This window comes from Chiloscyllium plagiosum, chromosome 22 (genome assembly GCF_004010195.1).
Source record: "Chiloscyllium plagiosum isolate BGI_BamShark_2017 chromosome 22, ASM401019v2, whole genome shotgun sequence".
NCBI lineage: Eukaryota > Metazoa > Chordata > Chondrichthyes > Orectolobiformes > Hemiscylliidae > Chiloscyllium > Chiloscyllium plagiosum.
This window is the reverse complement of record NC_057731.1, coordinates 33,370,113-33,442,201: the sequence shown is the minus strand read 5'-3', so window position 1 is coordinate 33,442,201 and position 72,089 is coordinate 33,370,113. Positions and strand designations below refer to the sequence as shown.

Genomic DNA, 72,089 nt, shown 5'->3' with positions numbered 1-72,089 from the left:
CATCAGGCTCACTGGTTTATAGTTCTCTGGCTTGTCCTTACCACCCTTAAACAGTGGCACCACGTTAGCCAACCAGCACCTTACCTGTTTCTATCAATGATACAAATATCTCAGCAAGGGGCCCAGCAATCACTTCCCGAGCTTCCCACAGATTTCAAGGGTACACCTGATCAGGTCCTGGGGATTTATCCACTTTTGTGTGTTTCAAGACATCCAGCATTTGCTCCTTTGTAATATGGATATTTTTCAAGATGTCACCATCTATTTCCCTACATTCTATATCTCCCATGTCTTTTTCCATAGTAAATACTGATGCAAAATATTCATTTAATATTTCCCCCATCTCCTGTGGTTCCACATAAAGCCGGAGGAGAAAGTGAGGTCTGCAGATGCTGGAGATCAAAGTTGAAACTTTATTGCTGGAACAGCACAGCAGGTCAGGCAGCATCCAGGGAACAGGAGATTCGACGTTTCGGGCACAGGCCCTTCTTCAGGAATTCCACATAAAGCCACCTTGCTGATCTTTGAGGGGCCCTATTCTCTCCCTAGTTACCCTTTTATCCTTAACATATTTGTAAAAACTCTTTGGATTCTCATTAACTCTATTTGCCAAAGCTAGCTCATGTCCCCTTTTTGCCCTCCTGATTTCTCTCTTATGTATATTCCTAGTGCCTTTATACTCAATCTACTTTGTCTATACCTGACATATGCTTCCTTCTTTTTCTTAACCAAACCCTCAATTTCTTTGGTCATCCAGCATTCCTTACACCTACCAGCCTTTCCTTTCACCTTAACGGGAATATACTCTCTCTGGACTCTTGCTATCTCATTTCTAAAGGCTTCCATTGTCCAGCCATCCCTTTACCTGCAAACATCTGCCCCCAATCAGCTTTTGAAAGTTCTTGCCCAATACCGCCAAAATTAGCCTCCCTCCAATTTAGAACTTCAACTTTTAGATCTGGTCTACTCTTTTCCAACACTATTTTAAAACTAACAGAATTATGGTCGCTGGCCCCAAAGTACTTTCCCACTGACATCTCAATCGCCTGCCCTACCTTATTTTAAATTAAGATTTCTTTAGAAATGTTAGCATCATACGTGTCTCCTGTTCCTCTATACTGGTTTCAGTGTTTAATTTGGTCTTTTTCACAACTTAACTAGCTCTTGCAGCTGTGCACTTCACCAAACTTACCCTAAGCCAGTTAACCTTTAGCTAAAGGTCAAGCTGACTAGAAAACATTGTCTGAGGAAAACATCTTCATTTATTAATCCCACAGGATGCTACCAATGACTTGTGTTTCTCTCATTTGTGAAGAACTTACAATGGTTATAACAGGTGTTTAGACTTTTGCTATGACAAACATATTCTGTTATGATCCCCAGGGAAACTGTAAACCAAAGTAATGAAATTCACTGAATGAACTCCAATTGAAAAAATTAGCAACAAGATTTATTCTACTTTTTGTGATTTTAGTTTTGCATGAATCAGACCCCACAAGTGACTCAGCAACACAGGTGAGGCAAAAGAAGACTCGATGGGCAAAAGTTGTAAGCAATTTGATGGTTAGGAGAACAGATGGTCACAGATATGATGCCAGGATTGAGGGACAGTGAAGAGGCAGAGATTGTGGTCCACATTAGCACCAACAACATTGGTAGAATGAGGGATGAGGTTCTGAAAATAGAGTTGAGAGACCTTGGAAAGAGATTGAAAAGCAAGACCCTAAAGATAGTAATCTTAGCACATGCTACTGAAATAGTAAAAGAGTAAATGAACATGTGACTGGAAAAGGTTTGCAGGAAACTTTCTGAGGCATTAGGACTGTTTCTGCAGCAGAAGGGATGAGTACAAGAATAATAGGTTTCACCTTTATAGACCCAAGGCTGTTATCCTCATGGATCGTGTTCTTGAGGAGACGTAAAACTAGCATGTGAGGAGTTGGGAACCCGAGGTGGAATTCAGATAAAACAAAAAAACAGCTGATGATGGAAGAAGAGAGGCTGTAAATGAAAGTGGAAAGTAGCAGAAAATAGTGTGAGGACAAAACACATCAAATTAAATAATGTTAAAAAGACTGAATAAAAATTACACTATCTGAACGTTTGCAACATTTACAACAAGGTAAGTGAATTGATGATACTGGTAGAAATAAAAGGCTGCGATTTAATTACCATTAAAGAAATGCAGTTCCTAGGTGACCAAGATTGGGAACTGAATGTGGTTATTGTAATGAGGTCAGCAAGCTGGACCGCATAGAATATGAGTTCCCTGTTTGGGGCTGTTCACCTGGTCCAATCAGGGACCCCTGGCTAACAGGTAAAATGAAGAGTGTCAGAGATGCTGACAATCTGACAGCCAACTCTGAAGAGGCAGTACTAAAGGACTGTTCATGTGTAAATGAAGGGTGACTTGGTGATGGGATGCCAGCCTCTATGTAGGTACTTCACTGGCAATGAAAGTAAAGCACGATCCTGAAGAAACTCACTCACAACACATCTTTGAATTGGGGTAAGCATTTCTTACATCATACCTTTGTTCGTGAAACTTTTCTCGTTTAATCCTGCCTTCAAGGATTGGGCCCAGTATGTGGAAATAATACATTTTTTTTCTGGGCAAATGATGTTGTGGCAAATGAAAAGCAATGAGTAATTCTCCTAACAGCCTGTGCAGCCACAGTGTTTTCTGTTATGAGGAGCTTAATTTCCCCTGAGACACCAGATACTAAAGCTTTTCAAGAATTAACAAACATAGTTTAGGAATATTATGACTTTAAGCCTCCTCTAATTCTGAGACGATATCGGTTTTAGTCAGCAATTCAAGAACCAGGGGAATTCATATCTGGATTTTTGACTAAGTTAAAATGACTGAAGCTTGTTAGTTTGGTTTAATCAGATGCTGAGAGACCGTTTGGTATGTGAGATTAATGATGTAACCATACTAGCTGAAACCTGACTAGACTTCAAACAGGAGAAAGTGAGGACTGCAGATGCTGGAGATCAGGTCAGGCAGCATCCAAGGAGCAGGAGAATCGACGTTTCGGGCATGAGCCCTTCTTCAGGAATGAGGAAAGTGTGTCCAGCAGGCTAAGATGGACCTGCTGCGTTTTTCCAGCAACACATTTTCAGCTCGAGACTTCAAACAGGCACGACAACTGGCTTAATTAGAAATTGTGGCAAATGGAGCACATGAGTTGCAGGTTATTCTGATGAAAGTGGACACCCTCACAAATCTGACTGAGTTTGGGAAACATCACTTGAGTGAAGGCAATTGCATAGCCTCAATCAGGGCTTATCCTGAACAGAGGGACTCTAGGTTGCCCAACAGCAAACTTCCAAAACAAAGCTAATTCTTGGCCAAACAGTTAAAAATCTCTTCAGGATCCAGGCCGGCAATCCATTGTAGTTACTGCAGGTATGTGGACTCATACAGTTGAAGAGTCCCACTAGACCTAAATTGAATAAGAGAACTCATACCTTGGTATCCAGGAGAGTTCATGCCCTGGAATTTCTACCCACGTCTGGATTGGAACTGTTGAAAATTGCTTCACCACATCCAAATCATAATCAATCAAAATAAGGATCTGCTTAAATTGTCATCTAGTTCTAATGGAGGTTGACACAGGCCTGGTCATATCAATGATCGCAGAACCTGTTTTTAACAAATATCGCTCTGGATTCCAGGCCTTAAGTTTGCGCAAGGCCTCGGATTGGCTGAGAATCTATATTGGTGAACCTTGACAGATTAAGGGCACAACTTCAGTTCTGATCTCTTATGAGAAACAGCTGGTTCAGTTACCAATGATTGTAGTAAAAGGCTTGGGCCCAAGCTTGATGGGGTGAAATTAGTTGTCAGAGATTCACCTAGATTGGCTCAACATCTTCTGATCAGAAAATGGCTGTCCGAGTGAAATCCTAATTAAAAAGCTTGAAGTCTTCTTGGAACGTTCAGGACTATTGGAGGAGCCAAGGCCACCTTGCATGTTGAACAGAAAGCAATTCCCTGATTCTGCAAGGTCCACCCAGTGACATTTGCCTTATGGTCAAAAGTAGAGTCAGAAATCAGAAGGCTGGAAAACAAAGGAATCATCAAGCCCCTCCAATTTGCAAAATGGGCAGCTCAGGCCTTACGCATTTTGAAGCTCGACAGGTCAGTTTGCCTTTGTGAGGATGTTAAACAAATGATGAACTGTTTTTTGCAACAACATGAATACCCAATCGCTCACTTAGAAGATTTATATACAAAACTGGCAGATGGGCTGTCCTTCGTGAAGCTGGTCATGAGCCACGCTTACTTACAGTTGCTTCTAGATGAGGATTCATAGAAACAAGCCACAATTAATACTTGAAAGGGCTTGTACTGATATAGGAGACTGCTATCTGGGATATAGTTAGCCTGTGCAATTTTTCAGCGGATGATGGAGAACATTTTGCATGTTCTCCATTTCACTTATGTTGCGGCTGTACAGGACATCGGTTAGGCCACTGTTGGAATATCGCGTGCAATTCTGGTCTCCTTCCTATCAGAAAGATGTTGTGAAACTTGAAAGGGTTCAGAAAAGATTTACAAGGATGTTGCCAGGGTTGGAAGATTTGAGCTATAGAGAGAGGCTGAACAAGCTGGGGCTGTTTTACCTGGAGCGACAGAGGCTGAGGGGTGACCTTATAGAGGGTTACAAAATTATGAGGGGCATGGATAGGATAAATAGGCAAAGTCTTTTCCCTGGGATCGGGGAGTCCAGAACTAGAGGGCATAGGTTTAGGGTAAGAGGGGAAAGATATAAAAGAGACCTAAGGGGCAACTTTTTCACGCAGAGGGTGGTACATGTATGGAATGAGTTGTCGGAGGATGTGGTGGAGGCTGGTACAACTGCAACATTTAAGAGGTATTTGGATGGGTATATGAATAGGAAGGGTTTGGAGGGATATGGGCCGGGTGCTGGCAGGTGGGACTAGATTGGGTTGGGATATCTGGTAGGTGTGGATAGGTTGGACCGAAGAGTCTGTTTCCATGCTGTACATCTCTATGACTCTATGACTTAGATGATGTGCTAATAACAAGTAAAACTAAAAAGGAACATTTAGAGAACTTGGATATAGGCCTAAGGCATTTTTCCATGGTGGACATTTGCCTAAGAAGGGAAACATGTGTGCTCCAGGTACCCCAAGTGACCTACTGGGCTGCGGAGTCAACAATACTGGGTTACACCCATTGGAAGATAAAGTGGGGGCGATCAAAGGTAGCCTAGCTCCCACTTTTGTATTGGAGCTTCGGTCATCTCCTGAACTGGTAAATGATTACAGAAATACAAAACTTGGCCTCCATCCCGGCACTTTTGCATCGATTTCCAAAAATGTGTCAGCCTTGAAATGGTCTCATAGCCAAGCCATAGCATTCAGGGAAGTGAAGAAACAGCCATCATCCACTAAGGTGTGATCCAAGAAAGCCCTGTTTTTGATATGTGATGCCTCCCCATATGGATTCAGGGTTGCATTAGCTCATAGATGGCCCAATTGCGAGGAATACCCAATAGCATGTGCATCCAGGACTTTGGCCTGGATGTGTAAATATGCCAAGATAGAGAAATAAGGATTGGTGGTATTATTTGGAGTAGGGAACGTTCCACAAGTCCATTCGTCAAACTCAGGGACAACGATAGAAAAACTGATTGCATCTTTTTCAGCACAGAGTCCCAGAATTGTTAGTCACAGATAACAAGCCATTGTTTACCAGCAGGGAATTTGGGTGTTTCTAAAATGGGAATGGGATTCTACATCTCAGGACAGCACCACAGAACCCATCATCCAATGGTTTGGCAGAAAGAGCAATCTGAACTTCGAAGGCTGGCTTGAAGAAACAGTCTGCAGACTCGCTAGATACCAAGCTGTTATGGTTCTTATTTGATTATAGGACCAGCCCACATACAAGTACAGGGATAGCCAAACGTGACCAGCCCCTCGGAACAGTCGGAAAGGCTGCCAGAACCCATGGGTTCACCTCCTCCATCAAGCATTGACGCATTCTCCGAATCTGAGATGGACCAAGTGGATGTAGCTGCCTCAATGCATTTACCACTGGAAGAGGAGAGTGAAATTCTACTGAGGTGCTCCTGACACAAGAGATGAGCTCCCATACATTACACACTGCCCATATTGGACGCCGAGCTGGAGGAACCTAACCTGAGTACGGTTTTAAACAGGAAAATAGAAGTGATATTTGCAGTAATATTTATGCGTGACTTCAATATATATAGAGACTGAATAAAATCTAATGAGCTGAAAATGTGTTGCTGGAAAAGCGCAGCAGGTCAGGCAGCATCCAAGGAACAGGAGAATCGACGTTTCGGGCATAAGCCCTTCTTCAGGAAATTCCTGAAGAAGGGCTTATGCCCGAAACGTCGATTCTCCTGTTCCTTGGATGCTGCCTGACCTGCTGTGCTTTTCCAGCAACACATTTTCAGCTCTGATCTCCAGCATCTGCAGTCCTCACTTTCTCCTAAAATCTAATGAGCACCATTCCAAAGATTCTTGGCATGTTCACAAGCAAAATGTGGAGAAACCAAATCAGGTATGGGCTAGTTTAGATCTCATACTATACAAGAAGAAATGTAAAAGACCCTTAGGGAACAGTGAATTGAATTACATTTTATTCAAACTTAATGAAAAATACTCACTGAAACAAAATTCTTAAAACTTAAGCAAAGACAATTTTGAAGGCATGAGAAAGAAGTTGGCTGTGGTGAATTGGAAAAATGCATTCAAAGTTTTGACAGTAGATAGGCAATCACTAAGCTTTCAAAAGCAAAATAGGCTTGAATCTTCCCAGCCCCTAAATGATGTGGGCTGTGGTGAGGGGTGAGATATCCAGTGAGGTCCGACAAAATGTCAAGACTGAAAAGTCACATTTTGCAACCAGGTCCCAGATGTAAAGTTGAGATTTTCACTCGTGAGTAGTGAGAGGCCTATTACTGGGGGTTATCACTCCTTAGCACCCTCAGTATTACATCATCTTGCCTCATTAATATGCAATTTCTCATTCTACCTACTATCAGATAGGAACTAGCCTCCAGGTAGGAAATGAGCTCACTCATTTTGAGCTTACTTGGACGCTAGCAGCATCTTTGCTTTGCTTTGCCTTGGTGTTTTATGGAACACCCCTTCATTCATAAGTAACAGCCTCACAATACTTCTGTCTTGCCTTGAGCTTTAGTTCAGACGCAAAGCCAGACAGCTTGTCAATGATCGGTCAAGGGGATGGACATTTTTCTATATGACATCGTGCTAAACCAATCTCGCACTGCACCATGGATCAGCAGCTCACACAGTAAACACATTTTATTCAAACATAATGAAAAATTCTTTCTGAAACGAGATTCTTAAAACTTTGCTTGAAGCATTGTATGTGCTTCAAGCAAATGGCCAAATCTCAAAGTCTGTGGTGTTAGTCCTCAGTCAAATGGAAGGAAACACCGTTCAAGCAGGTGGTCCTGGTATAGGAGGTTAAGAGCTGCCTCCAATGAGTCCAGGAATGGTAAGGATCCTCTCCTTGTTGGGGTGAGGACATGAATGTTGAGAACTTCACCACTGCCCTTCTTACCTCTTTCTGCCCTTTCGTAGACTGTTTTCTCCTGGACTAAGAGAAAGAAGGCTGCAATGAGGATAGAACCCCTCCCCAGTTTTCACCTTCCACCCCACCAATCCCTGGAATGGTGGCATTTACATTGTCGGAACACAAAAGATCATTGACCTTCCTAAACTGCTGGCTGTTTTTCCAGATGACTGAGATTTGACTCACCTGGGTGGCAATTGCTGACAAAGCCGACAGGGTATGGTGTTGTGGTGTCCTCTGCTGGTTCTTGGGGGAAGAGGAAGACCTTTCTCCACTATACGTCATCCACCAGGTCCTCCAAGATCCTGTCTGTTATCCATGGAATCAATTTCCCCTTATCTGCCAATTTTGATTAGGCACACAATGGTCTTTGAAAAAAGGCACTGGTGTCAGGGATTCCAGGATATCCTGGCAGCATGAGTACTTCTGTCTAGGAGGAGAAAGTGAGGACTGCAGATGCTGGAGATCAGAACTGAAAAAGCCCTGAAGAAGGGCTCATGCCCGAAACATCGATTCTCCTGCTCCTTGGATGCTGCCTGACCTGCTGTGCTTTTCCAGCAACACATTTTCAGCTCTTACTTCTGTCTAGGGAGTGGAAGGATTGGATTATCATTGAAGAATGGGGCACTATGGGGGTGTGGAATCTAGTTAATGAGTTGAATTTATAGCCTGAGAAAACTTCCTAGGCCTTTGCGAAATTTGACAAAAATGGCATTTTATCAGCCAATCTCTGGTAAGATTCAGAATCATAGAATCCTCATAATTTGGAAGCAAGTCATTTGGCCCACCATGTCCACACCACTCCCTTCGAGTAGCATCCTACCCAGACCCATCACCCCTACCTCAGCCCTGTAATCTTACATTTCCCATGCCCAAACCACCTAGCCTGCACATGCCTAGGCACTAAGGGCAATTCAGTATCGCCAATCCACCATTCTTTGGACAGTGGGAGGAAACTGAAACACCCAGAGGAAACCCACACAGACATGAGGAGAATGTATAAATTCCACACACTGTGGCATGAGACTGGAATGGAACCTGGGTCCCTGGTGCTGTGATGCAGCAATGCTAACCACTGAGCCACTGTGCCAGGCATTAGTTACATAGATCCGTGAAATGATGTCACCGATCCCAACAGCCTCAGATGCACCTGTACTAATGGTCATCACCCCAGATCTCAGATGGAGTCCCTAGCCATGGCACTCAGATCCTATGCGGATGAGCTGGTGGGAGTATTCGCAGACACCTTTGACCTCTTCTTGTTATGATCTGAAGACGACCATCATAGCAGTGCCAAAGAAAGGTCATGCAGCATGCCTAATGACCTCCATCATTATGAAGTGCTTCAAGAGGTTAGTCATGGCTTACAGCAATTCCAACCTACTAAGTCACTTACCAACACAGCCGGTCCACAGCTGACGCCATTCCTCTGGCCCAACACTCATCCCTGGAACATTTGGATAACAAGGATATCTACGGCAGGCTCCAAATTATTAACCACAGCTCCACCTTCAGCATCATAATTCCAAACAAACTCATCTCCAAACTCCAAGGCCTAGATCTTGCCTCCCCCTGTCTGTAACTGGATCCTCAACTTCCTGACCCATAGACCACCATCAGTAAGAATAGGCGACAACACTGCCTCCACCATGATCCTTAACACCGATGCCCCACAAGGCTGTGTACTGAGTACCCTACTGTACTCTTTATACACTCACAACCATTTGGCTAAATTCCACCCAATCTCTATTTACTAGTTTGCTGACGACACCACTATTGTAGATCAGATATCAAATAATGAGACAGAATACATGAAAGACATTGAGTACTTAGCAGAATGGTGTAAAGACAACAATCTCTCTCTCAATGTCAGCAATATGAAGGAGCTTGTCATTGACTTTTGGAAGTGGAGTGGAGGGCACATTTGTCTGCATCAAAGGTGCCGAGCTGGAGATGGTTGAGACCATCAAGTTCCTGGGAGTGACGATCACCAGCAATCTACCTTGGTCCACCTATGTTGACGCGATGGTCAAGAAAGCACAATGTTGTCTCTACTTCCTCAGGAGGCTAAGGAAATTCAGCATGTCCATAAGGACTCTTCATTTTCACACAGGCACCATAGAAAGCACCCTACCTGGATGCATCATGGCTTGGTGACTACAAGAAACTGCAGAGAGTTGTGAACACAGCCCAGTCCATCACGCAAAGCAGCCTTCCATCCATTGACTCCATCTATACTTCCCACTGCCTGGGAAAACAACCAACATAATCAAAGACCCCTTCCAACTTGGCTATACTCTCTTCCATCCTCTTCTGTTGGGCAGAAGAAATAAAAATTTGAATACAAAGATGAATTAATTCAAGAACAGCTTCTTCCCCGCTTCCTTGAACGGACCTTTCAAATGGTAATCCTGTTTTCTCTGTCTGTGCACTTTCTCTGCTGCTGTAACACTATTCTGCAAACTGTTCTGCGACCCTGATGCACTTTATACGGTATGATCTGCCTGTATAGCATGGGACACAACACTTTTAACCATCTCAGTGAATATGAAAATAAGATCAACCAATCAATCAATCAATTCAGTCTGTACATTCCCATAAAGCAGAAATACCAAACAGGTAAAGCAAAAGAGCCACGTCTAACAAGAGAAATCAAATGTAGCATTGGATCAAAGGAGAAAGTTCCCACTCCAAAACTTGTTATAAAGTACTGAGTCCTCTGTGAGTCCTACAAGATTCTGTAATTTTGAGGCATTTGTGGTGGGATGGTGGTGCAAAGATTCGCTGGCAAAGTTTCTAGGTTTTATTTAGCTTCACTACAACTGCTCCACCTTACACATTGCCCGAAGTCAGAAATGCTGAACCTCATGTCAACACTATTCCACTTCACCTCTCTGCCTGTCCCCTCAACCAATCCCTTTTTCTCCCTACATGAGGAAGGAAAGAAGGAAAAGGAAGTAAAAATCTAAGCTGTAAACTGTTCATTGTATTTCATTGGAGTCAGGTATAACATTCCTGCCTTTCCTGATTCCACAGATGTTTATTTAATGAAGTCTTCTGAATCTTCAGCAGCCTCTGAGGATCTCTAAATACTACTGTCGAGGTCACTAAAGACCTGACACAGGACAGTTCTTACAAGTTGCAGATTTTACAAATTTTAATGGGGTTATAAAACCAGCATTTAAGTCCTAAGTTGCATATATCATGTCCCCATTCAAACTCCATTGAATCTGATGCTGCGTCTTCCAAGTCACCAGTTTCTATTTGCCAAAGATATATCAAGAATTAAAAATTGGAAACTAAAATTCAGCTTCATGTTTTAGATCTTGTGTAATAGAAAAAAACTAAAATTGAATTACTGTCCTTTCATCCAATTTCATTGGCAGCTTTTTATGGATCATATGAAACATGCAGGTTAGCAGTTTCAATATTGGTTTGTAATTATATTCAACATTTCAGAATTGTTATAATTAATTTCATTGTCACCATTATTTCTGTATCTTGTCCAACACATTGCAATTGCTAGGCTGCCTCAGAATTCATGGTCCTAAGTTTTGTGTCTGCAAAATTGATGTCAATTAAAAACCTCAGTTGTCGTGGAAGCAAAACGTGCTGACTGCCAAAGTGAACAGTCTGCAATAGCTATATGAGTGGAAGAAATGAATTTGCTTCAAAATGGTTAAACACTGTTGATTAACTTATGGAAAATGCTAAAGTTAATTCAGTGTCCCAGAATATCCAACTTTCTCCATTCTTAGTGAAGATATGCTTTTCTCTTCCCTCATGCAAGCACTGCTACATAACAATGACTTGGAGATATTATGTAAACAATAGTTCCCACATCAAAATCAATACATAGTGTGAATAGCTGGGGTCCAAGCACTGATTTTTCCTGTTACCAGTCACTGGTTACCACTTGGAAAAAGACCCCTTTTTTCCTACTGTTGCCTGGCTGAAAACTAGTTCTCTAATCATGACAGTAATCATACACTTTTGTTGTAGCGAGTTTTGAGAAGATTTGTAGCTCAGGTTGAGGTTGTGGATGTAGGTTTGCTCGCTGAGCTGGGAGGATCGTTTCCAGATGTTTCGTTACCTTACTAGGTAACATTTTAAGTGGGCCTCAGGCAAAGCAATGTACATGATTCCTGTTTTCTATTTATATGTTTGAGTTTCTTTGGGATGGTGATGTAATTTCCTGTGGTGATGCATTTCTGGTTCTTTTTCTCAGGGGTGGTAGATGGGGGTCTAACTCAATGTGTTTGTTGATAGAGTTCCGGTTGGAATGCTATGCTTCTAGAAATTCTCATGCATGTCTCGGTTTGACTTGTCCTAGGATGGATGTGTTGTCCCGGTCAAGTGGAGCCCTTCCTCATCCATATGTAATAGTGAGTGGGTCATGTCTTTGTGTGGCTTGTTGATGTTCATGTATCCTGGTGGCTAGTTTTCTGCCTGTTTGTCCAATGTAGTTTTTCTTTGGACAAACAGGCAGAAAACTAGCCACCAGGATACATGAACATCAACTAGCCACAAAGACATGGCCCTCTCTCACTAGTATCCTTACATACAGATAAAGGCAGGCACCACTTCAACTGGGACAAGACATCCATCCAAAGAAAAACCAAACAGAGACACGCACAAGAATTCCTAGAAGCACGGCATCCCAACTGGAACTCTATCAAAAAACACTTGATTTGGACCCCATTTACCCCTGAGAAAAATAACAGGAAATGACATCAACAACCTAAAGGAACCCAAACACATGAATAGAAAGCAGGAATCATCAGCAGGGCTTTGTCTGGAGGCTCACTAAAGATATTACTTAGTATGATGATAAAACATCTGAAAATGAACCTTCCAGCTCAGCGAGCAAACCCACATCCAGAACCTTTGTTGTACATGGTTGCCTTGTGCGAGCCTATCAAAAGCCTTCTAGAAGTTCAAGTAAATCACATCCACTAACTTCTCCTTATCAACCCTCCTAGTTACAGCTTCAAAACCATCCAGTAGATTTGTCAAAGATAACTTCCCTTTCACAAATCCATGCTGACTTTGATTGGGTCACTGTTTTCCCAAGTGCCCTGCTATTAAATCTTCCCCAATACTGATGTCAACCTAATTGTTTTATAGTTCAGTTTTGTCTCTACCTACTTTTTTAAATACTGGGGTTCCATTAATTATCCTTCAATGTATAGGAACTGTCCCAGTCTATATTGGATTCTGAAAGATGACCACAATTGCATCCACTATTTCTAGGGCCACTTCCTTAAGTGCTCTTGGGATGTAGGTGTTTGGGTCCTTGGGTTTAATCAGAGCTCCATCCCATCAATTCCATTTCCTTACTCTTGATAATTTCCTTTAGTTCCTCCCTTTCACTAAGCCAAGTCTTACCCCAACATTTTTAGGACATTATTTGCAATCTCTTTTGAAATGGTAGAACCATGTATTTAATTGATCTTCCAGCTCTTTGTTCCTCATTATAACTTTCCCTATTTCTTCTGGTTGAGGGCCTTTGGATATTAAAAGTGGCTATGTGTAGAGATTGCTGCTGATCAGCACTTAAATTTTGTTCTGCTGTGATGACGATATATCCACTGTACCTCATGATGGATGGAATCCAAATAACTCTGGTAGGAGCTTGTCAGCCATTGGGAGGTGTCGATAGAGGAAAACGTTTGCAATGAACCTCACTGCAATGGACAACAGAGCCCTCTATGGCGAATGCAATCAGTCTAATTTCTTTTTTTGAAGGTAGTTACAATATCTTGGAGATCATGGCACGCTTTCCTCCTTCCAGATAAGGTTGTGTACAGGAGCCAGGAGTGTTTCTCTGCCATATGCTAGTATGCCATCAAGGAATCTGTCTGTGCTAATACCCTCATTGGTTGTCAGCTGTTAAATGGCATTAAATCTCATGTTAGGATGGGGTTGTGTTGGGACAGTGATGGATATCACACTGTGGTCAAGGACACTAACATGGAGTATGGAGTCTTGGTTGACAGGGTCCTTGAAGAGCTCCTTCCTTCGAGTGCTGCTGTGTCTCAGTAGTGTCTCTTTGAGCCACTAATAGTCCTGATTTCAAAAAATTCACACATCATAGCATTAGATTAGATTCCCCACAGAGCGGAAACAGGCCCTTCAGCCCCACAAGTCTACACGGACCCTCCGAAGAGTAACCCACCCAGACCCATTCACCACTAATGCACCTATCACTATGGGCAATTTAGTATGGCCAATTCACCTGAGCTGCACATCTTTGGATTGTGGGAGGAAACTGGAGCATCCGGAGGAAACTCACACGGACATTCAGTCACCCGAGGCTGGAATTGAACCCGGGTCCCTAGCACTGCGAGGCAGTAGTGCTAACCACTGAGCCATCATGCCACCCTATGTCAGCGAATTCCTGTATTTTCTGTAGGCTTTCTATCAACTATGTTCCTAAAGTTTTGAGGTTTTTGTTGGACCTTAGCTTTCATTTGTCAGTCAACCCACTTTATTTCCTTTAGGTTTTGGTGGTGTTTCCAGTTCAAGAACACCTTGGGCTTGAGAATTGGTGGCTCCTGGATCTCCAGATTGTCTCATCAAACCTGTCTTAACATTTCTTAGTTGAGAAACTCAAAATTTTCTCACTGGTGCTGTTTATGACACATTTAAGGGTGGTCCAAATACTCCGGACTTTGTGGCTGCTTATTGAGTACCGTTCAGATTGACTGAGGGTTCATAAGAGATTTATCAGGATGTTGCCAAGTTTGGAAGGTTTAAATTATAAAGAAAGGCTGGATAGGCTGGGATTTTTTTCACAGGAGCGTAAGAGGTTGGGAGGCAATCTGATGTAAAATACTTTATAAAATAATGAGAGGTATAGATAGAGTTAATGGTAGTCACCTTTTTGCTCGGATGGAGAATTGAGACAAGGGGGTATATTTTTAAAATCTCTCATTTCACTTAAAAAAATAAAGATACGGGACAAATTCTTTTACACAGGGTGGTTCATTTGTAGAACAAACTTCCTAAGAAAGTGGTGGATGCAGGTACAATTACAACATTTAAAAGATATTTGGATAAATACAGGAATAGGAAAGGTTTGGAGGAATATAAGCCAGGAGCAGGCAGGTGGGAGTAGTTTAGTTTGGCATAGACTGTTTGAACTGAAGGGTTAGTTTCCATGCCGCATGACTCTTAGTTCATAGTCCTGCTTGGTTATAAATTGGTCTGAAGCAGGTGCTTCATAATCGATCAGCCCCTGAAATATCAGAATTACTGTTGTCACAGTTTGGGCATCCCTTCCTCCGCTCACAGTCTATAATGGCTCCCTCTCATCTCACTGATTTTCAATACCAAAGGACCTATTTCCTCTGATGTCACACCTTAGTTACCTGATAGCAGTAATAGCACATGCTGATTCCTCACCGTCCCACCACTTGCCGCTAGTCTAATTCTTTAATACTGCTCTCCCACTGTGCTCACAATGTCCCTCTGCAGCCTTCATTGACAATGTGAGTCTCACTCTTTCCCACTGCCTTCATCCTCACTCTGATCTTCCTCTTTCCCACCGTGTTCTCACACCTGTCTTACCTTTAACCCTGTTCTTTCTTTCCCATAGTGTTCTATCGTCTTTACTGGTCACTTTCCCACTGCATGCTCTTGCTGCCTTTATTTACCCCCCTGGTCTTGCTGTACCCACTACCTCTATGCCACTCACTCCCCCCTCTCCCCTGCTGAATAGCATCCCAGTCAAAAGTAACCCCTATGCAACATGCCCCCAAACTCCATGGCACCCACACATTTGCCCACTTATGAACAAATTAGCAAACAGCAGCTAGCGCCATAAAGGCATGAATCATGCCGTGGTGTGTATTTTCTTGATTTTAGGTTGGTTTTAAAGTTTGTTTAAAATACGGGCTTTGACAGGAATAATAGGAACTATTTCTGAAAATGGAAGAACACAGAACAAGGAGTGCAATCTTCAAATTGGAAAGGGAGGCTATGCACAAGTGAAATAGTGAAGTACATTTTTCCATAAAGGATAATAGATAGCTGAACTTTAGCGCTGCCCCTCTTCCCTACTCACCCAAGGCTACGGTTGAGATAAAGTGAAATTTAAGATGAAAACAATTAGTCAAGGGTATCAAAGGATGCGAATTAAAAACATGAAAGGTGCAAAATCAACCATGATATAACTCAATGACAAAACAGGTTTAGGGGATTGAAGTGTACATTCATTGCCATGATCTTTGCATGCTTGATTTTACAATAACTACAGCATTTCCGTCTGCATGGAATCTAGGCAATACAGAAATGCACAATGCAATACTAAGTACTACTACATCCTGGAATAAATTCTGGAGTCCATATTAATACACATAATAGTACTTTTTAACTCCACAAGCAAAGTTAAAAATGAATTTCAGTGCACAAGATACTGGCTAAACTAAAAAGTGTACCTAATCAGGAACTCCATCAATAACAACAATTCATAATAGTATAAGGTTGCCCCTGTTCAGTTATGTGGCAACCCTAGAATACTCCATACTCCAACATGAATATTCATGTCCGACATAACTTCAAACATTTGCTATATCCACAAAGAATTTGGCGTTTCAGATTGTCTTTTTGCTCACGGAGCTGGTGGGTTTATCAGATGTTTCGTCACCATGCTAGGTAATTACAGATCCTCCAGTAAAGTGTTTGCGTTCTGTCCTGCTTGCTGTGTGTGTCTTGGTTTGTTGTGGCGGGTGATATCATTTCCGGTTGAGGTTGGTAAATGGGACCTGAATCTGTGTTTGTTAATGGTGTTCCAGTTTGAATGCCAGGTCTCTAGGAATTCACGTGCTTGTCTTTGTTTGGCCTGTCCCAGTCAAATCCTTTGTCACTCTTAATCTATGTATGGATACTAGTTACAGCTGGTCAGGAAGAACTGCAGACCAGCACATACAGGATAGCCACATACACAGACCAGATACTCAACTACAGAAGCAACCTTCCCAACATCCACAGAATTGCATATGACACTCTTCATAGAGATGTACTGCACAGAAACAGACCCTGTGGTCGAACTTGTTCATGCCAACCAGATATCCCAAACCAATCTAGTCCCACCTGCCAGCACCTGGCCCATATCCCTCCAAACCAATTTACATACCCATCCAGATGCCTTTTAAATGTTGCAATTGTACTAGCTTCCACCAGTTCCTCTGGCAGCTCCATCCACATATGCACCACCCTCTACATGAAAAGGTAGCCCCTCAGGTCTCTTTTATATCTTTCCCCTCTCACCCTAAACCTATGCCCTCTAGTTCTGGACTCCCCACCCCAGGGAAAAAATATTTGTCCATTTATCCTCTCCATGCTCCTCAAACTTTGTAAATCTCTATAAAGGGCACCCCTCAGCCTCCGACACTCCAGGGAAAACAGCCCCACCTATTCAACCTCTCCCTTTAGCTCAAGTCCTCCAATCTTGTCAACATCCTTGTAAATCTTTTCTGAACCCTTTCAAGTTTCACAACATCTTTCTGATAGGAAGACCAGAATTGCACGCAATATTGCAACAGTACCCTAACTAATACCCTCTACAGCTACAACATGACCTCCCAACTCCTGTACTTAATACTCTGACCAATAAAGGAAAGCATACCAAATGCCTTCTTCACTATCCTATTACCTACCTGTGACTACAACATATTGCAGCACCTCAGAACTATGAGAAGCCAAGAACAAACACCAATTGAACGTATTCAGAACAGTGACCGATAAGCACAGTCCACCGATGCCTGCACAACAGACCAAGACAGAAAGATAACCCGCCTGGAGACTAATCACCCTACCATACAGACATTTCAAAGATGACCACCAGACTACTCTGGCCCCTATGCATCATGGTAGCCCACAAACCTACTACCACACTAAAATTACTGATCAATTTAAAGGACCCCAAACCCATAGCCAATAGAACAGACATAATATACAAAATATCCTGCAAGGACTGCAACAAACATGTTGGTAAATATTTCACAGTGGAGAAACTGGCAGGAAACTAGCCACCAGGATGCAGGGGCACTAACTAGCCAAAACACTTGACCAACCATTACAAGTATCCATACACACAGACTAAGGAGGGACATAAGTTCGATTGGGACAATGCATCCATCCATCCTGTGACAGGCCAAACAAAGACACACTGGAATTCCTAGAGGCCTGCATTCAAACCAGAATTCCATTACTAACCAGATTTGGACCCTATTTACCAATCTCTCAAAAAGAAACAAACGATATCATCTACCACAATAAACCAAGATACATAACTGGCAAGCAGGACAGAACACCAGAGGCCCACTGATCATGTTCCCGAGCATGGTAACAAAACAACTGAGAACAAACCCACCAAGCTCAGTGAGCAGTCAATCTGATCCACAACCTGAGCTACAAATCTTCTCCAAAACCTCAAATTTGGTGTTTCATTTTAAAATCAAAATCTGAGGTTTCTTCCAAGGTTTTAAATAATTAGCAGAAACAACTTAAATCCCCATAAGCTTCCTATGCTATTTTTGTCATTGAAACAAGCTGGTTTTCATAATAAGTTTTGACCAAATAAATGGACAGCATAAGAAAAGGTTTATTTTTTTAAAATCACTTTTATTTTAGATACAGAAGAAATAATCCAGACATACCTATTGTCAATTACTTTTCAACATCTTTATAATCCACCCATTCCACTCTCAAATGAACGAGCATTGTTTTACAAATGTGAAACGCACCAACATGCAAACCACTCAAAAATATCTTTAAAATGAAGTTTCATTAATGGTACAGATTTTTGCACTGCACCTGCAATTAACAAATGGCACACATTACTGTTAAAGTTAAAACAGTTGGTTTGACATGATTGTTGTATTTTTACATTTTAATTTTAGACTTGAAAGCACTCCATTTTCTGATGACCTGAAGAAATTATGTAACTACTCAACCTTGCATTAATTTTATATGGTTTAATAAATCTGCATGATATTGATTAACTACAACAGAATTAGGCAGAAAAGTAGAGGAAGTGACGCTATGCCTAAAGCAGCCTGAAGAAATAAAATTTAAGGCTTCAGTTTGAAATTTACTTTGTAGATTTTTACATACAACATAAATGTAGTAGGAAAGATATATTAACATACTCTTGTGAAACACAGCCATACATTGCAAATTCTGGGTACCCTACTACTTCAGTACTGTACAATTGAACAGTTTTTTAAAAAATTCTTAACTACTGGCACAAAGTAGGAATTGTGATACTTTACACTAGAGCATGCTTTAATAATCATACTGGTGTATTAAATGCTATCTATAGATATTTACACTTGTAATCTTCTCAATAATCCATATGTCCATGTGTATGCAAGAAGGTAGAGCACATTTTTAATATAGCCAAAACAGTGCAAGGGACTCCAGCAGTCCAAGTCGAGCCAATATTCCCTTCTCAGTTTCCTAATGTGTGTAGTGCAACACTTTTTAAAAAAAGAAACTGTTGCTATCATTGGGCTTGGTGTTCTCTCCGTTGGGTAGTAACAAAAGATGAAAGCTGAAGTACAATGTTAAATTTGATTCATCTCAATCTATGGTTGTGCCATGGCATTTCAGGATGGCCATAAACTAGAACTTCCCTGAAAACAGCAGCCAGTTGGTCCATCGCAATATGAAATTCAATCATTTTGTGTATATTGAACATTAAATCTGGCTTCAAAACTCCCTTTATGAATTTAACGCTGTGGAATGCTCAACTAAATGAAAAGATTGTCAAAAGTCTGGTTGACATTTTCCCACTAACACTGTATTTATTTTTTTGAATTCATACACAATAGCACTTCATTTTCAAAATAAATTCATCATTCTCGATTACTTCACTCTTTGAAAACAAGTTAACAGATTATATGATACCCCCCACCCCCCAAACAAAACCTTCCCCATCTCAAAACAAAGAAAAAGAGCAGAACTGGGAAACATTTCACATCCTTCACCATGAGCTCAGCTGTGATAGAATTTTTAAAATATTCAGCTTTAAAATAAATAGTCTATATTTTACTCATGGTGTCAGCGAATATTCTGATATTTCATCAATAGAAAACTCTGGGCTCCTCATTTGTAGGTAAACAGAACAAGTCCCTGTTCATTGTGTCTGGTAACCTGCCATCCCAAAGCCAGCCTGGTTAGGTATAACAGCTGTACCTTGTCCCTGTGCTGGCTGAGCACTAAATCCACCTACCCAGGCAGGTGCAGATTGAGGTTGACTGCAAAGAAAACAAAATCATAATAAATTTAATTATAAAACTTCTTGACGATTACAGCACATGAATTGGACATGAACTAAATTACAATAGCTTAATTTCCCAATAATAAAATATTAAATATTACAGATAAAATAGCTCAAGATTGAGTCTTGGGGAGAAGGCACAATTACAAAACTGCTCTTGTTCACAGGTTGAATTATAGGAAAACAATTTTTCATGGGGAAATTGGGTCTGCAAGTGTTTGACCTCAGTTGCAAGCTCTAATTGTTTAATACAGTTAATGGATATAGTTTTGCTCACTGAGCTGGAAGGTTCATTTTCAGACATTTCATCACCATACTAGGTAACATCTTCAGTGAGCCTCCGGACGAAGCGCTGCTAATGATTTCTGCTTTCTATTTATATGTTTGGGTTGGTGATGTCATTTCTTATTTTTTTTCCCTCTTCGGGGGTGGTGAATGGGGTCCAAGTCAATGTGTTGTTGATGGCATCCCAACCGGAACTCTATGCTTCTAGGAATTCTCATGCATGTCTCGGTTTGGCTTGTCCTAGGATGGATGTGTTGTCCCAGTCAAGTGGAGCCCTTCCTCATCCATATGTAAGGATACTAGTGAGTGGGTCATGTCTTTGTGTGGCTTGTTGATGTTCATGTATCCTGGTGGCTAGTTTTCTGCCTGTTTGTCCAAAGAAACACTACATTTGACAAACAGGCAGAAAACTAGCCACCAGGATACATGAACATCAACTAGCCTCACAAAGACATGGCCCTCTCTCACTAGTAGCCTTACATACGGATAAGGGTGGGCACCACTGTGACTGGGACAAGACATCCATCCAAAGAAAAACCAAACAGAGACACGCACAAGAATTCCTAGAAGCAGGGCATCCCAACTGGAACTATCAAAAAACACTTGATTTGGACCCCATTTACCACCCGAGAAAAATAACAGGAAATGACATCACCAACCCAAACGAACCCAAACACATGAATAGAAAGCAGGAATCATCAGCAGCGCTTCGTCCGGAGGCTCACTGAAGGTGTTACTTAGTATGACAAAACATCTGAAAATGAACCTTCCAGCTCAGTGAGCAAACCTATATCCAGAACCTCAACCTGAGCTAAAAGTCTTCTCAAAACTCACTAATACAGTTAATTACTTACTCTACTCCAAATCCTTGCTGATTCCATGCTTGACCATACATGCCATAAGGAGGCACCTGCCAACCATTGGCCACATACTGACCATATTGTTGTGTATTGCCATACCACTGACCCCACTGACCCCAGGGTTGAGTAAATTCCATCTGAATAAAAGAAGAGGTGATGAAATTACTACAAATTAGCGGTTCATAATACTCTGGAATGAAATCAAAGGTCTGATATTCTGTTGTAAGCGCAAGTTATTTAGTAACCAACTCACCTGCTGATACTTGTTGGTAGAATCAGTAGTTTCTTTGCCCCAGTAGCATTTAACTATATGGCCCTCAATGGTGGTTCCATTCACCGATACTATAGCATGAGCAGCACTATCATGAGTGGCAAACCTGCAAACATAATGTAAGCTAACTCAAGCTTGTGTAGCTCATCAACATTCATCCAAAATGTGTCATCACCCTAAAGATCCATGTTTGCACACTTCAACATCAAAAAAAATGTACACCAACATTGTACTCCACAAATATTGTAAGGTTTTCTTTTGAGGAAGTACTGGCTTGTGGAGTAACAATATGCCAATATTTAGGCAACTCATTGCTGTTCATCTGTAAATCCAGACAGTGCCTGTGATGACGCCAGGTTGATTAATGGCCACAACTATTGGTGCCTACTACTGACTGTCATAGAGATGCACAGCATGGAAACAGGCCCTTCGGTCCAACCCGCCCATGCTGACAGATATCCCAACTCAATCTAGTCTCACCTGCCAGCACCCAGCCCACATCCCTCCAAACCCTTCCTATTCATATACCCATCCAGATGCCTCTTAAATTTTGCAATTGTACCAGCCTCCACCACTTCCTCTGGCAGCTCATTCCGTACCCATACTACCCTGTGTGAAAAAGTAGAATTTTCCCAGACACACTCCGATGTCCAGCGATACACTAATTCAAAACAGCAAAAGCAGTAATTGTGCAGGTTCTCTCTCCCCCTCTCTCCTGCACTGTCCTCACCATGTGCTTCCTTTGTCTGTTCTTCTCCCTTTTAAAACTGCTGTTGTTTTGACTTTTTCTTCCCCCAGTTCCAAAACAATGCAACAGCATTTAAACAGTAATTGCTGTTGCGGGAATTCGAGGAAATCACCTCCAGCACCTAAAATACCTCAAAGGAGCAGCTGTTACAGCCAGAAATTTTTCCAGTCCTCCATCTTGGGATTACCCAGAATCCTGCAACTGAGTTAAAGTATCTGCTATAATGTATATAGGTTGGAATGGGAATAGTTCAGAGTAAAAAAAAAGGTAGAGATGCAGAACAAAAATCAGGAGAGAAAGGAAATGTAACAGGCCTTTCACCCACCCCAGGTTTCCATAAATTATGGGAAAATAAACACAGATGACCTATTCAGGTGTATAATAAGCATTAGGTGCATTGCCTGATATGTTAGATATTTTGCTTTCCAGAGAAGGCGGTCATTTTGTCATCTTGACATCAGCTGGCAACTTCTTGATAAATTAGCATACACAAAGACACTACATGCAAGTCATCAACTCCAGTAATTGAATACATGTCAAAAATGCCTCTTCTACCATCCATTACAATACTTCCATGCTCGAGGAGATGTAAAATACTAGGAATATCAGCTACATTGTTTGAAGTCTTTATGAATGGCAATGAACCATGACAGTGCTCAAAACTGTTGGCCACTTCAAGAAAGATAAGGTAATATTCATAGAGCAGGTATCAATCCACTAAACAGGGAGACTAAACTATGGGATGCATGCATCATATAAACAGCCGTCATCACTGACCCTACAATAAGATCTCTGGCTTCAATTTTATCTCAAAGGCAATGGCGAACACAATCAAATCCATGCAAGGCATGAACAGTGTGGCAACTTCCTCCAGAAGTGAAAGGTAATGCATGACAAAGTGATTCTGACCAGAACGTCTCAGACAATTGAAAACATCACTCTGCCCATTAGGTGCCCAACCAGCATCTCAGTAGGCCATTGAATGGATAGTCCAACTTGAAATCAGATTATAAAATGTTATCACACAAATGTAAGAGATACTACATTAATATTTTTGCAACTAACCATAATTTTTAAGAAGTAATCCACCATTTCCAACTGACTGGAATATTTAGATTTTAATAAAATAAGGAGTTTAATTCAGATAAATGTGTGGTGCTGCATTTTGGGAAAGCAAATCTTAGCAGGACTTATACACTTAATGGTAAGGTCCTAGGGAGTATTGTTGAACAAAGAGACCTTGGAGTGCAGGTTCATAGCTCCTTGAAAGTGGAGTCGCAGGTAGATAGGATAGTGATGGCGGCATTTGATATGCTTTCCTTTATGAGTATGGAGTACAGGAGTTGGGACATCATGTTGCAGCTGTACAGGACATTAGTTAGGCCACTGTTGGAATATTGTGCGCAATTCCGGTGTTCTTCCTATCAGAAAGATAGGGTCATAGAGATGTACAGCATGGAAACAGATCCTTCGGTCCACGCGGACTAGGTATCCCATCCCAATCTAGTTCCACCTGCCAGTACCCAGCCCATATCCCTCCAAACCCTTCCTATTCATATACCCATCCATATGCCTCTTAAATGTTGCAATTGTACTAGCTTCCACCACTTCCTCTGGCAGCTCATTCCATACATGTACCACCCTCTGCGTGAAAACATTGCCCCTTAGGTCTCTTTTATATCTTCCCCCTCTCACCCTAAACCTATGCCTTCTAGTTCTGGATTCCCCGGTCCCAGGGAAAAGACTTGGTCTATTTATCCTATCCATGCCCCTCATTATGTTGTCAAACGTGAAGGAGTTCAGAAAAGATTTACAAGGATGTTGCCAGGATTGGAGGATTTGAATTATAGGGGGAGGCTGAACAGGCTGGGGCTGTTTTCACTGGAGCGTCGGAGACTGTGGGGTGATCTTACAGAGGTTTACAAAATTATTAAGGGTGTGGATAGGGTAAATAGACAAAGTCTTTTCCCTGAGGTCGGGAAGTCCAGAACTAGAGTACATAGGTTTAGGGTGAGGGGGAAAAAGACATGAGACCCCTACAGGGCAATGTTTTCACACAGAGGGTGGTACGTGTATAGAATGAACTGCCAGAGAAAGTGGTGGAGGCTGGTACAATTGCAACATTTAAGAGGCATTTGGATGGGAATATGAATAGGAAGGGTTTGGGGGGATATGGGCTGGGTGATGGCAGGTGGGACTAGATTGGGTTGGGATATCTGGTCAGCATGGACAGGTTGGACCGAAGAGTCTGTTTCCATGTTGTTTATCTCTATGACTCTAATTGAAGAGGAGGTCCAACGTACTATCCAATGGATGAGACATAGCATCTTTTAGTGTTACATAAAATATCAAAACGGAGCTCTCCAAAATAAAGGCAGTGATAATAATTTCACTGATCTCAGAGTAATCATCTTAAAATGAACACCTGCAGTAACATGAATTCAATTATTACACCAGGATACAGTGCTGGGTAGATGGAGACTAATTCATGTTTTTACGAAGTAGTTTTAGTGAACAGTTTCACTGGACTGCAGCTCATGAAAACCAGCAAAGCTACTGATCCACCTTGAATCTTAAGAATTGGTTATCACTAAGTAGATATATTTAATGTTAAACAAGTAGTGTTACAGTTGGACTTACCTAACAAATGAGTACCCCTTTTCTGGGAAAACTCTGATTTCCATAATTTGTCCAAATGGTGAGAAAGTCTGACGCATAAGCTGTTCTATAAGAGTTTAAGAATTATAAAATATAAGAATGTTGGTCCTACAATATCCAAATATTGTTTTGATAAACATTGATACGTTATACATTAACATGAATTTGACCATACCTGTCAAGCCTGACGCAATACCTCCACAGTAGACAGTACAATTTGTAGAACTAGACTGATTTACTACTTCTTCAAATTTTAGATGTTTAGAACTACCTGCAAAGTAAAAAAGGAAAAAAAGAAACATGTCTCCTCAACCTTCACCATTAGCATTGGTGATGCAATACAAAGGCCCAGACTAATGAAACTGCAAAGTGAGCCCAACATGGCAACAGGATCATTTTAAATTCACGAAATAAAATAAAGCTGGAATAAAACGTTTAGTAACAAGAACCATGAAACTACCAGTTTATTGTAAAAACTCATGTATTTTACCAAAGTTTTTGAGGGAAGGAAATCTGCCTCCCTTACCCAGTATGGATATGTGCTTTCAAAGTCAACAACATAGATGAATTTTAACTAGCTTCTAAAATATCACAAACCCTACACCAACATTCAAAAAGCCTAAGAATAAAATCAGATTGATGACCCTGACCAACTTAAATGACCATGTTTATTCTTCAAAGTCCCCCCCATTATTATCTGCAATATTGAGACTTATCAGCTTGAAGAACAAGCACAGCAGGTGAATGGAAACAATATCAAAATCCCTTCCAAGTCACACTACTCTGATTTAAATGTTAGTGATATCAAAATGCTGGAACTCTAAACACTGCTGTTGATGCAACTGTACCACATGTATTGTAGCAGTTCAAGGTGACAGCTTTGACACTCATTACCTCAAGGACAATGAATACCAAAGTTCACATCCCAGTTATGATTTAATTAAAAGAAAATTATGTATTCAAACAAATTTATACATGAACTGCCATATTGAATTGGAAGATGGGAAAATAAATTGGTATCCTCATTGCATGCAGGCTATAAGTAGTGCAAAAAACAGCCCATTGTCCTATTTTGATATTGTGTTATTCATAGATATAGTGTGGCCTATGATTGATGCTGTGTCTTTCAAAAAGAGATGCAAGAGCACAATGAGCATAAAGACAACTTTATGGCCGGCAAGTTGAGTTTGGACAGAAAATTAATGAGAAAGACATCAGAAAAATTATAAAGCAGAAATGGACTCAAATAGCTCAAGTTGATGTTTATTGGTACATGAGCAAAAGTCCCAATTCCACATTTCTACTTCTACAACTTAATTATTTAATATTTTGGAGACATGACAAGCCTTTAAACTTAAGAGTCTCATCGCCTTTGTTTGAAAAAAAACCTGTTCTGCCTAAATTCTTTTACATTTAACCTTCAATTCATGCTGCCTTCCATTCAAAAGCCACTATCCACTCCATGCATTTTTAACAAAATCAGCTATGAATTCTAATATATGAAGCTTCATTTTACACTCCACTTTTGTTTCCTAACAGCACGCAATACCCTCGTTAATTAATGCTGCCAACCCTTTACTACATCAAAGTCCTTCGTGTGAAGCCCAAATTTCCAATAGTAGTCTAACTGCAAGTCTTTCAGGTTCATCCTTACTTCCATCCTGCCCATACAGTGTCCTTCTTGCCTGAAAAACTCAATATTCCAATAGCTTTCAAAAGAGAGACAAAGTGCTGTTCTTAACAGCAAGCAGTTTTAATCCTTAGCAAATCACACCCTCGATTCAGCTGCTTTTCCAATTTTCCCATAAAACTATTTTCTCAGAATCCTACTTGACGGCACCGATTTATTCTCCATTGCATTGATGTGCTACCAGCATTCAAATTACATACCAACTCCAATTTTAAGTCGTCAAGTTTGGATATCATTTCCTCTGGCCTATACGAAAATCATCAGCATGCACAAGAACAGAAATATCTTCTGAACTGAATCCTTGTAAATTGGTTTATGTGGGCAGAACTATTAAAATATTGTCCATAACCTTCTAGTTATAAAATCCAATTTTGTACTTCATCCTTCAATATATTCTACATTTACCCCACAAACCATCGCCATTAAAAGATTGACATTCAACTTGTCAAGGACAATCTTTGTTGCTATAATGTGTGTTGGTTGTTCCTATTTATCTTCTCATCAGAAAGAAAAAACTAATTACGCTTCAAAATTCTTCTTACCATTAAATGGCCGAGAATGATGTGGTTTGATGCCTTAGAAAATGAGCACTGAAATGGCCACTCTGCAATCCTCCTGCATATTCACTCAACAGAACTCAAACTTAATTTCTAGGTCCTGGTACTTCATAAGGAATGTGGTGCACTAACAGAAGCCAAGACTATTTTGCAAGGAAGTTCTGCTAATGATTAATAAACCCTTTAACATTGATCAAATTTGCAAAAAGATTAAATGGTTGTGAATTTATTACAAAATAATTTTTAAAAAAATATAGGGATATCCAAGTCAGCAAAGTTCATACACCAGTTATAAACAACTGGTTGACATTTTTACCTCAAGGTGAACAAATTCTCAATTCAATGAAAAATGTAGGTGATAGTTTAATGTCATGGATATATCAAAAACATTTAGTAACAAAAATGTTGATTTGTGACTTACTTTCTGGTGCACTCTTCGGAGCTGGTGGTTTGCGAGTTGCCCAGTTTGTTCGAATTTGCCGGCCTCCCAGCCACTGACCACTCATATGCACAATTGCATTTTCTGCATCCTATGGACACAGGTAAACGAGTGGTATAAATTCTGCTTTTCACAATAATTATCCAACTCTGGGTTCACAAAGTTTACCAATAATGAAAATTCAATTACAAATTTAATTGTGCAGACAGAGTTACATGCAAACCTTACACTGCGCAGATAAACATAGATAAAGGAGACAAAAATGCACTACACTTTCTCGGTTGTATGCTACTCAACTATTCCAATTCTACTGCATCAATGGATCAGTTCATGTATCAATGTTTATAAATTTAGCAACCGATGCCTACAAAAGGAAAAACATCGGTAAAAACTTGGTTGCGAAATACATTTATTGACAAGATTTTCTTCTTAAATCTACAGGTCAAAACAAATCTCCACCACAAGAAGCATCAATTCCTCAAAATTAGTTATTTGCTTTTTTACATAAGACATCAATCAATCTCAGTAAATGTTAACTAATTTTTAATCAGGATTTGAGAGAAAGCAAATATGTTGAGGAAGATTATAGACATAACCTACTCAACAACAGAAGTGTCTCCAGGGTCAACCGGTTCCCTTATTTTACACAAGATACTTAAGACAATAGATTCTAGGCTACACGGAGACATTTCGGGGACTGTCAGAGAATGCAGCAGAATACAGATAGATTGGAGAGTTAGACAGAGAAATGGCATGTAGAGTTCAATCTGGGCAAATGCAAGGTGATGCATTAAAAATGTGGGCGGCACGGTGGTTAGCACTGCTGCCTCACAGCGCCAGAGACCCGGGTTCAATTCCCGCCTCAGGCGACTGACTGTGTGGAGTTTGCACATTCTCCCCGTGTCTGCGTGGGTTTCCTCCGGGTGCTCCGGTTTCCTCCCACAGTCCAAAAAATGTGCAGGTTAGGTGAATTGGCCATGCTAAATTTCCCGTAGTGTTAGGTGCAGGGGTAAATGTAGGGGAATGGGTCTGGGTGGGTTGCGCTTCGGCGGGTCGGTGTGGACTTGTTGGGCCGAAGGGCCTGTTTCCACACTAGGTAATTTAATCTAATCTAATTTACTCCAAAAAACAATAAGTAAGTAATTGAGAGGGTTGACAACCAAGTCAGAAATTTGTGAATACAGAATTTTTGCAATTATCTGGAAGCCCACTTAGAAGTTCATTTAACAGCAAAATGTTAAGTTTTTCGGAGTTCAAATCAAGTAATTTGTACTGATAATGAAATTTCACAGAAATGCAGGTTGTTACTGAGAGAATAGATCAAATTTTCACTGTTTCTAAAATATCCTCTACTACTCTTAACCCAAGAGTCAAAAAGTTATTTTCCATCTGAAATTGTAGTTGTGGTGTACAGTGAAGTGATATTACCAAATTGAAGCTAGACTAAAATTCCATTGCCCTGAACTAGTCCTAGGCCATGAGGATGTGTCAACAACACAAGTATGTCAAAGTTGATCTATAAGCTGCCATAAATTGCACAATAATCCTTAAAATTAGCATGCCTGAAATCTTTTCTCCATTCCATTCTCCCAACCTACCTATTGATCCAATCTTCCCTCAGATGGTATCTAGTTCAGCAACACAGCTGTAAACAAGAATCTGATCATTTTGCACATTTCAGTAATTTTGTTGTAAGTAAACTCAAAATTGCAGTCGACAAAACTAAATAAGCCAATGAGAGCTCAATTTAAACAGATGCACTTCATGCAGTCTTACTTCATTAGATATAAATAACCATACATTAATGAACATACATAAAATTCAATGTTATTACTGATACTTTTCATTGCATTAAGAGTTCTGTATCATTTGAGACAAAACTGTGATACTGTCCTTCATCTATTACTCCTTAAAGAGAATACAATTCTTCCAAAGTTGTGAAATGGGTATAGATTTAAATTATAAATTAACTTTAGCAAATAAATTCAGCACAAATATTACTGATTTCAAACATGTTCTATACCTCAAATATATTAGCTCAAAAAGGTAAACTAGTCAAGCATAGGATATTACTTTTACCTACAGCTTCCTTTAACTTATTTCTACAAGGAGATAAGCCAACGAAAGCACTTTTTTGTTCAAACTAAAATAATTTAATGCAGTTAACATCCAAGTGAAATACTTAAAAGAAATAGAAGAGGTGGAGTTATAATGGAATTATGGGCCCATCGAGTCTGTTCCACTATTCGATGAGCTCATGGCTGGTCTGATCTTCAATTGAAGGAGGGCTCATGCCCGAAACGTCGATTCTTCTGCTCCTTGGATGCTGCCTGACCTGCTGCGCTTTTCCAGCAATACATTTTCAGCATTTTTCTGCCCCTTCCCCACATCCTACAATTAACATACTGATTACTAACCTGTCCATTTCATCCTTGAATACTCAACAACCCAGCCTTGATAGCTTTCTGTGGTAAATTCATCACCCTCAGAAGAAATTTCTTATCTTAAATGGGTGACCCTTTACTGATATTATGCCCTCTGGTCCTAGACTCTCCTACAGGGGAGACAACTTTCCATATTGTCAAACCCTCTAAGAATATAACAGGTTTTGATATGGCTTCCTCATTTTTCAGAACGCCAATGAGGTGTCTAATCTATTCAAGCTCTCCTAAGAAAACCCCTCCATATCCAGAATCAACCTACTGAACTTCTCTGGACTGCCTCCAATATCTGTAATCTTTCCTTAGTTAAGTGAAACAAAATCACTCAATATTCCAGGCACAGTCTGACTACTGCATTATACAGTTGTAGCAAGACCTATTTTTATACTTCATTCCCTTTGGAAGAAAAGCCTCATTTGCCCATCATACCTACTCAACTTTAGTTCTGAGATTCATGCACAAGAACCCCCAAATCCCCGTGCTCCTGCTTTCTACAGTTCTCCACATTAAATGATATTCAACCCTTCCTGCCAGACAGCATGACCTAACGTTTTCCCAGCTTATACACCATCTGCCAAGTTTTGGCCCTCTCACTTAACTGGTCTACACACTTCTGTAGACTCACTGCACCATCCTCATTACTATCCTTACACCTATTTTTGTGTAATTTACGAACATGTCAATAGTATATTCATTCAAGTAATTAAATGTATGACAATGAATCCTGGTTCCAACTCTGAACTAATGCCATTAGTTGCAGGTCGCCTCCTTTATCCCAGCTCTACCTTCTACTAGTTAGCCAATTCATTCAAACATACCACAGCGGCATGGGCCCTTCTCTTAAGAAGCCTTACACGCAGTACCTTATCAAACACCTTTTGCAAATCCAAAACTATATGTCTGCACTGCTTACTCTTTATCTATCCTGCTTGGCATCTGTTCAAAGAATCTAATAACTTTGTCAAGCCTGACTCTGATTATATTATGAGTTTCTAAATACTCCAATGCATCCTTTATAATTGACTAGTTATCAATGACAGGTGTAAGGTGATAACTATATATGATGAATTTAAAATAGTAGAAAAATACTGTTGCTGAAAGAACCATGCCTTTAGTATTTGAGCCATTGAGTACAAGAACAGGGACGTTATGATGGAGCTGTTCAAGATGTTAGTTGAGCTATATCCATAGTAATGTGTGCAGTTCTGGTCACCAAAATATAGGTGATCACACTAAAGGAGACTCATCAGGTAAAACATTTAAGCCCAGGGAGCATCCTATGAAAAGAAACTACATAGGCTGTAGGCTGAAGCAGAAAAGGTTGAGATATACAAAGTTATGATTATGATTGACACAGATAGGACAGATGGAAAGAAACAATTCCCCTTAGTAGAGTGGTAATTTAAAAGGTAAGGGGCAGGAGGTTTAGAAAGGATATTAAATTGAAGAGCATTCAGAAAAGACTTTTAGGGATGTTGCTGGGACTGGAGGGCTTGAAGTATAATGAGAGACTGGATAGGCAGAGACATTTTTCACTAGAGTGTAGGATATTGAGAACCTTAGAGGTTTATGAAATAATGAGGATCATAAATAAAGTGAATAGCAATGGTCTTTTCCCTAGGCTGGGGGAGTTCAAAACTAGGTGGCATATTTATAAAGGTGAGGAGAAAATGAGGTCTGCAGATGCTGGAGATCAGAGATGGAAATGTGTTGCTGGAGAAGCGCAGCCGGTCAGGCAGCATCTAGGGAACAGGAGAATCGACGTTTCGGGCATTAGCCCTTCTTCAGGAATGAGGAAAGTTTGTCCAGCAGGCTAAGGTGAGAGGAGAAAGGGATTTGAGGGGCACCTTCTGTGCACAGAGAGTGATTTAACTGCCAGTGAGGAGGTGGTAGATGCAGGTACAGTTACAACTTTTAAAACACATTTAGACAGGTGCATGAATAGGAAAGGTTTAGAGGGATATGGGCCAAATGTAGGCAAATAGGACTAGTTTAGTCTGGGAAACTAAGTCAACATGGACAAGTTGGATCGAAGGGTCTGTTTCCATACTGTATGACTCTATTCTAATGTAAAAAAGAAATAATTTTCCATCCAAAAAGTGGTGGGTGCTTGGGATTCCCTACCTGACAAAGGGTAGTAGAAGCAGGAGCCATTGTAACATTCATAAAATAATTAGAAACACACATGAAATGCCAGGAGTAGACAAAGCTATGGGCCAAGTGTTGGAAAACAGAACTAGAGTAAATAAATGTTTGATTACCACATGGACATAGTGGGTTGAAGGGCATCTTTCCAAGCTATATAGCTCTGACTGCATGAGGCATGTCACCAAAGCTCTTTGTCTTGCACCCATGAGAATAGATGCAGGAATACCAAACGTTAGAGAGACAACAATTGCTTGAGAAAAAGGGCACTGACTGATTGGTCAGGACAGTTCTGTGGGGAATACACTTTGGAACAGCTGCTTCCTAAGCTTTTGTTTACAACTCTCAGAAACCAGTCAGCTCAGCTCTATCTGCAAACAGAAAATAGATGCCCAATTATTGCGCCTGTTCATCTCAACAAAAACTTGCTGCACAACTGGCACCTGGTGCATTTCACATGACAATACCAGAACCAGAGTCAACTGGTCTCTTTTGCATTCTCATCAAAACTTGGGATTACCCAATTCCTGGCCCATTCTCTATGGCAACCACTCATCCAAACAGACTCCATTTCCAGTCAATCAGAACCCAGTTATCCATAAACTATGAATTTTTTGATGCTGATTCTTACATCATCCTCAAATGCAGGATGAAAACTGCCACAGGTATTCCTATTTTTCAGCAAAAGTTAAATTATGTAACATATCAACAAAATACTGAAACTTTTTCATTTTAATGGATAAACTGTTGAGTAAAACTGCATTATATTTTGGAAAACCTCACCAGTTTACTGTAGAAAGATACAAATCCATAGCCTTTAGATTTCCCTGTTGCCAAGTCTTTTACAACACGAGCATCCCTGTGTAAACAGATAGAAATGAATAAGTAAAAATATAACATACTCCTGAATAAAATAAAAAAGGAACCACACACACTGTATTGTCAGCACAAGTCAACTTTCAAAAAAAAAGGGATTTTTATAATCCCACCATAATAACTAATTCTTCTATCCTTTGTTACAACTTAACCTTTAGTGTAGTAGTAAATAGCAAACATGCAAACTGTAGTATCCTGAACTCTGTTTCACTAATTATACTGAACTGGAAACCAAGAACTCTTCAACAGATTTTTTTAAAAAAAAAACACTAACCCTCACTAGTTCTAAACTGAGAAATAGTCTGAAATACAAAATACAATTCCAATTCCAATTTTCCTTAACCATGCAATTTCTATATAGAGCCTTTAATAATGTGTGTTCTACCTAGCCACACAAATATTTGAAATATAAAAATTCAGAAAAGAGAAAAAAAATAGGAATTAAAAAAGGCATACATCGCCTGTTAACTGAATTCTTTATTTTTCTTGGTATGGTCAATTCTCTACCCTCTTTTTGGACTGTGGGCAGCTGTAAATTTTGAAAAATTGAGACTTTCAGAAATTTAGAAAATGAATATGAAACTAAAACAATACTAAGCACACCAGTACGAACAACAATTACATAGGATTTGTAAGCACGTCAATAGGATTGGGAATACGAAATTCGCACTATATAGAGCACATTAAAATGTTAACAATCAAGTCTAATAAATTTATTAAAAAAGAGAATAAATAGAAATGAGAAAAAACTACAACTGAGTTAATGAACTTCCAGTGTGCACAGTTCCTTGCAGTTAGCCATGGGGATCCTGTCCATTCTTAACAGCAATTCTGTAAAATAACCAGAATGCTATTACTTTTAATTATGACTCAAACTACAAAAAGCTGCACATTTCGCCATTATTTTCTGTAGCCTCTGTACAAGCAGTCTTACAAGTGCTCTTCTGTTGAAATTTACACTAATTTACTATTTAGATGAGAAGTACGAAAGCAGAAATACATACCAGACCAGTCATTACAACACAGGTAGTTGAAAGTATATAAAATGTTAAATCAACGTGTAGGTTTAAGTGCAAATAAGCGAGAGAATTTAAAAGAAAGGTGTTAATGTATGTATTCAAATCCATTTTACAGTGCAGCATGAACTGAACCTTGCAATTTTAACAGAGGTGTCAAGAAACAGCAAGCACTAATATGGACAATGACCCTGACATGCAGTTTGAACACCAAGTAATTCTAACGTCTGCCAGCAACACCTACTGGTAGAAGACTGATACTACACATTAATCTATTCTGTCCAGTTGCATGTAAATATTTGTCAATTTATACATTGGTCCATAAATTGATGACAAAATGATGAATTCACAGAGCATGCCATCGTTAGCACATTTACAAAGAGCAAATCTGCGTGAAAGTTATAAATCATTAGTTGTGATTCGCTACAAACTGTTGGGCCAATTAGTAAATTAGACTCTCAAAAATAGGATTTCACCATTAACCCCACCATGCACAAGAAATTGCTGGATTGCGTCATAAACGTGAATTGCTTACACCACACAATTAGGGCTACTGTTTTAACACAATGGAGTAATTACTGATCTTAACATCCCACTCTCCTTCACTGAGGCACAGAGAGTGAACAGCTGAAATTCAAGTCTCACATTCGCAGGTCCTTCATGTGTTTAAGTTTAAGAAAAACTTTCATATCGCCTTTATCCTCCCAACCAACCAAAATATATTTAAGCATTTGACTTAATTACCTCCTTTTGTGCCGTTTCCTTCTGCATCCTTAATTTCACTGGTTAAGGAGATGGATTATTGAACCTGCCATTCATGGAGGTCTCAGATGCCTCATTATTAGCTTTCATTTCCAGCAATTTGCAGTGCAAAAATATGGTTTGAAGGGTGATAATAGTAAACAAACCCATAGCACATACCACAGAAGCCTCACTCTAGCTATTTTGGGTCATTATTACAGTTTGAGAGAAACATGCCAGCTAAAGGATAAATTACTTGAGAATTCACTTCAATAAATTATATACATGCAGACTGCCCCAGTATAAGCTATTATATTGCTATGTGGAAAACAATTTTGTGAAGTAATTTAAATTCAGGTAAAGAATCCATAAAGATATTTCTTGAAAAAGAAAGGATTTGCAAACAATAGTGATTTCACCACCTAAATAAACACAATTATCATGGTACTCAGGCTTCGGAGTCAAGTTTTGCTACAGAACCAATTTTTATTGCTAGGTAATCTGCTTCAATTGCAACATTTGTGAAGATTTGTAGCTCAGGTTGTGGTTCAGGTTATAAGTTTGCTCGCTGAGCTGATAAGTTTGTTCTCAGACATTTCATCACCATGCTAGGTAACATCAATGAGCCTCTGTTGAAGTGGTGGTGTACTGCACCGCTTTCGATTTGTGACTTGGTCTGATATCACTTCTGATTCTTTTTCTGAGAGGTTGGTATATGGGGTCCAAATCGATTGGTTTATGATGGAGTTCTGGACCGAACACCAGACCTTGAGGAATTCCCATGTGTGTCTTTTTTTAGCCTGTCCCAGAATGGATGTATTGTCCCAGTCGAAGTGGTGTCCCTCAGTGTCTAAGGATACTAGTGACAGTTGGTCATGTCTTTTGGTGGTTAGTTGGTGCTCCTGTATCCTGGTGGCTAGTTTCCTACCAGTCTGTCCAATGCAATGTTTGTTGTAGTCCTTGCAGGGTATTTTGTACATGGTGTTTGCTCTGCTGTGGTTGGTACAGGGTCCTTTAGATTCCCAAAGAGTTGCTTCAGTGTGTTGATAGATTTGTGGGCTATCATGATGCCATGGGGACAGAGTAGTCTGGTCATCATCTCCAAGATGTCTTTAAATGTATGGGAGTGTGGCTAGAGTCTCTGGGCGTGATGAGTCTTGTTTATGTCTAATGTGTAAGAATCGACAGACTGTGCATATTGGGTACACGTTGTTATTGAATACGTAATATAGGTGTTTTTCTTTGGCATCTTGTAGTTCCTGGATGCTGCAGTGTGTCATGGCTCATTTAAATGTCCTTATGCAGCTCAGTTTGTGGGTGTTGAGATGATAGCTCCTGTAGTTGAGTATCTGGTCTGTGTGTCGCTTTTCTGTTGACACTTGTCTGCAGTCTCCATTGGCTTTTCATTCTACTGTGACATCTCTGAAGAGGAGTTGGTGTTGTAGTTCTCCTCCTTTTGGGTGAACTTTATACCAGTGAGGACGTTGATGTATTTGTGGGTTTCTCCTAATTTATTCCGTTTCATGATGACAAAAGGTGTCATCCAGAGTGGATCCAAAGCTTCGGCTGGATCGTGGGGAGGGGCTGTTCATTCCAATCTTTGCATAACTGCTTCTGCCAAGAATCCTGAGATTGGTGATCCCATGGGTGTCCTTTTGATTTGTTTGCAGGTCTTGTGGTTGAAGGTGAAGAGGGTTGAGGGGCTCAGGTCTACTAGTTTGAGGATGCTGTCCTTGCTGATGAAGTTGGCGGTGTCAGTTGTCGTCTAGTAGTTCAGCCAGTGTTTCTTTGGCCGGGGTGATGTTTATTGATGTGAATACGGCCGTCACGTCAAAGGAGACCATGCCCTCGCCTTCTTCTACCTTGGTGTCTTTGATAATGTTCAGGAATATCTGGGTGGAGTGATTAGAGTCTTCTACTAGGTATTTCAGTTTGCATTGAGGTTCCTTTTCTCATACGTATGGCTCTGGGGGGGGGGGGGCTGGTTTGTGTACCTTTGGTTATCCATAGAAATGTGGTTTGCTGGATCCTTCAGGTTTCATTGTTTGGAGGTCTCATTAATTTCCTCTGTCTTGGAGTTTCTTCAGTGTTGCAGTAAAATGGTTTTCTTGTTGTGGAGTTGGGTCCATCGCCACCTATGGTAGGTGTCAGTATCTGCAAGTAGAGTGTTGGCTTTTGAGGTAGTGTGTCTTGTTCAGGATGACAGTCATGCGCCTTTTGTCTGTTGGTAGAAATACAATATTTGTCTTTTCTGAGTACTTCCAGGGCTTTCCTGTCTAATGTTTCTTTCTGCTTAATGTTGGTGCTACTGTCGGTCTGATGGCCTGCTGCGTTTCTTCCATAAGTCCGTTGTCTTTCAGTGTGGATTCCAGTGGTGTTAGGAAATCCTTTTTGGTCCGCATTCCTGTGGTTGAAGTTCACCCCTCGTACTAGGACAGCCTTTTCTGTGCAAGAGTGATCGGTCCAACAGGTTCTTTATCCAAGCTTCTGAACTGTCCGTGTTATCGCGCTGTGTGAGCTTGTCCAGTTTTTCTCGTAGGGCTCGTCTTTTCTTTGTCTCGGTCCGCTGTTGTTTAGTGTTGATGATTCATTCTAGCGTACTTATCCATTCGTGGTCAGTCACGTTGGTGTATAGGGCTTTTTGGTGCAAAATTTCCCAATCGTATTTGTGTATTGGTTGTGGGCCCTGTACCAACAGCCAGCAGAACAAATGTCATACACAAAATACCCTGCAAGAACTGCAACAAAAACATTACATCAGATAGACTAGCCACCAGGATACACGAGCACCAACTAGCACTAGTATCCTTACACAGACAAGGGACACCAGTTCGACTGGACAATACATCCATCCTGGACAGGCTAAACAGACACGCACAGGAGTTCCTAGAGGCCTGGCATTCAAATGGGAACTCCATCAACAGACATCAATTTGGACCCCATTTACTAACCTCTCAGAACTGGAAGTGATATCACCCACTACAACAGATCAAGACACGCAAATAGAAAGTTGGACAGTACACCAGTGCTTCAGAGGCTCACTGATGTTACCTAGCATGGTGACAAAATGAAAACAAACCTCCCAGCTCAGTGAGCAAACGTAACCTGGTCTGCTTCAATAGAAGCTGCCATCATGTAAGCTCGAAAAAAAAAAATCACTAAAACTACTGAGAGCTTTGTTTGATTTGAGCACTTTTTTTTGCATGCACCTGGTTGTGCATTACATTTTACAGGTTAAATTTCATTCTTAGCCAGAACACTCCATCCAAGCCCAACCAATTAAATGTATTGCCCTGCAATTCCTCACGCCACTAATGCGCCTGTTCAAATCCATCTACAAAATCCAGAGCATAAAATACAACCATATTCTATTCCACCAATAACTGTACACATTTTAAAATAATGCCTAAAATGAAATGTTATCTTCACAAGTCAATATATTCTCAAGTTGAAAACAAATTCAGATTTAAGTGTTAGTCAACTGACGATATAGCCAAAACAGTCCTCAAATTCCCTAGATCTTCACACTTCAAATGGTCAACAAAATTCTGTACACTTGACCTATCATGAGATTGCTTTCCCTGCAATCATTATTTAGGCACCTGCTTGCTAACCACCTGCCAGCAATCTGATCTCTTTACAGAGGAATACATAATATTCAATGACAATATTCCATGACAGGGTAAAAAGCAATAATCAGTTAAGGCAGAGTAGATAAAGAATATATCTGAAAATAAAATAAGACAGGATATAAAGTAACAACAATCCACTTGAAATGACACCTCAGTGAACAAAGAATCAAAGAATTTGAGCAGCTACAAAGCTTGCAAACAAAATGAATTCTTATTTGTTGGCAATCCACTTGGTCCTACCTTGAGCTGCTTCATCATTATGCACTAAGTGATATTATATGTGGGGCTGGTTATAGGCCCTTGGATGAGCTGTTCATGGTGCCATTAACAAACAAAGCTCAGGTTTTGTGTACATACAATGAAAATGTCATCAAAACTATGTTCAGCAACATCCAGTCATTGAAATAGTCATAAGAACAACCAGCACAATCATTGCATGTGAATAGTGATTACAGTAGAAATGTTCTTGAACTTCAAATTCTAAAGTTTAAAAATAATCTGCAAAACAACTTCGCAGTTATATAACAATTCCAGCTCAATACCTGCAAAAACCATATCAATATACAGATGGAATACAGAGCTCTGAAAATAAGAACCACAGAGGTACAATTGCAAACTAGTTCAAAAACTAATACACAAACATTTTATACCAGCCCATTTCTTACGCACATTTTACACTTGATAAGAGTGTATTTTCTTGGAACCAAATCCAGCTGTAATCTTGATATGATTTAAATTAAATCTGTGTTCATGCACCCACAGCTAATTCTTAAAAATTTACATAAGGAGATCAAATCCATATGCAAACCACTTCTAGTACCGACATTTTTTGATTAGATTCAACAAAATTCCTAAACCGACAAAACTTGAGCAAACTGCAAAATAGAAGATCAGCACTTTTGAAAGACAGATACCAAAATGACAAGTGCTGATACTAATTAATTTACTTAAATATTAAACAAGACTAAACAACATTATCAATGTATACTGATTTATAGTGCAAAAACTACTTCGAAACCTTGGCATTACGTTACTGAAAAATCTTCCATCATTTATATAATAGCATGGAATTAAAAATTTTACATCAAGGGTACAGTGAACACAGTTGTGGCCTAGTTCTGACATCCATTTAGCACAGATTTCTTATCTTTCCAGTAATTTAACTGCTAGCATCTTCCAGTATGAATACAAAAACAGAACACAAACAGGCATTTTCTTCTGGGGAGAGTTTTGAATAAAATAATCTAGCTCAAAACAAAAAACTTTCACATCAATGGGCATCACATTCGTGAAATAACCCTCAGGATCACTGAATCCAGGACAGAAACGTGCATTATTACTTTCTTTTCAGGTATTACTGGAAAGAATTATAGCAAAGAAAAGCCAACAGATAAATTACTGATACAGGTGCTACATAATGCAGGAAACTGCAAAACAGGCCATTGTGAACATGATGCAAACTTAAATACAATCAATCTTCAATGAATTAGCATTAAATTTGTTTGGGAAAATATCAACTAAGTTCAAGAACTGCTACAGGCCGTATCCCATTTTAAATAAATTAATTTAAAAGAACTATTAATTCTTCCAAATATTCATAAGAAATTAAATAGAAAATTTAGCCACGTTAAAAATTACACTGAAAACATGGGAAAGATTGTGAGCAACACAACGAGCAGGAACAAAAAACTGAAGACAAAGACAGCATGAATGAAAACGAACACAATCAAATGAGTGAGTGTGAGAGAGAAAGCAAAAGGAAAGGAAGAGCAAGGAAGAAACAGCACATGAACTATAAACAGCAAGCAACTGGGTGCAAGTGTGAAAACATGCAAACAACAGTAAATGCAGAAAAAGAGAAAACAGACAAACTATAGCTGGGAGGGATAAAACAGTGTACAGCAGGAGGAATTGAATGGGGGAGGTGGCAACTTTCCTTGGAATTTGCACGGCAAACTAGCAGATCCTTTGCAAGTTGCACACAGTTAGAACAAAATATATTTCAAGGGCCGGCAACATTCATGTGATGTGCATTACAAAATAGATCCGGACTTCTTAAAGCAGACATTCCATTTTTGGGATTGGGTGTTCAAACAATGGATACACTCTGTTCTGAGATTTCTGTTCCCATGCAATCCATGCATTCTAAGAAAATCACATAATAGCAGCACCATTTAAACCAATGGGACTGGAATCACGTTATAGCCAATACAGGTAAGAAACGTTTGTGTTCTACAAATAATCGTCTATATTCTTCACGTTACAGCCAATTTGCATTGAAGAAACGCATATATTAGCAGAACCAACTGTACCATGAAGCTCTAACGATATGAACAGTTGCAACGCTGCTTTAAATCCTTGCATTTCTTTGGAACTCCTGGCGTGCCATAAATGATGCAACCATGAGGCCTGGTTCCTGTAACAATGGTAGATATTCCAGTGCCTTCAAAATTCCATGAACCCTCCCTTAATTCTCTCCACCCAAACCCCTGCCGCCAGCCTGACCCTGCTTTTCCAGGTCTGCACCAACACATTCCATGCTATCAGCTCTGGCTGAGAGGGCAGAACACTTTCCCAGTCTTGGAACAAGTCTTAGGAGAGGGTGAACTACTGAAATAGACGATTAGACCACAACAAATCCTACAAGACATATCACCTTACCAGGCATCTATTTTATTCAGTTGCTTTTAAGTAAAAGTGATTTCATTAAATAACTGGAAAAGGAACCACTGCCTTTCTCTTATGGAAATGAATTATATCCTGTTCACTAACAGAACTCGAGGAGGAATATTGGATTGAGTGTTGAACTGATTGAGAATCTGGTAAAATAAACATTCAATTTACAAAGCTTGAATTTTAAAGAACTAGAAAATACTTACGATATTCTACCAAAGGGTGCGAATGCAGATTTCAGATCCTCTGTTGTTATCTCAGGACTTAAGTCTCCAACGAATACATGAAAATGATCTGAGAAGATAATAGTATTGAATGCATACCTTCAGACAAACAATTTCAATTCTACATACTTTCCCTGTAAATTTACATAAGACCATGCACTAAGCAAAAGTATTAAGCTGATTTTGCATAGACATTCATTATTATCAGCCTCTATTTGTGACTCGATTTTAAGGGGGGATTGGGTCTAACAAAAAACCTTAACTGCTTTATCTGGGGAAAAAAATGAGATGCTGGAAGATATTATATCTAATATTGAAAACTAGACAGTGATGCACTGCTTATAGGGACTACTTCAGAAGAATACTCAATAGAAACTTAAAACCAACTGTGATACTTCACGGCTCTGCTGAGGATAACTATCGTGATGCTATACTGCAATGTTCAGAAAGCCTGTGCTAAAGTTTTACATATGAAAGACTGAAGTGTGTTACATTCAAACTAGCTAGGAACTAAAAAAAGAACTCCCAAGTAAGAGTGCTCCCTGCTGCAAGGAATGTCTGTTCAGGATTGTAGAATTCTCTCAGGCACGTTGCTATTAATATCACTACCTTACAACAGATACCTCAATTAGTCATCTGTGCATGGAGAATGATTTTAGCATTAACATAGATCAGATTTAGGGAACAAAAACATGTGATAGGCAGACTTTGCGATTGGTTCTAAATTTAGTACACCAGAAACGTACAAAACAAAATTATACTTTGGAAGGGAAAAATCAGACAATTGTTCCCTTCCAGAAAATAAAGTGGAATAAATAACATTGAAAATACTGTAAGCTTAGAGAAAAGTGCACATAGCAAAGGTCTAATATGCCAGAGAAAATGTGTCCTTTTACTACTGGAGATCACTTTTGCCAGTAAACCAAGTTTGATTCAAGAGTTCCAATATGATTAACAGTTCTGCTCCATTACCTTCATGATTCATCTGTTTACAGGCATAACTCTTATGAAATGTTTTTTGAAAGAACTGACCTGGTTGATTAAATGGCCTTTGCATATTAGATTAGATTAGATTAGATTACTTTACAGTGTGGAAACAGGCCCTTCGGCCCAACAAGTCCACACCGACCCGCCGAAGCGCACCCACCCAGACCCATTCCCTACATTTACCCCTGCACCTAACACTACGGGAAATTTAGAATAGCCAATTCACCTAACCTGCACATTTTTGGACTGTGGGAGGAAACCGGAGCACCCGGAGGAAACCCACGCAGAATGTGCAAACTCCACACAGTCAGTCGTCTGAGGCGGGAATTGAACCCGGGTCTCAGGCACTGTGAGGCAGCAGTGCTAACCACTGTGCCACCGTGCCGCCCACTAATGTCCTAAATAAAATACGACTACAAAGTGCATAAATTACTTCATGTGTGCACAGAACACTAACATTATCTTCAATACAAAATTATTTTCATCAACTCTTCATCATGTCCAAAATCATAACTTAGTGGCACAGTGAGATTCTGCAATTTTAATATTTCAGCCTAGATTTAATCCAGGTTCATGGTTTTAATTATGTTCTATATGTTCATTATCCAGGCTGTTTTGCTCTAACATGCATTTTGTCAACGCAAATTGACTAACAGCGAATGACGAACAGGTACGCTGTTTCTAAAGAACAAACTTTTAAATTGTGTTGGCTGTAACTGATTATATCACCAACACTAAATGTTATTTGTGTTGTTTGATTTTTGACCATCTGAGTCACACAGGAACGTACGATTGCCCTACAGAAGATATAACTATCTGTCGAAAATTCGTGCTACAAAGGTCAGTCTTAACCTAATTCTTAACCACGCATGGATACATTGTACAAAATTGGCTCGCATTCAAGTAGTGAGAGCTGGTTTTCAAACAGAAGATATTAGTGTTCTGTAAGTGGGTTTGAGTCACAACATGAGAGATAGACAATGCATGACCGGCATTATTGAGACTACAGTTGATTCGAATATGAATTCCTGAAATGGAAAACTTCTTACAATATGATACTTCCATTTAAGTATTAAAAACTTTTTTTTTGAAAAGACTATTCTAATTTCTCATACACTGCAGGTCACCTTGCATTGGATCAATACAGATAAACTTTTGGACTTGAAAACTATGAATGCTGTGGGTTACAAATGCATGTCAACAATAAAAAGCTATTCCACTGAAGTTTGAAGTTTTGTCTCCGAGCATCTGTTAGTCAAGTCAATCCATAAAGTTGGCCCAAAAAGAAAGAGGGGCCTGTGCTTCTAGAAAATATTACAAAGTCATGGAAAACAGCAGGCCATTGCCACTAAATAACTTTGTTGAATACAATGTATGGGAGACAGAAATAGATTAGCCTCTTCAATGAAACATAGCAATACCATATAGCTGATTTACTTAATTCTCGAATCATTAAAAAGAAAAAAAAAAGAACTGTTCTTGTTAATTGATTTCCAGAATTAAATTAGCATGATTCCAATATACGCCATTAAATATCAAATTTAAGAAACAAAAACCTCCAAGGAAAGGAGTAATGAAACAGGAAACCTTGCTTCAATTTAAGTGTTTTGCAATAAGTACATAAGTCATCCAAATTTGCCTTTAACATTTTCATCTTTTTTTTAAAAACACCACAAAAACCAAAAAACAGGAATATGTTCATTTGAAAATTCAGCCAAACTCAGTGTCAGTAATAAAATATTTCAGCTAAAACATGTGTATAGCTTAATGCATTATTGGGTCATCATCTACCTAACGTAGATTCCAGACCTAAAGGTCTCAACTCTTGCACCAAATTACAAATATTATTCCCTCTTCCTCTGCAAGGCCATTTAAAATTGCATCATTCTTCAGTAGATACATTTACTTTAAAACAACAACCTGAATGCAAAGAACATACTAGAATCCTTCAAAGGAGCTTCACTGTCTAAGTTAAGAGTAGTGCATTGCAAAGTTGAGATCGTTTTTTATTTAAAAGGCACAAAATCACCAGAGGATCATACCATGGTCATACACATATCTTTCAAATAAGTAAAATGTTAAGTATTAAACCCAGTTTCAACATGCTAGGAAAAAAAAATCAAGAAAACAAAGCACTTACTAGTTGTATCTTTCTTCTGGCTACTTGGTGTTGTTGCCCAGTTTACTTTGACTTCCTGAAAATTTTAAAATGATGCATTTCATTTAAAGTAAATAGAACATGCTTATTCCAAAATACTGAAGTACAAGCATTTCAAAGTTTTACCAGTATAGTGCATTGTAAGATATTGCATATTTGTGCCAACTAAAAGCTGGAATCAAAAAAGTAATTTTGGATTTGGTGCTAGGCAACAAGCCAGGCATCGGATCGCTAAGTGGGAGGGCATTTCAGTGACAGTGACCACTGCCTCACCTTTACCATAGCCATGAAGAGGGATAGGAGCAGACAGTATGGGAAAGTACTTAATTGGGGGAGGGGAAATTATACTGCTATTAGACAGGAGCTGTGGAGTATAAACTGGCAACAACTGTTCTATGGGAAAGGCACAGAAATGTGGAGGCTGTTTAAGGAGCACTTATTGTGAGTGTTGGATAACTCTATCCCACTGAGACAGGCAAGGAATGGTAAGGTGACAAGAGCAGAGGAGTTTCTCATTAAAAAGGAAGGAGGAAGCTAGGATCTGGCAGTTTTAGAGGATTACAGGGTAGCTGGGAAAGAACTCAAAAATGGACTGAGGAGAGCTGAGCTTGGGGGGCACAAAAAAAAGCCTTGGTGGGAAGGATTAGGGAAAGCCAAATGCGTTCTATGCTTATGAGAGGAATAAGAGAATGATCTGAGAGAGGGTAGGACCGATCAGGGACAGTGGAGGGAACTTGTGCCTGGAATCTGAAGAGGTAGTGAATGCCCTAAATTAGTTTCTTTGCTTCAGTATTCATTAGGGAGAGATCTTGTTGACAGTGAGAACACTGTGGACCAGGTTAATAGGCTTTAACAGACAGACATTAAAGGAAGTGAAATTCTGGGAAGCATCAAGATTGGTAAGTGCCTAGGGCTGGAAGCGAGGAATGAGATGCTGCCTCTCTGATGATCATCTTTGCATCCTCACTCTCCAATGGGAGTGGTACCGGACAATGGCAGGGAGGCAAATGCCGTTCCTCTGTTCAAGAAAGGAAACAGGGAAATCCCTGGGCATTCCGTACCAGTCAGTCTTACCTCTGTGGTAAGCAAAAAACTGGAAAGAATTCTGAGAGGTAGGATTTAGGACTATTTGGAAAAACATATTTTGATTAAAGATAGTCAGCAAGGCTTTGTGAAGGGTAGATCATACCTCACAAGCCTTGAGTTCTTTGAGGTTGTGAGAAGACAAGTTGACAACAGTCAAGCAGTGGATGTGGTGTATGTGGATTTCAGTAAGGCATCTGATAAAGTTCCCCACAGTACGTTTATTTAGAGAGTTGGGAGGCATCAGATACAGGGAAATTTGGCTGTCTGGATCCTGAATTGGCAGGCCAAAAGAAGACAGCGAATGGTAGCAGACAGAAAGTATTCCACCTGGAGGTCGGAGACCAGTGGTGTCCCGCAGGGATCTATTCTTGGGCATCTGTTCTTTGTAATTTTTATAAATGACTTGGATGAAGAAGTGGAAGGATGGGTTAGTAAATTTGCAGATGACACAAAAGTTGGCGGTGCTGTAGATACTGTTGAGTGCTCATGCAGGCTCTACAACATAACACTGACAGGATACAAAGCTGGACTGAGAAGTGGCAGATGTTGTTCAACCTGGATAAATGCAAGGTGGTTCATCTTTGAAGGTCAAATTTGAATGCTGAATATAGGGTGATTCTTGGCAGTGTGGAGGAATAGCAGGATCTTACGATCCATACACATATAGCTTTCAAAGTTGCCACCCAAGTTGATAGGGTTGCTAAGACGAATGGTGTTTTGACTTTCATTAATGGGGGATTGAGTTTAAGAGCCATGGTTTAGCTGCAGCTCTATAAAACCCTGGTTAGACCACACGTGGAATATTGTGTCCAGTTCTGGTCAGCTCATTACAGAAAGGACGTAGATGCTTTAAAGAAGGTGCAGAGGAGATTTACCAGGATGCTGCCTGGATCAGAAGACTTGTCTTATGAAGACAGGTTGAGAGAGCTCAGGCTTTTCACACAGGAGAGAAGGATGAGAGGTTACTTCATAGAGGTTTACAAGGTAATGAGAGGCAATAGATAAAGTAGATAGCCAGAGGCTTTTCCCCAGGGCAGAAATAGCTGTCACGAGGGGTCATAATTTAAAGGTAATTGGAAGAAGGTGCAGGGGATATGTCAGAGGTAGGTTCTTTATGCAGAGATTGGTGGGTGCATGGAATGCACTGCCAGTGGTGGTAGAGTCAGAGACATTAGGGACATTTAAGCAACTGCTGGACAAGCACATGGATGACAGTAAATTCAGGGTTGGTTAGGTTGATCTTAGATGAGCCAAAAGGCCTGTACTGCACTGTAATGTACTACGTTCTAGATGCTGCATGGATCTGTAATGGTCATGCCTGAAAAATCCAATTGATTCTTCTTTGAAATAGGAGCTTGAGTAGTAATCAGAGGAATACCTATTGATATTATTTATATCAAGTAACATCAGCAAGTCCATAAAATCCCTCAAGAGACTGTTAGCTGTGTTGAAGGTCCTGGAGTAGGAATATTAGGTGAGTATTCCAATTCACACGCTGTCGGGATTTCAACTATGCACTATATTTATTAAAAACAGTGGGATAGAAAGCCACAGATTCAAATTTTCCGATAACAATGATAGGCAGTAATGTAAGCAGCGCAGTTGAAGTCTAATCTTTCAATATCGCTTGCAGCTTTAAATAAGTAGACAAAGCTATGTCATCACATGGATTTTAAGCAGTTCCCAGAGTGTGAATAGGTTCAGTTCTTCAATCAGTTTCCAAGTTGACTGTGCGCAAGCTAGAACACAATGCAAGACAATACAAAAAAGCTAATCACAGGAAACATTCCTATTTTAAATCAGGACCACCTCCACAGGCAAATGGGAAGTATTCCAATTTAAACGTTACAAAGCATATCACAAGGCAATTTTCAAACTGGTGAAAAGAAAAAAAAAGGGGAGGTCCAAAGAAACTTTGAAACAAGTTAACACTTAAATCAAATGGCATCAACAGAACAAAAAATAAACCAAAATGAAATGCTAGCTTTTATAACTGGAGAAAAAGAATAAAGAGGAGGTAGAAGTCACGCTTTTACTGTACAACATCTTGAATAATGAGCAGTTCGGGCACCACACCTTGGTAAGGCAATGGAAGTAATACAGTCTAGTATACCAGAAAACGAAATGAGTGCAAAAGTTTGCATTGAGAAGATAGATTGCACAAACTAGAGACGTATTGCTGAAACAGGTAGTTAAGAGAAGTTGAGGAGATTTAAGCTGTTTCCAAACCATTATGAGGAAATGATAGGGTAGATGGGAGAAGCAATTTCTCCCGGTTGGTTGAGCCTTGGACACTTTAAAAATTAGGGGTCAGACATTACACAATGAAGCAGTTTTACACAAAAGGTGTTGTAAATTTGGAATGCATTTCAGTCAATGGCTATCCGTTCAAGATGAACTTTAATCAAGAGTGTGTTGCTAGAAAAGCACAGCAGGTCAGACAGCATCCGAGCAGGAGAATCAACGTTTCAGGCATAAGCCCTTCATCAGGATGCTGCCTGACCCGCTGTGATCTCCAGCACCTGCAGTCCTCACTTTCTCCAAGATAGATTTTAAATCTGACATGGATACTTTTTCTATCCAAATGTATTAAGGGATTGCAGATTAAAGTAGGTATACAGTGTTAGTGCAGAAAAGCTCTAAAGTGTTAAATGGTCTATTCTTGTTCCCATTTGTCAACTATATTTTATTCCTATTAGTTATGAACAAATAGGTACATTTGGGTATCGACAGTATTGCTAGAATTCACATTTTAGGAATAGGCCAGCCAACCCAATAGAGCTATGCCTTTATTTGCATTCTATATAAGACTCCATTACCATATTTGTCTTCATAGCCCTCATTTTCCCTCACGTGTCGATGCTCTATAATTCAATTACTGTCAGCAGATTCCAGACGGTGACTTTTCAAATTCCTATTTTTAATTAATCTGAAAATGGGGTACAGTATATTTACAATACATTATAGTCCTGAAAGGTCACTTGACCCAAAGTTTAACTCTGTTCTCTCTCCACAAATGCTGCTAACCCAGTTGAGCTTTTCCAGCAATTTCTCTTTTGGTTTCAGAATACTTAAGAGTTCCTTGATATTGAAGTTGAAAATGTTTCCTCACATGCACCGTCAACAAATCATTTTATGATTTTTAAGGTTGTTACCATGTCATTAGGGTTTCTTTTTAAGCCAAGTGTTGGTCATTTCTTGTTGCTAGTTGCATACTGTAAATAGTGACTGCGTTTTCTTAAGAGCTCAACTACGTGCCAATATGGGGACCAGAACTGCATATTACACAGTCTAAATACTATAACGCTCTATAAAATTTAACCTGATCTACCAAGCTAGTGTATTGCTGCTCCTGAAACATATCCCAGAACTTAGTACTCCTTGTAGCTTGAAGAACATATGGGATCAATAGTTCAATGTGATTTGGTTAACTCATTTTTAATTTATTACTGAATGTTAATTCTCCAAGTCTAAATGAGCCAGATCAAATGTGATCACAATTTGTAATTAGTAAAGCTGGAAAATTTCTTATCCATACCAAGCCAGAAAGTCTACATAAATATATAAAGAATTGTTGAACAAACAACTTTGGTTTTAGAATGATTCAATAGAAACAGCTATACAATAAAGGCCTTCCCTTTCTAATAACATTCCCAAATTTTTATTAAGAGTAGACTCGTAAGTGTTCTAAGCATTTTTGTTACTCAAATACAGAGTTTATAATAAAATTTGGTATTTTTATGACCACATTTTAGATAGCTGGGAATCATTATCACCTATTGAATTGTTAACTATTGATGGATTCCATCAAATTACATCACGTTGAGAAAATCTTACTTTGCAGATAATGTTTTACTAAGTATTATTTGTTAAGTATCTTATTGAGCCTGTAATAGCCCAAAGCAAGCAATTGCATTATGAAGAATTAAACACAAGCACTATTCAAAGTATTATATCTTAATTCTTCCAGCTAAATTCTCTCCTCACTCACCCTTTAGACACGATAGCTTACCTTACCCATTATTTTACGGCCATTCATTGCAGCTAATGCAGCTGCCGCATCCCTATGCTCGTAGAATTCCACAAAGCAATATGGGTCATTGCTTGAATGCTGCAAAACAGAAAATCCAACAGAAGAGTTCACCCTTCTGCTTCCGGTTTGCTGAGAAGAAAAATTCATGAAAACTTAGTACAAAGAAGCCAAATGAAATACTTACAGATCTATATTAAAGCCTTTTACTTTTATAGCCAATCTGTCCATAAACACAAACAATTTAAAAGGAAATTACAGATCATTTAACATTTCTGAACATTTTATAATGTAATACAGGGCTTCCCCAGGCTTCTATGTATATTTAAGAATTACCTTACCACCTAAATATAAAACAATATGTAGAAATTGCTATTTTTAAAAAATGCTGGAAATCTCAATGAAAACAAATTTCTGGAGGAACTCAGCAGGTTAACAGCATCTGCTTTCTGCCCAGAGATGCTGCCAGACCTGGAGATTCACCAGCACTTTCTGGTTTTGTGTAAAAATTTCTAACTTGTTGCCTAATTTCCACAAGTTTTGTGCTGCAAAGAACTGCAAATATCGAGAGGGTTAAACTTTTACAAAGTATTGCAATTGCAGTTACACTGATCTTTCCCCACCTGCATTCTGTAATTTAAATACAGCTTACATGATGCTGGAAATACAGGACTACTGCCAAATGAGCACTGAGTAAAATTAATTTACAGGTAAATATTAAATACAATATCAAACAGGCAGATGAAGCATTTTGAGTTAATTAAGTGTCATTAAATTAATGCTCAAATTTGACGCAGTTCTACTAGACAATTAAGGTAACCTTATGGATACTAGTTTGTTCGTTGAGCTGGAAGGTTCGTTTCGTTTCACCGGATGATGTTACCTAGTACGGTGGTGAAACATCTGAACGTCCAGCTCAGCGAGAAAACTTTATATCCAGAACCTCAGCCTGAGCTACAAATCTTCTCAAAACTCGCTTAAGATAATTTTATGATTAGAACTCTGACAATGAATTTGCAAAAATGTAACAAAATAAATGAGAAATAATAAATCCTTCAAAAGGTGCTATTTTAGGAAAGTCGCTGATTGTAACAAGTTGCATCCTGATTCAAAACGTTACTTTAATCTTGAGGTCTAAAATTAATACAAGAAGTTACTTTACCCATTCAATAATACCAAGCATGTCCTTGATTTGGTATTTAGTTGGTAACTGGAAATCAGCACACTACCAAGATGAAACATGCTCAAACTCAGGTATTCAAAATAATGAAACCCTCAATTGTTAAAGTCAACCACTCACCAAATTATTCGAAATCTCCAACAGTTCAAGATTCAGTCAGTAATGATCCCAGGTTTTGAATCCATGTTTTCTAAGCATGTGCACTATTATTTTGAAAGCATAAGTACACATACACGCACCAAGTAATTTTCAAAAAGAACACATGAATGTGTCAAACCCAGCATAACGAACTGCATGATCAGCACAGCAATGTTTTTTTCCCTTATTTGTTCACTTGTCGCGCATCTCTGGCCAGGCTAATTAGCCAAAATTCAATCATGAGTCAACCATATTGCTGCAGATCTGAAGTCAGACAATGATTCCATGTTAATTTTAAGTTAACATTTAATTCCAGATTTGTTTTCTTGAATTTCACTGTCTACTGTGGGATTCAATATCATGTCTTCAGATCATTAGCCTGGGTTTCTTGATGATTTGGCATGTGACATTACCATCAATGCATTGTTTCCCCGAAAGTGTGGCATTAAAATAAAACTACTTCTGCATTGTTGTACTGATATAGTATTATTTCTGGGGGTGAAAACATGAGTGTCCTGGCATCTCTATTCTTTAAAAATCAACAACATAAATGAAAATCAAATTATACTGAAAATCTGCATGGGACTTTTGTAAAAAATATATTCACTTGTTTATGTAGCCATCACTGGCAGGCCAGCATTTACTACACATCCCTAGTTGCCCTTGAGGTGGTGATGGCGAGCTGTCTTCTTGAACCACTACAGTCCAGTAGACCCACATTACATTAAAGTTTCCAGGATTTTGTCCAAATTACACACACCTGAAGGAAATCTACAAACTCTTTTCCTTATTTGATAGCATTCTTTTCAAAATACAAAGATCCCCTTCATTGAAGTGTTATTGTAAACAAAACTTAGGCCCAATGCAATGATCAATCAATGTTGCCAAAGAAATTATCAAAAACAAAACATGGAAAACATATATAGGTGAACCAGCTAAGTGCAGACATCTTCAAGAAACAGCAACTCACCCCAAAACGCAGTATACTTCCTACTTGCAAGGTCTATGCAACTGAGCGTGTACAACATTTAACACAATGTACTAATACGCAAGTTAAATGGCACAATGCAACATTAATCAATATCTACCCTTTGTTCAAAACTGGTGACAGGCAGCTACATTACCTAAATAGAAATCTCATTCCTAGTTGGGGATGTGGAATAAATCATCTTCTACGCCGAAGTATTTAATTACAGTTTTCATCTAAAGCATTGTATTGTCTAGCTTATTTGCCTAGAAATAGAATTTAAACCATCATCTCCTATATTGGGTGCAATATCAAAACAATAGTTGCTTTCAGAGCATTTAAAATATATGTTGACAAAAGAATATCACAATCATAAAATTTAGTATGGTAATGATATCAACTTTTCCTGGTTCCTCTCTTAGCAGCCAACTATTCAATCTTCAGCATACCCAAACCCCACAAAAACATACAATGATAAGGAATTGCAGAAAGAAGCATTTTGCCCTAATCACTAAACCAAGGTTACATGAACTTAAGTGAACAAATTTCTTTTCAAAGTTTGAAAAAAATGCACTGAAGAATCTTCAAAAAAATTTACATTAGAGAATAATAGCTCAATAAAGCTAACTTTCAGGTGGTTCTAGATTTAAAGTGCAGTATTCTAGTGAAACCACAGGGGACTCCAGATTCTAGTTATGCATGGAAACATAATCCTTCAGCAATTTTAGATCATTTCATGCACAGTATATCTCACCATCTAACGGGTGGACCGAGCTGAGCAAAGACTGCCCAGACCACACAGTAAGTTATTTTACTGCACTAATTAAAATTCATACATGGAACTTTTTTTTTAAGAAAAGGGACATTTTTGGACCATTCCAGAAGGGCAGAAAGTCTCACTAGCAACCTGGCCAATACTTATTCATTAACTAACACCAAAATTAATAATAGTCACCTGTTTCCTGAACTTCACACTACACAACCACCATGCTGCCTTATTACAAGATTGAAAACACTTCAATAGAACTCCACTGACCATGAAATCTTAAGATCACTAAAAAAGCTATCCAAATGCATTCACACTTCAGTGGAGAAAGTTAGCAATTGAAAGCTAAAACAAATGAAATAAGTCAAAGCTGCATACACCATACAATCAACCACAGACAAATAATTATTTTAACACTTAAAATAAATAGACAATCTTATGCAAATAACCAAGGCAGTAAACAGTGCAGATGAACAAGTAGAACTTTTGACGGATGCACTATTTTTGAATTCTATTCACATACCCATCCAGATGCCTTTTAAATGCTGTAGTTGTACCAGCCTCCTCCACTTCCCCTGGCCGTTCATTCCATACACGCACCAATCTCTGCATGAAAAAGTTGCTCCTTTTAAATCTTTCCCTTCTTACCCTCTAGTTTTGGACTCCCCTACCCAAGGGAAAAGACCTCTGTGTGTCCCTTACATTCATGTTTGGTTAACAAATCTACCAAATTCAAAATTTACAAGTTCGCATGTCAATAAAATAGTTCCAAAATACTACCAGTTTTCCAACCTGACACTTAAAAGGGCTGGCTCTAACTTTCAAACTACACCACCAGGCTGTAGATTCAACAACCAGAAATAGAAATACATATCTATTTATCTTTTTGGAATTTAACTCATGAGACCGGTTATCATTCTGACAAGCCTACACCACACTCCCACCAGAGCCAAATTTATTTTCCTGAGGTGCTGTGTCCAAAATGCCTTAAACTAGTCCAGATATAATCTAAATTGGGTTTTACAAAGCCAAAAACATAGCTTCTACACACGTGTATCATTCTGCTGGAATGAAAACATTACATTAGCCTTTTTGATTACTTTCTACGCCTGTGACATTTTCATGATCTGAATCCCAAAGTCTGTCTGGACCATACTGTTCTGGTTTCTCACCATTTAGAAAATATGTAATTCTATCCTTTTTAAAAAGGGTCCTAAGTGAATGGTCTGCTTTTATATGTACAGAAATCTTTCTGCCACAATTTAGCACACATTGTACTCAATATCACCTACACTACTTATTTTTGTCATATCAGCAAATTTGGTAGCGTGGCTTTCTATCCATTACCAAATTCAATAACATAATCCGAAGGGACACATTACCTCCTACTAATTAGAATACCTGCTCATGGTCTGAACATTTGTTTCCTGCTGCTCAGCCAATTTCCTAACTTAGTCAGTGAATTACCTTAGAATTTCAAAAGTTTCAGTTTACAACCAGCGATGTTAAATCGAATTACTTCTGGTAGGCCATTCAAATTACCACAAATATGTATTACATTGTTAGCTTTTTAAAAAGGTTTTAGCAATTGTCAAGTACGACCCATTCCCTACAAATTCATGAAAGATCTCTTTGGTCAGTGGATATTTACAAGGTGCTCAGTCACTAGCTTTAACTCAGACATTCTAGTAACTTCCCGATGTCTGCTCTGTAAACAAGTCAATAATCCCCGTTTTCTACGCTTGCTTTTTTGGCGGAATGACAAGCACAACATTTTCTTAATCTGGATTGAAATAATTTTGGCAGATAAATTAAACCATCTGCTATGCTCTCACCTATGAAAACATTAGGACGGAGACCACCTAGTTTTGGTGATTTGTTACTATGCCATTACATCGGCAAATCCCTGTCCTTGATTTTCTGCAACATTCAACAAGCAAAGATCAATCTCTACTGCAACTACTGACCCCAGGTAATTACTCAACATATCTATCATTTCCTTATCTTCATGAACAATATCAATTATCAAGTGTCCTAAGGCTCTTGATTGCTTCTGATCTCCCTCTTTCCTAAAATGATACCCTCAAGTATGGTCATGGATTACAAGCCTTTTTTTAAAAAAAAAATTGCACCTTTACTTAACAAGATCGTGGCCATTTTAAAAAATGCTTTCAGTTTAATGCTGTCTCTTACCTTTGCAGCTAGCCTAACTTTAACCTAAACTGATGTTTTGAGAGTCTGACACAGGGTTTGAAAAAAGTGATCAGATCAATATCTTCAGCAGATAAATGCTCACGCATATTATAACGTTAGCAAATGAAACAAGTAGTATCATGGTCAATGATGTTTGCAGATATCATGGAGCTATGTGGTGCAGGTGACAACATGACTGAGTATCTGGAAAACGTACAAAAAAATGGTATCAACACTGGGTTTGGTAATAAAAGAGCATTTTAGTATGGTAAAGTTTTAGAAGTACAACCCAGGTAGGAATAGCAAGAGTGCAGTGGAGGGTTCTAACAGAAAAGCAATGCTTAAATCGAAAGTAAAAACCTAAACGACAGGTGCAAGACAAAAAATTGTCAGTGCAGAAAAAAGGAAAACATTAAAAACAAAACAACAACTGGATATTACTGAGGTATGGATGCTGAAATCACTGTCAAATATTCAGAAAGAACAAATTTGGGAACTAGCATATCAAGAGGATGGAAAGTATTGCAGCAGCAAACAAAGTAACCAAGTAGAGATTAAAATCATATGGTGATCCATTACAGAGAAGAAACATGGTGATGTGAGTAATGGGGTGGGACTTTAACGAAGAAAAGGAAGACCCAAGACCAGACGGACAGTTAATCTATGTGTGTGAAGACCCCAAAAAGCACATCAGGATGTTAGCTAAATCTGACTTATTATGAATATGATATATCCTTCGAAGTCATCCAAGAAACACTACCTTTCTGACATATGCTAGTTTGTTTACCCAACAAAAATAATTAAAACTCCTCATTAAAAGCCCATACTCTCTGGCAAATGCTGGTTTATATTTGTATTCAAAAGCACCTCTGCCACAGCTGCTGCCAGGGATCCGAAGCACAACTCCAAGTAGACTTCAATTCTGTTCTATCCTTGATGCAATCAAAGTCAGGACTCCATTACCCCTCATTATTGCCTCCCTTATCACTGAAGCTACAGTCAAGAAAGCACACCAACACCTCTATTCCCTCAGGAGTAAGAAAATTCAACAATTCCACAATAACTCTTACCAATTTTTATAGACGCACCATAAAAAGCACCCTATCTGAATGCATCAGTTTGGTATGTCAAGAGCTCCGTTCAAGATCGCTGGAAATTACAAAGCTATGAACACAGCCCATTCCTTCCAGTGACTCCATCTATACTTCACACTGCCTTGGGAAAGCATCCAATAGAATCAAAAGACCCCTCTGAACCCAAGTTGTACTCTCTTCCATTAGAGAAAAGATACATAAGTTTGAAAACAAATACCAACAGATTCAAGAACAGCTTCTTCCCCACTGTTGTCAGACTAATGATCAGATCTCATTCCAGTTGATCTTTGTCTGCACTCTCTCAGTAGTTGTAACACTATTCTTTATTCTATATTACCTTAATGTAACACTTTGTCTAGATATCATGCAAAACAATACTTTTCACTATATTTCAGTACATGTAACAAACATCAAATCAAATTCTTCTTTAATCATTAAGTTTACGCTGCTCCCTCAAGCATTTTTCCAATCTTCTCTTTAAAATTTGCAATATGGTATATTTAACTTCCAATAATGGCTCAAATAATCATACCTTCCTGGTAGAATTTGCACTTTTATTCCATTTGATTTACTTTTAATACAAAATAGAAACAGAACACTTACTTGTTCTGCTCAACTACTTAAAATCACATTTCTTAATTTCTCTCTTCTGGTTCAGTTACATTACATCTTTCAGTTTCTTTCACTTGTATTGTTCAAAGCATTATTTCTGAGTGCTCCTCCACTCAATTCCCTTCTGTTTTTGAATTAATATCGATACTAACTTTTTCACTCGAGCCTACCCCTCAACTTCCCAATCAACTCATGTTAAATCTCCGTTTTTGCCAACATATCTGGTCCCACACCAATTCAGGTGGAGTCAACCTCAATGGTACAGCTTCTTCATCCACTAAAAATGGAAAGCCCACTCTTTTCCACACTCATCCAATAGCTATTTGGTCGCCTTGTCTATCAAAACCCCAATTTACACCTGATTCTAGGAATAATCAAGATATTATAACTCTTCAAGTCCTGTACTTGAATTTAGCTCCTAGCCCTCTGTATTCACCAACAAATCAACACTTGCTTAAGTTCCTATTCAAACGTGGGTCACAACAATCACTTTCGCTGCCTTCAATATCAAGCTAATTAAAGATCGCAGTCTACTTCAACACAGACACCACGTCACGTGGAAGTTCTGATCCTGCTTCCCAAGAAGGTTAACAGTCTCCCGAATCATCGAATCCCTTTCTACTATACATTTTCATTCTTCTTCCTCTCCCATTTTGTACAGTCTCCTGTACGCAGGAACTTAGACTGCATTCTGGCTACCCTGCTAACTGCCTTTATACTTATACTCTCAGGTACTAAGTATATTGAACCTTTTGAATAGAGTCAATTTACACAGATTCTCATTTTCTTACATCCTGTATTTTGTACATCATGGGCAACGATAATCCCATTTTGAACCTGCACCTCTAAAATGTAGCCAAAGTCTCCAGTAAATGATGCATGTACTGCACCAATGTGCCCAAGTCACCAACTTGACACTCAACTGAGCTGGTAAAACTGCACAGCATGGTGGCTCAGTGACATTACCCCTCAGCACCACGGATCCAGGTTTGATTGCAGCCTCAACTGACTGTTTATGTTGAGTTTGCACGTTCTCCTCACATTTATGTGGGTTTCCTCGCACAGTCCAAAGATGTGTGGGTTAGGTAGATTGGCCACGCTAAACTGCCCAAAGTAGGTGGATTAGGCATGCAGGGTTACAGGGATAGGGTAGGAGAAAGGGTCTGGTTGGAACACTCTTCAGAGGATCAGTGTGGGCAAAACAGCCTGTTTTGATACTGTAGGGATCCTATGATTCTAAGCAGAGAAATGTAGAGATTTATTTACGACAGCCTTGCCATCCACAATCTCTCAGAATTCTGTCCAAACAGAACTACTGTTATCCATTTAGATCCACGATTAAATCTATTGTCAATATTACAGGAACCATAAGCACTGGAGACAAAAATTAAGTAGTACCTACTTCTCCAAATTCCTAGGTTTTGCACTCTGTTTATAATATCATGTGTCCAATACAATCTCATCTCTATGTGAAACTGTAACCACATTAGACTTACTTTTGCACATTGAAGTGTGCTTTGTTTGTTTCTTTTGGACAGGTTAACGCTAAGGGTTCAATCCAAAATTTCAACTATTCACTTCAAAAATCATTTACTAGGCAGTAGATTACGAATACAATGCTCTTAGAGCAAGTTTAAAAAGACTTCTCCATATTTATATTAGATTGTTATTTTTGAACTCATTGGTACACATATCTTCAGAGCTTCATGAAGAAAACCTCAGCAATAGATTCACTCAAGGATACAAATAACAAGTGAGACGCAAGAAGGTTCTTGATTGCTTGTCACTCCATATCAAGGTACATCTCAATTTTTAACTACATAACCATCATAATTTTATACGGTCAAATTCAGTCAACCGATGGTAAGAATTATTAATAAAGATTTAATTTCTTGCAATTTATCTGGAAATAGTACCAATTTTAGATAAGACTAATGTAGTCAGACAGGTGGAAATCAATGGAAATATTTTCTGAATATATTTGGTTGACAACGTTTTATGCCATTAACACTGAAAGACGGTGATCGGAGTGGGAAAAGAATTGGGATTATATAAACTGCTACACTGCCAAGGCACTGACCTAAATCGTGCTGCTCTGGTGAACAGTCAAATTAGGAAAAGGCACGTATGCAGAGGGAGTAGTGGGAGAAAGGCTGTCCCTCAGGTGTTTTAAAAATAATGCCACTAGTCAGGTCAGAGTAGCACAAAACCCAGATCCTCTTATCAATAGGTAGCACGTTGCTCTCCGGAAAAACGAGAATGTATATAGCATGGCCCAGAAAGATTAGTGTTTATCCTCAATTAAAAGATTACAGTATAGCGGTACGTTTTTCTCCACCCTTTTCGCACCCTAAAGGGATTTAAAACGTTCCCACTACAGAAGATCCCCATTTATTTTAATTTGTGCAACTGAATCTGAAATTTACTCAGAAACCAGTTGCATAAGCAATAACTATTTCCACAAAGCGACAGTTCTCTCAGAAAACTTTGTAGCTTTAACCATATGTAACTAAATTCTAGGAATACATAAATTCAAAACTGTGTACTATCATAGTTGCGAATTATGCCATTTATCGGTACCTACTTGAAGCCACTCAAAAGAATGAAAGGTGGATTAGCATTGGGATCATTTCATTTCACCAAACGAAATCAATACCATTTATGATAATAGGTGGCTCTTTAAATGAGTGCAGTAGAAATTGTTTAAGTACAAAACAAGCTTTAAAAGTGGAAGATAACTCATTAATTTTTATAGTGAGGTTATACAATCTTTCACAGGAATGTAATCATGCTGTGTTCTTACCTCAGTAATCATTTTACAACTTTTGCAAGGACCAATCTGACTAAAAAGTTGAAGTATAAGGGCTTCTGTCACATCTCTAGAGAGGTTACCTACGTAGCTGAAACAAAAACATTTGAATGTCAGTTACAACGGTTGCAATTATCAAATTAGCTTTACTTCTGTACCCTTAAAAATAATTTAACAAGTTGTTCTGCATGCTATGATCATGCCTAATTAAAGGCAAGATCACATGTTACAACCACCAACAGTACTTAGGACACTGGAAATAAAGGCAGAAACTGAGCAGTTCTGGCAACAGCGGTGGAGAGCGAGAGACAGAATTAATGTTCTGTTCAAAAGGAATCCCCTTCTGTGTTGAAGCGGCATCTTATTGGACTTGAAACATTAATTCAATTTCTCTTTCAACAGATGCTGCTAGACCCCAGTTTCTCCAGCAGCTGTTTTTTAATTATGTGGTGCAGACATTCCAGTCCATTTCACTTAGTTTTCTCTAACAGTGGTACAGTATATAAACAGTTAGATTTCAGACAGCATGAAATAGTAGTTCTTCTGTTCAAAGTCCACTAAAATGTTGTTGCACATTTCTTCCTAAAAATGTTTTTTCCAGGAGTTGCAAACTTGGGAATGTCTGGAATGTACCCTGGAAAGAAATCTAAAAGCATGAAGTCTCCAAAAGGCAGTACTAAAAGAAGTGCCATAAAACATATGGACATATACAAAAAAAAGTTATTGATTCATCAGGGAGAAAAGGTATTTGGCATTTGAATTGTTTAAACCTTATTTTCAAATCAAGCAGCAATTTTGGCAGTTGTCATCTTTGTAAAACAAAAAACAAATATACCATATTAAATCATGATCAAAACTAAATACATTCTCCAAAATGTCTGTACAAGCACTGAAATCAGTAACATACTCACAGTTAATGTCTAGCCCAAAATTCCTGAGAGAACCATTATCCATCAAAGTCATTGCCGTGTTGGATCTGAGCAATCTTCCCTGATCTTTAATACGAAGAATTACTACTAACTAGACATGTACCACTAAGTGCGCAATGCCAGTGCAGAGTTTTGGAACAAACGCTCTTACAGAAACGGGCAGTGGTAGAATAAACATTTACACTCCCTGGCCACTTGTTGACCAGGCGACGTGGATAAATCTACCGACATCAGACCCAAAAATAGAGCCGAGTTTTTTTTAAAACAAACTATAAGTGGAACAAATATCTTTGTAAAGCAGAACATGTGCTCAGGCCGAATTTTTTTAAAACCAGAAGCGTTGCACCTATTTAGCCGAAGGAAGGAAGTTTGTACCCCGCTCCCATCCCCCCCCCCGGGACCCAGGGCCTCCTTCCCCGGGGGAGGGGAGCAGGAGGTGGGCGCCAGCTGCCGCCTTCATTCGGGGTTTGATTCGCTGAGGCGGCTCGTTACCAACAAGAAAATGGATTCCCCTCAGCCCCGGCTGGCCCCGAATGACGGGTTCGGCCGCCAGCCCTCGGAGAGGAAGGTGGGGAAGGGAGTTGAGGGTTTCCCCGGTGTGTCCCCCACCCCGCTCCGGGAGCTAGGCCTTGGCTCACCGCCTGGAAAGGGAGCGAGTGTGAGGGAGGATTTACACGACACCCATTCTCCCCACCCTCCCCGCGCGAAAACAACTTTTCTTTTTAAATATAATAAAAGACCTTCCGCACTTTGCCCCCCCCCCCAAGAAGACGGCCCTCGTGTCACTCACAGGGTGCGCGGGTACGAATCGTCGTCCATGTCGGGAGCCGCCTCCGCCGCCTCAGTCTGTCCCTCTCTCTGTCTCCGCGCCCGATCCTGCAAATGGCGGAGGAGCCGGTGAGTCAGCTCAGGCCCCCAGCGCATGCGCAGACACCTCCCCCCGCTGACTCTCTGGGAGGATTCCCAAACTTATCCTCATAACATCCCCAAGACAACAACAACTCCTCAAATCAATCCCCTCCCTCACTGCTGACTCTCTGGGAGGATTCCCAAACTTATCCTCATAACATCCCCAAGACAACAACAACTCCTCAAATCAATCCCCTCCCTCACTGCTGACTCTCTGGGAGGAATCCCAAACTTATCCTCATATCATCCCCAAGACAACAACAACTCCTCAAATCAATCCCCTCCCTCACTGCTGACTCTCTGGGAGGAATCCCAAACTTATCCTCAATTCATCTCCAAGACAACAACAACTCCTCAAATCAATCCCCTCCTAGTCCTCCTCTTCATTCGTTTCCCTCACTGCTGACTTTCTGAGAGGAATCCCAAATTTATCCTCATTTCATCCCTAAAATAACAACTCTGCAAATCAATCATTTCCTCCGCTTCAATTTCCCTTCCTCACTGCTGACTTTCTGGGAGGAATCCCAAACGTACCTTCATTTCAACCATAAAATAACAATTCCTCATATCAATCCCCTTCTCCTCCTCACTCACAGCTGACTCTCTGGGAGGAATCCCAAGCTTCATCTCATGTCATCCCTAAGATAACAACAATTCCTCAAATTAATTCCATCGTCCTCCTCAATCCCCTCCTCCACTGCTGACTGTCTGGGAGGGATCCCAATCTTATCCTCATTTCATCCCCAAGACAATAACAACTCTCCAAATTTATCTTCTCCTCTTTTATCCCCCCACCCCCTGCTCCTTCTCGAGGAGCAACACCGAATTTACCCTCAATTCAAACATAAGACACAACACCAAATCAATCTCCTCCTCCATTGCTGACTCCCTGTCTGAAACTTCGACTCCTGCTCCTCGGTTGCTGCCTGGCATAACCCAAAATTAAGGCTTGTGTGTTTTCAGAATGAAGAATGTTTCAACACCTTCAATTTCAATTCAAATAGCCTACCTTTCATTCCTAATTATGCTTGACACAAGGCATCTTTACATAGCAATATTACCAGATCAGAAATTGAACCAAGCCGTCCCATATCAAAATATTAAAAATAACACAACCGCAGGTTATGGTCCAACAGGTTTATTTGGAAGCACTAGCTTTCAGAGTGTTGCTCCTTCATCTGGTAGTTGTGGAGTATAAGATCATAGGACACAGAATTTATAGCAAAAGTTTGCAGTGTGATGCAATTGAAATTATATACTGAAAAAGACCTCGACTGTTTGTTAAGTCTCTCATCTTTTAGAAGGGCACGTTGGTTTCAGTTCTTTTATATGTAAATTGTATAATTCTTTAAAAGTTACATTCTCAAGTGAACTTTAACAATAGGCGCCATGTTGACCCAGATAATGCATTGAAGGTGTGGGGTGCCCTGTGTGAAGCTGTCTGTGCCTCAATGTTCAGACTGATTCTAATCTTAAAAAGAGATTTACAGAATCTGAGATGGATTCATGCAGCTTTTGAGCAAAATAAAATGTAATTCCACAAGTACAAATTCACCCCGCAAACTTATACGTGTGTGTGCGCATGTGGGTGTGGGTGCGAGGTGGAGGGGGGGAGGGATGAGTGTCTGTGAGAGAATGTGTGTATGTGTGTCAGTGTAAGTGTAATGGGGTATAAGTCTGTGAGAGGGTGCATGTGTGAGTGTAGGTGTGTGTGTGCGCGCGCATGCACATGGGGTGCAGTGGGGTCACCTGTAGTGTGACATGAACCCAAGGTCTGAGTTGAGGCCATCCCCATTGGTACCGAACTTGGCTATCAGCCTCTGCTCAGTTACTTTGAGTTGTTGCCTGTTCCAACGTTTGCCTTGGAGGATGGTCACCCGAATGTCTGAATACCCTGAAGTGTTCTCCAACTGGGTGGGAACACTCCTGTCTGTTCCTGTCTGTTGATTGTTGCGCCATGTCCATTCATCTGTTGCTCTAACCTTTGCGCAGTCTCACCAATGTACCATGCTTCAGGGCATCCTTCCCTGCAGCGTAAGAGATAGACAACTTTGTCCAAGTCGCATGAGTTCCTGCCACGTTCATGGTGAGAGGTGCCCCCACGTGTAATGGTAGTATTCGTGTCGACACTCTGACACATCTTGCAGCACCTACCATGACAAGGTTGTATGGTGTTGTCCTGAAAGCCCGGCAGTTTGCTGTGAACAATGAGCTGTTTGAGATTTGGTGGTTTTTTAAAGGCGAGAAGTGGAGGCCTGGGGAAAATCTTGGTGAGGTGCTCATCCTCGTTGATAATGTGTTGCAGACTACAAAGAACGTGGCTTAAATTTTTGCCACAACCACCTAATGAAAGAGCAGCACTCTGAAAGCTAGTGCTTCCAAATAAACTTGTTGGACTATAACCTGGTGTTGTGTGATTTTTAACTTTGTATACCCTAGTCCAACACCGGCACCTCCAAAACATGACATACCAAAATGTGCAGCTTCAGGGACGCATCAGCAATTAGCCAGGAAATGCATTCTGGGCAACAAAATCAAATGAGTCAGGTGGGTTTAAATGACATGTTGCAACTTCAATCTACCCGTGACAGTAGGAGGCACACTGACTTCAAACAGTGACTGATAATTCAGAAGAATTATTCAAGTGGTGCTGGGAGCTTATATTTCACAGAGGAATGCTGCCTCTCTGGGCAGATCACAGAAGAGTTATAATGCAGAAGAGACCATCTGTCTGATCATGTCTACACTAGCTCTTGAAATGAGCATCATTACAGTGAGCCAATCTCCTGCTTTTTCTAAGTACTGTTGCACATTTATTTTTCCAAATAATTACCATGCCCTCTTGAATGCCTCAGCTGAACCAGCCTCCACCACACTTCCAGGAATTGTGTTCTAACCCTAACTAGTCACTTTGAGAAAAGGTTTTTCCTCCCTTCACCATTGTTTATTTTGGAAATCACTTTAAGTCTATGCCTTTTTGTTCTTGTTCCTTTTACGAGTGGAAACAGTTTCTTTTAATTTACTCAATCCAAGCTGCTCATAACTTTGAAAACCTTTTATCAGGTACATTAAAGAATTATTATTTCAATGCCATTCTTGTTCAGCTGAAGCTTGCTATCACATATGGCTTGTTACACAACTAATGTGATCATTGGTCATTCACACTTGTTAGTTATTGTTAATGTTTAGGAACTTGCATTTTCCCCCCAGGTTTGTATCTTTCACTTTCACCAATTTCTTCATTTCAGCTCCTCCCCAAACAACTTCTACACTCCTATCCTTGTGTGATTGCTGTCAAATAGTGTGTATCAGTTGAATACAAACTTTTAAGTCATTGTAAATGTGCATGATTGAAGCAGAGCACACCGCAAGTCAAGTGCAAAACTGAACAGACTGCATTAAAAATATTCACACATGGGAAGATTACACTTGTCAGGATTTTATGCAATTCCACCAGCAATTGTGAAATGTTTATCTTCTGCGTTATGTAATTACCCTGCAGGTTAAAAATACATAGAATTTGAAGGGTGTCTCATTATAAGGAAGCTTCAGCATTTCACAAGAAGCAATAGCTGGGAGTGGATTCACATTTATGATTTCCCAACAAATTGAATACTTAATCCTAAAGTGCCTTTTGCTGCCTATTGCAACAAAGATTTGGAATCAGATTGTGCCTTCAGTGGCCTTCCTAAGCACATTTTAACCAATGAAATACTCTTGAAGTGTGGTCATTGTTGTAATGTGGTAACCAATTTGAGTATTCAAGATCCCACACATAGCTAGTTAGTTCTGTTGACTCTTTTCCCTTTCAAGTAGGGCCGTGGGATATGTCACATCCACCTGATTAGGTAGGTGAGCTGACGTTTAACCCAACCACCCCCTGTCTTAAAGACAAGTAACAAAGAAATATCTATTTGGGAAAAATGCATCAATGTTTTTGTTCCTATTCTGCGCCTATAGAATGAACTCTTTGGATGGATGGTAATAGCAAGGCATAAACAGTGCAAAGAAGAAATCAAGAGTAGTTCCAGGAGGAACCACAAATCCACTTTAGGAAGTAAAGAGAAATAGATATAATAACGGAACAGAAACTTTAGAATAGTAAATATAATAAAAATAATTCTGTCTTTTGAAAACCAATTGATAATTAGTATTACAAATATAACAGATGATCTTATTTTATAAATACAAGCAAATACACAATCACTTTGTATCAAGCATCTTATATATTACTTTATTAACTTTTTTTTTGGAAACAAGAATAAAACCTACTGTTATGCCCAAGCTACAGTCGGCTGATAATTAACGTCACAAATTGTGCTCCAGATTTCAGTCTATCAATGAGTAACATTACAGTGATCCATGAGTGCTGGAATATAATGCTTATAATGTTAAAACATACTTGCAAGCACTCAACAATTTTTAAACTGTTGTATCAGTTTTTATATTTCTAAGTTTTGCTTTTGTATTTAATGTGATCTTTTTCTAAAAACAAATTCTATAAAAAGGCATAATGAAAACTTGTCTCTTGCATGGGATTGATGTCACCCCCTGGTGGCCTGGCTTTAAATAAACAATAGTCCTGACACTGAAAAGGAGATTTTACATTCACCAGAATCATAGAGTTGATCCCAACAAATTTTGAATTGATGTGACTAATTGCACATGCAGTGCAAGCTTGGCCGATGTAGATGTAGAATCATGCTGTTATCAATCCTGCAAACGCTGCAGGACAGAATAAAATCTCTGTGGCCATATAATAATTTGTAATAAAAGGGTACCTTTCAGCATTTCAGAACTTACCAAATTTTACAGCCAATAAAATTCAAGGGGAGGGCAGTGACGTAGAGGCAATGTCACTGGATTAGCAATCAAGAGCTCCAGGCTAATGTTCTGAAGACATTGGTTGGAATTACATATGTTGGATTTTTTAAAAAAACATTCATGAGTTGTGGGCATCCCTGGCAAAAGCCAGCATTTCTTGCTCATCCTTAATTGCCCAGAGGGGACTTAAGAATCAACCACATTGTTGTAGGTCCAGTCACATGTAGGCCAGAACAGGAAAGGATGGCAGTTTTGTTCCCTCAAGGATATTTGTGAACCAGATGGACTTTTCTGACAATTGCCAATGGTTGCATGGTCATCATTAGATTCTTAGAGTCATAGAGTCATAGAGATGTACAGCATGGAAACAGACCCTTCGGTCCAACCTGTCCATGCTGACCAGATATTCCAACCCAATCTAGTCCCACCTGCCACACCCGGCCCATATCCTTCCAAACCTTTCCTATTCATTTACCCATCCATTCTTAATTTAGATTTTTATTGAGTTCAAATTTTACCATCTATGGCAGGATTCAAACCCAAGTACCATGAACATTACCTCAGTCTCTATATTTCTAGTCCAGTGACAATAATAATAAAAAAATTCTGTAATTCTAAGCTCATTTAATGGCTACCATTGTTCATTGTTGCAAAAATCCACCTTATTTACTAATGTTCTTTCAGGAAGAAAATATGCCATTTTAACTTGGCCAGGCCTATATGCAATCCCCAGAATTATAATATGGTGGTTGAACCCTTAACTGCCCTTTTGAACAGCCGAGAGAGCCAATCCGTTCAAGAAGAAATAGAGATTTTAGATATAAATCGTATTGTCACATGTACTCAGGTACAGGAGTACAGTGAAAAGTGTATAATGTCACCACATGGGACACCATCTTAGGTACAAAGGTACCTGGGTACAAAAAACATAGTTACAAAGTAGTAAAAGAAACAAAGTTTAAAAAGTTAAGCATTACCTTCACAGAAGAAATAGAAAAGAAATAAGGTAATAGTTAGCATTAAAGTCCTTCTTAATATAAACTAGAAAACTAAAGGAATAAAGTTAAAAGTTCAATTGTCTTTGATGATTCCTTCACTTAGCCACTGCAGATACCAGGGGACCTCTGTCATTGCTCGCTCTTCCCGATGCCATCACTGCTGCTGCGGCTGAAGCTGTTGCCTCCCCAGTCTCCTGCTGCTGCCTCTGGAATATGCCTGGGCGGCACTGTGACAGACCGCCATGGGCTGGACTAAGAGGACATCTCACTGGGTCCACGCTTCGGCCGGGAGTGAAGAAAAGAATCACCAAGAGAGGGAAAAAAAAATACAGAAAGGACAGAGAAAGAAGCAGATGGAGGAGGCAAACTCCAGCTGAAGAGTCCTACCCATCTTGTAATGGGATGGGCAGCAATGCCGACATCCTATACAAGAATGGAAAAAAAGAACTATTTAGATATGCAGTTGTGACACCAAGGCATACATGCCAAGTGCTGGAAACTAGGGTTAGAATAGTTCAGCGGTTAGTTTTATCTGGCACAAACACAATGGGCTAAGGTCCCTTTTTCTGTGCCATAGGTCTCTATGAATCTCTGACTCCAAAATGTATTTCTGCAATATATTCATTGCTGCTATGTAGGAAATGCAGCAGCCAGTTTGCTCAGGGAGAAAGTGAGGTCTGCAGATGCTGGAGATCAAAGTTGAAACTTTATTGCTGGAACAGCACAGCAGGTCAGGCAGCATCCAGGGAACAGGAGATTCGACGTTTCGGGCACAGGCCCTTCTTCAGGAATGCCATCAAACAACCCCGAATCCCCAAGTGGAAAAACGTGCAAACTCCACACAGTCAGTCGCCTGAGGCGGGAATTGAACCCGGGTCTCTGGCGCTGTGAGGCAACAGTACTGACCACTGGGCTACCACGCCACTCCCAAACTATTTTTGTATCCGTCTACAAGGATCTTTGTTTAATGTCTTACCAAAAAAAAGTCCACCTGTCACTGGAGCATGCTCTCAGTCCTGCACTAAGCTGATAATTTATGTAACTAAATTGCTGGAGTGATGCAGAACTATGTTAGAATTACAGGACTGAAAAGGTCTCTTGGCCAAATAGGTCCATTCTGTTGTTTAGGCTAATTATTCTTCTTCTCGCACTTTACTCAATCTAATTCCTTCTTCCTTCTGCAATATCTTTGTCCCTGTGAATCACAATATAAATTTAAATTGCTGACGAGTCATAGAGTCATACAGCATGGAAGCAGACCCTTCAGTCCAAGCAGTCCATGCTGACTATAAGCCCAAGCTGAACTAATCACACCTGCCTGCTCCTGATCCATATCCCTCTAAATGTTTCCTATTCAAGTACTTATTGAAATGTCTTTTTAAACATTGTAATTGTACCCACATCCACAACTTGCTCTGGAAGTTCATTCCATACATGAACCATCCTCTGTGTAACACAATTATCCCTCCTGTCTTTTTTAAAATCCTTCTCCTCTTTTTCAAATTATTCTCTGCGAGGTTGCTTTTTGTGATAGAAGCACACATCCTGTTATGAAAACGTGAGGACTGCAGATTATGGAGATCAGAGTCAAAAGTGTGCTGTTGGAAAAGCACAGTTGGACAGGCAGCATCCAAGGAGCAGAAGAATCAATGTTTCAGGCATAAGGGCATAAGAGTCAATTCAATTCTCCAGCTCCTCATTTACTGCCTGACCGGCTATACTTTTCCAGCACTGCACACATCCTGTTGTCCGGGTAAAGTAAAATTTCACCATGTCAATGCTAGTAACAGACATGTCCCAAAGATATGTGACTCCAGTGGTACTTCCAAAGTAAGGCATATGACCTTCTCACTGATTGCTGGGAGTTCTAGTAACTTACCCAAGCTGACCGGCATTGAATGGAGAGCAAGAGCATTCAAACAAAGACTTCAGTGAGGTCCAATGCACAAATAGGCTAACCCTTGCTGTTACAAATTCACAAAGAAAACAAAAGAAATTATTGCTGAAAGTGAATTTCCAACACCAGGTTCTGTATGGTATAGCAATAGATTTTCATCCTTGCCAGCTGCACAAAATGGACAAAATCACATCGGCTATCCTTTCTAATACAATGGAATTTAATAGTGGGAATCATGTAGGTGGGAGGATGAGGCCAGCTCAAGTGAAAATCTGCTGACCCCCACTCCATACCTCATAATGTCATCAGGAAAGACATGCCTAAAGGTTCATTAGAATAAGAATAATAATCTTCCTACCCACCATCTGAGGATGGGCAATTATTACATTTGTGTTGTGCAATTTCCAGTGAAACAGCCAAGGCATATCTAATATGGAAATGCATCTCTTAAAAAGAAGTGACAGTCTCTCTTTTCAGTGTCTGTGAAAACTCTTTTCTGTGCTTGTGAAAACTCTGTAGGCAATAATGAGTATATGGATGTCAGTAGGTATTCTGATGCGGTTCTTGAACTTTAATAGAGGAGCAGAGCACAAAGACTGAGATCCTGTTCCACTAACCTTGCAGAAAAATAACTAAGATGAACCGTACACCAGCGTGAACAGAGATGGCTTAGAGATTAATTCCAACATTAACACCCTAAGATCTGACTCCCTATTAAAAATACCTGTCACACTTCTTTTGTTCCTCTCCCAATGTTCTCACTAATTTCTTTCTGCCCTTCAAGTTAAATAGCAAGGACACATTGCAACAGCTCTCTTTCTGATTCCAAAACACACAAATCTTTTTAATTATCTTCACAGCATACAAGATAGCATTTGTTGTGGAGAATTACCAGAAGACGCAGAGAGTTTTTCAAGAAGATGATCATTTCTTTGCAAACAAAAGCCGTAACAACCAGAAAGCGAATTCATGATTGCCCCTGAACCTCGGAGTCCGTTATTTTTTATACCTTTTAGTTATCACGCTTTCTTCGAGTTTATCAGCATGTCCAATTGTGTTAGTTAGGGCTATCTTTCTGCAGTTATGCAACAAACCAATGATGTTAGTTCATGTTATCTCTCTACTTCTGCCACTATGATTTTTCTTACTTCAAACTTAATCACACTTTACTATATTACGATTAGATATTTACTATTACATCTGCCACAATGGTCTTCAGCCCTAGCTTGAACCTATTACATCATGCTAACATTTACTTATACATCATGTGCTTTGATTAACCTGATTATGCTGCCAATGGTACATAACCTAATTGTACTACCTAACTAACATAATTATACCACCATTGTTCTATACCCGATTGATGTAGTATTCCACAGATCCTTGTAACATTCCACAATTCCTCATGTTTAACCCTTCACATGCCTTATGCTCTTTATTTTTACTACCACCACGTGCAATTTTCACTACCACCACGTGGAACTTTTACTGCTACCACGTGGAATTTTTACTACTACCACATTTCTGATTCCAAAACACACAAATCTTCTTTCACTATCTTCACAGCATACAAGGTAGCATTCTTTTCTCACATTCAAACACTCACTTCACATTCCACACACTTGCCTTCACATTCCTCACCTCTCCATCTGTATGGCATATTGCCTCAACTGCAGACATTTTGCATATCTCCATTTTATTTTTCAAAGGGCCACTTAGTTATTCCCACTTTCTCTTCCTGCAGCACAAGACAGCATGTTAGGTGAAGTTAAGGAGTGAGACCAGAGGACAGTTACTTGACATTGTGACCCTCATTTAAATTGAACAGGAATTTTGGAAAATATTAGTCCATGATAAAACATGAGCACTGGGGAAGAAAAGGAGGGTTAACTGAATATGGCTCAGCAGTTAGCATTGCTGCCTCATATTGCCAGGGGCCTGGGTTCGATTTCCCCCCTTGGGCAACTGTCTGTGTGGAGTTTGCACATTCTCCCTGTGTGTGTTTCCTCTGGGTTACTCCAATTTCCTCCAATAGTCCAAAGATGTGCAGATTAGATGAATTGTCCATGCTAAGTTGCCCACAGTGTTCAGGGATGTAGGTTAGGTGCATTAGTCAGGGGAAATGCAAAGTAATAGGCTGGGGAATGGGTCTGGGTGGGATACTCTTCAGTGGGTCAGTGTGGACTTGTTGGGCCTAATGGCCTGTTTCCACACTGTAGATATTCTATGAACAGTGTGCCTTTTACTTATAATTCAGGAAAGTTATTTGGGTGGAGATGAGAAATAAGAAAAGGATGATCACCTTATTGGGATTGTACTTTAGTCCCCCCAATAGTCAGAGGGAAATTGGCAAACAAATTTGTAAGGAGATCTCAGTTATCTGTAAGAATAATAGGGTGATTATGATAGGGAATTTTCACTTTCCAAACATAGACTAGGACTGCCATAGTGTTAAGGATTTAGATGGAATGGAATTTGGTAAGTATATACAAGAAAGTTTTCTGATTCTGTAAGTGGATGTACCTCTTAGAGAAGGTGCAAAACTTAACTTCCTCTTGGGAAATAAGGCAGGGCAAGTGACTGAGGTGTCAATGGGGGAGCACTTTGGGGCCAGTGACCATGAATCTATCAGTATTAAAATAGAGATAGCAAAGGATAGACCAGATCTAAAAGTCGAAGTTCTAAATTGGAGGAAGACCAATTTTGAATGTATTAAGCAAGAACTTTCAAATGTTGATTGCGTGCAGATGTTCGCAGGTAAAGGGATGGTTGGAAAATGGGAAGCCTTCAAAAATGAGATAACGAGAGTCCAGAGACAGGAAGTTCCTGGAAAGGTGAAAGGCAAGGCTCATATGCATAGGAATGCTGGATGACTAAAGAAATTGAGGGTTTGGTTAGGGAAAAAGAAGGAAGCATATGTCAGGTATAGACAGGATAAATCAAGTGAATCCTTAGAATAGTATAAAGGCAGTAGGACTATACGTAAGAGGGAATTCAGGAGGGAAAAAAGGGGACATGAGATAGCTTTGGAAAGAGGATTAAGGAGAATCCAAAGGGATTTTATAAATATATTAAGGACAAAAAAATAACTGGGAAGAGAATAGAGCCCCTCAAAGATCAGCAAGGCACTCAATGTGTGAAACCACAGGAGATGGGGGAGATACAAAACAATTATTTTGCACTAAGTGTTTACTATGGAGAAGGACATGGAAGATATAGATGTGGCAAAATAGTCAGTGACATCTGAAAAATGTCAGTATTACAGAGAAGGAGGTACTGGATGTCTTAAAATGCAGAAAGGTGGCTACATCCCCAGGACTTGATCAGGTGTACCCTCGAACTCTGTTGGAAGCTAGGGAAG

General features: G+C 39.6%; 1 protein-coding gene across 4 annotated transcripts; it reads right to left on the bottom strand.

Annotated features, from left to right (window-relative positions):
* Positions 1–18,214: 18,214 nt before the first annotated feature.
* Positions 18,215–61,047, bottom strand: tial1 (TIA1 cytotoxic granule-associated RNA binding protein-like 1). 4 transcript variants are annotated; one of them, XM_043712711.1, is made up of 12 exons: positions 60,891–61,047; positions 59,166–59,262; positions 49,395–49,544; positions 44,279–44,333; positions 41,134–41,221; positions 32,773–32,848; positions 27,386–27,494; positions 24,893–24,988; positions 24,700–24,784; positions 21,294–21,417; positions 21,035–21,177; positions 18,215–19,872 (listed from the first exon to the last, which is right to left on the bottom strand). In XM_043712711.1, exons 1-12 carry the CDS (start codon positions 61,022–61,024, stop codon positions 19,752–19,754), a joined length of 1,278 nt encoding a protein of 425 aa, XP_043568646.1. In that variant the 5' UTR covers positions 61,025–61,047; the 3' UTR covers positions 18,215–19,751. The 4 variants fall into 4 exon arrangements, with proteins under 4 accessions (XP_043568646.1, XP_043568647.1, XP_043568648.1 ...); XM_043712712.1 differs by having other exon boundaries at positions 49,395–49,493; XM_043712713.1 differs by lacking the exons at positions 59,166–59,262; positions 60,891–61,047 and adding an exon at positions 49,600–49,635 and having other exon boundaries at positions 49,395–49,493.
* Between the last annotated feature and the right edge of the window lie 11,042 nt (positions 61,048–72,089).

Excerpts from the sequence above, each read along its gene's own strand:
- tial1 (XM_043712711.1), bottom strand. The coding sequence starts at position 61,024 with ATGCGCTGGGGGCCTGAGCTGACTCACCGGCTCCTCCGCCATTTGCAG. Across the intron at positions 24,785-24,892 it reads TATTGCGTCAGGCTTGACAG|AACAGCTTATGCGTCAGACT; the intron begins GTATGGTCAAAT and ends AAACTCTTATAG. Across the intron at positions 21,418-24,699 it reads AAGGGGTACTCATTTGTTAG|GTTTGCCACTCATGATAGTG; the intron begins GTAAGTCCAACT and ends TTATGTTTGCAG.